Source organism: Solanum dulcamara, chromosome 8, assembly GCF_947179165.1.
Source record: "Solanum dulcamara chromosome 8, daSolDulc1.2, whole genome shotgun sequence".
In the NCBI taxonomy this organism is placed as follows: domain Eukaryota; kingdom Viridiplantae; phylum Streptophyta; class Magnoliopsida; order Solanales; family Solanaceae; genus Solanum; species Solanum dulcamara.
Genome location: NC_077244.1, coordinates 14,209,610 through 14,281,698, shown reverse-complemented (window position 1 = coordinate 14,281,698; position 72,089 = coordinate 14,209,610). Strand labels below are relative to the sequence as shown.

At 37.5% G+C, this 72,089-nt stretch overlaps 1 protein-coding gene across 1 annotated transcript; it reads left to right on the top strand.

The window, feature by feature from the left end:
- Positions 1–18,921: 18,921 nt before the first annotated feature.
- LOC129899818 (uncharacterized) lies at positions 18,922–58,308 on the top strand. The gene is made up of 8 exons (XM_055974829.1): positions 18,922–20,131; positions 20,189–23,034; positions 23,230–23,569; positions 24,722–24,875; positions 24,920–24,986; positions 25,042–25,266; positions 25,753–25,768; positions 58,118–58,308. The coding sequence occupies exons 1-8, from the start codon at positions 18,922–18,924 to the stop codon at positions 58,306–58,308; spliced, it is 5,049 nt and encodes a 1,682-aa protein (XP_055830804.1).
- The last annotated feature ends 13,781 nt before the right edge of the window (positions 58,309–72,089 follow it).

The window sequence follows — 72,089 nt, the reverse complement described above, 5'->3', positions numbered from 1 at the left end:
GTAATGGCCGAAAGAAGGTGAATGGGGAGCGACTGAAGTACATATTTCACGAGTGTAGCTCTACCGCCGTAGCTGAGGATTTTGGAGTGCCACCCTATAATTCTGTTGACAAGCTTAGAGACCATGTCCGTGTAGTACATGCCTCTCTGCTTGCCAATGTACAGAGGGCATCCTAAGTAGGTGATGGGACTATGCTTTTGAGTGAAACCCGTAACCTGTTTCACCGTTTCCACATTGTCTTGGAGTGCATTGGGATGCATCATGAAGTGGCTCTTATTCTTGTTTATAAGCTGCCTTGATGTCTTTTCATACAGAGTCAAGGTCTTCATGATAATCTGGAGAATTTCCTTCCTTCCGGAGGAAAAGATGATAACATCATCCGCAAAACTCAAATGATTAATCTGTGGGCTTCTTTTCTCCATATGAAAACCACGGTAGAAGTTGTAATTATGAAGACTATTCAACATTCTGGACAGCACCTCCGCTCCTAAAATGAATAAGGTGGGAGAAAGAGGATCACCCTGTTTGAGCTCTCTGGTGGAGTGGAAAAAACCATGTCTAGACCCATTAATGATAACGGAGTACCAATTGTTAGACATGATTCGCCAAATCATATCAATAAAGGTTTCACCGAAGCCCATCCTTCTCAGTACTAGACAAGTATAGGACCAGGAGACTCTATCATATGCTTTGGCCATGTCTAACTTGATAACCACGTTTTCGCCAATAACAGGCTTACGTATATCGTGGATAATCTCCTGTGCTAGCATGATATTTTCGGAGATGCTTCTTCCTTTTACAAACCCAGACTGATTGAGAGAAATAAGACCGGGGAGAATCGGAGCAAGCCTTAGGCAAATGAGTTTTGATATGATCTTATTGGTGAAGTTACTGAGACTAATGGGTCTATAGTCAGAGAGTGTGTTGGGGTGATCTACCTTTCGGAGCAAGACCAAACAAGCATGAGAAAAGAACTTAGGCATAGCATACCCTCCGAAGAAAGAAGTAACCACTGCTAGTAGGTCCTCCGAAATAATCTCCCAGCAAGCTTGGAAGAATTTTCCATTCATACCGTCCGGACCAGCTGCAGAGTTAGGATTCATGGAGAAGACTACCTGTTTTAACTCTTCAATGGTAGGCATGGCTTGAAGGCTTTCATTCTGAGCATCTGTGATCATTCTAGGAACGTAATTCAAGATGTTCTCCGGAATCCGAGATTCATCACTTGTGAATATTTTCTGAAAATGATCGCATGCTGCTCTAGCAATGTGTTCGTTGCCTTGAATCCAATCCCCTTCTTCGTTGGTAACCTTGTGAATGAACAATCTCCTTCTCCTACCACGGATTAAAGCATGGAAATACTTGGTGTTAGCATCTCCATCCTTGAACCAATGTAGTTGATTTTTTTGTTTGAGAATGTTCTCTTCAATTTTAAGAAATATGATGTATTCGGTATTGAGAGCATGCAATTGCATCCTGTTCTCTTCATTATTGGACACTATCATATTTTCTTCGGCACTTTTCACCAATTTTTCATATTCCTTAACCTTGGCAAAAATGTCGCCAAATTCCACTCACTGCTATTTTCTAAGGGTGGAGGAAAGCCTTTTCATTTTTTGGTGGAAGGACCACGTTGGATTCCCAGTCAGGGTTCTATCCCAACAGGACTCTACATTTTCGAGAAAAGTAGGGTTATCCACCCAACAATTCAAGAATTTAAAATATTTAATAGCGGAATCCTACCTAGCATTCATCTCTATTAGTAAAGGGTTATGGTGAGATCCAGTAGAGGGAAGATGGGTGACTGAAGTGTAAGGCATAGCGGCTAACCAATTATCGGACACCATAGCTCTATCGAGTCGCTTCCATATTCTTTTATGCATATCTCGTTGATTACACCAAGTGTAGTTTGAACCATGATACCCCAAATCCGTTAGGCCACATGCTTCAATAACGCTTATAAACTCGAAGCTTTTTTGCATGTTGTAAGGGATTCCACGTAGTTTCTCAGTAATGGAGGTGATGACATTGAAGTCCCCAACTGTGCACCAAGGAAGGTTAGTGGAAGCGTGGTGCAGGAGCCTATCCCAAAGCGGTCTTCTAAGAGTATCTTTGTATTTTCCATAAACAAAAGTCGTGAGAAATGCATTTTGATGCTCTACGTGTTTTATCTCGCAAGTGATCTGTTGGTCGTCAACATCAATAACTTTACAATCAACATCTTGAGTCCAAAAGATCCAAATATTGCCATTGGGATTGCAAACGGACTTATCCATACCAAGGTTGATTCTAAAGGTTTGGAGATGAGAATTTTTGGAAAAAGGTTCTAGGATGGAAATGATGGACGTTTGATGGATATGTTTGAGTGACTTTAGTCTGTCTATGACTCCTTTGGTATTGATACCTCTAGCATTCCAAACAATTGTGTTAATCATTGATGGGATCTAAGGTTGTGGAGCCTAGTGTTTGGTCTGCTAATAGGAGCATGAATAGTTGTAAATTTTGGATTGTGATGAATGCCTCTAGGTGATACGCCTTGCTCATTAGCTAGCTGGTTCATCTCATCATTCGTGACCTTAGTAGTGGTCTTGGATGGTGCAGCTATACTATTGGACTGTTCAGCAGTCTCTTCTTCATTCTCAAGTTCAACCTCACCTTGAAAGTCTTGGTCATATTCATCCTCCGAATGAATAACCCCATATTCATCATCACTATCAGGAGTTGAAGTTTGAGCATCATTGTTAGTGCAAAGGATGTTGGTGGCATTTTCAAGTTGCGTAAAAGGAGCTAGCTGAATATTCAAAGGGGTAAGATTAAGAGGGTCTTCACAACTAAAATAAGGGCTCCTTATTGGTGTGGTTTGATCTAAGAGTACATACTGTGAGCAAGAGTTTGAAAACACCTCACCATTGTTATCTTTTCCACCTGTATCAGCAGTGGTTGGAGGGGTAGGTACTCGTAATGAGTTTTAGGCAGTTTGTGTGACTTATGTGTTTTCCTTTGAAAATAATTGACTTTGTTCAAAATTTCATCAAAACAACCTCTATTGGGAAATCCATCAATTCCATTGAGTCCAAAATATTATTTCCAACCAAACTTCATATATAGTTTGCGTTCATAGGACTTCGGATGAGTTCGAAGAATCAAAATCAAATATTTTGGCCTGTGCTGTGAATAGTAACCCAAATAACCTGCTTATCAAAGTTTGGGACTTGAGTTCTTGCTCGTTTCTTGTCTAAATTTAATGATCCAATGGTCTCTTCTATGAGTTTTCCTAAAAAAACGGTCGTGGTGTCATTGAAATTCATGATTAAGACTTTGGTTATAGTAAAATTACTTTTTTAGCTTGTGCAATGGGTGTATGTTTTGGGTGAGTTCTTGAAGAAATTTAGGACTTGATTCTTGGGTATTCTAGATCTGAATTCAGCGATTCATAAGGCTATCAGCGATTCATGAAGCTATCCTATGTGGTTTTTTGAGGAGAATGCGTTGGTGAATTTAGAAACTAATTTGGAAGCTTTTTTTGAGGTAAGATTGATGTTTTAGTTGATGCCATGACCAAAACCGATTTTGGTCTTCTTCTCCAACTTCAAAACCCCATAACTTGAGTTCTGGAACTCCATTTTTGGTGATTCAAAGCCAAACATGTTTGAAAAATTCATGGCTACGCATTGGAGTGATTGGGGAGAGCCGAACTCCATTTTTATTAAAACAAATTTGCAACGACCTAGATTTTAAAAGAGAAGAGTCACCACCTAACGAATTAAAGACGTGTTAAGGCACCATTCTATTCTATACTAAGAATAAATAAATTTAAAAGGTCAAATTCTACTAGACTTCATGTAAGGGTTAAAATTATCTCAAAAGTAAGGTGTTAGGCACCTTTCGAGGTCCACAACAGTAGATTCCGGCCAAATCTTATAAATTATGTGGGGGTTAAAAAACATGAAAAATAAAAGTCTCTTATTTTATTCTAACTAATTAAAAAATGGCTAAGGTGATAGGAAATATTTAAAACAAAGAAATAAAATATAGAAACTAAATATCGATTAATATAAAAACATGAAGGAAAGAAATAGACAAGCGAGGAGACAAAAAATTACACAATCATATATAGAAGAAAACATAATCCTTTTTTAGTATTTAAATTACCCCAAATAAATACAAATAAAATATGTATTAATTAAATAAATAAGGATTTAACTAAACTAAATTAATTTATCCTACTCGGATCAGTGTCAGGGTTATTAACGGAAGACAAGATAAATAAAGTATGCCCGGATCACCTTTTCATCATTTACGAGGGGTGTATTACCCCTATGTCACGCCCCACGAGGGTACCCTAGACGTAACCGGCACTCAGAAACCATTTATTGCTCCCAAGCGAACCACATAGTCTGATCACACATCCGTCCATTATTTCAATCAGCGGAAAGTTTAAAAATAAAGAATAATTTAGCGGGCAACTCAAAACATCAATCTAACTCAAAGAATAAAGGTCATGGGCCAACAATTCAACTCTAATATTTGTCATTAAAAATAGTTTGACAAGAATAATTTAAGGAAAGAAATACTCAATCGACCCGTCACTATCTAGTCTATGAAGCCTCTATCATTACTATCTAATTGGTGCCACTGACATGTTCATGGCTAACTCACCTCAAAATGAAAAGGCTAACTCGACGCAAGATTACATGAGTGGTGTCCTCCGAATGTAGATGAGGACTCATCAATACGCTGAGTGTGAAATAGATCCCCAATGATGCTCCTATTGACGATCTCTTAAACCTGTCTCTGCATCATGAAATGATGCAGGTCCAAATGGACGTTAGTACGTGGAATGTACGAGTATGTAAAATGGCAGAATGGAACATACCTCAAGGAAGAATAACATCGGTCCACATATCTCAAATCAGAAAGATAAGAGAGACTCAAATAAGGCGTCGTAAATCTAAAGTAAGGATGCAGTTTAGACAGAGACTAATCATATACCATACAATCCAATCCAATTATGTATAATACAGTTCAATCAAATCATTCACAATTTGATCCCTTTCAATCGTGTACAATCCGATCCAATCCAATCTAATCACAATTCATCTAACCCAATCCGATTATATACACTCAACTCAACATTTAACTCAATAATCAAATCCAATATAGTCACATACCATTCTATTCAATCCAATCAAAATTCATCCAATCCAATCCGACCATATACAATCAACTCAACGTTCAACTCAACAATCAGCTCAAAGGACTCAACTCAGTAAATATGCAAATTAAATTATGCAACGTTTTACAATTCAACTCAAAGGACTCAACTCAATAAATATGTAACAACTCACTCAAGTGTCCTAAGTCTAATAAGAAATGGTTTAGACGGGACCAAATCACATGCCACTCAACTCGACTGACTCGGAGCACTATCAAGACCTAAATGGGAGTTTCTCTTATCCGACAACCATCACTTATGAGCCAGTGATAGTATAACAATCAGACGTTGTTGCCACGTCCGTCCATACTTTGCCAGGGCATGAACGCCTCCCTAATCATGGATACCATCGATTAGTCAAGTCCTATCATTTCAGGACAATAAAAATGGGAAACATCCAATTTTAACGGTTCGATCCCACGGGAAGCATCCGACTTTAACGGTTCCATCCCTACCTACGTTGGCGGCGTAGTTTCTGGGGTTCAAGTATGGACTATACTCTCACCCGCTTCGGTGCTAGATACTCCTCCCATGACTCTATGCTCATAAAACTCCATCCAATCATCTCAAACAAGCCCTCACGGCTAGTTTCATTTAGCATATTGCCAACTCATCAACTCTATTCTCATTTCAACTCAACAATCAAGTCGTAATGGCAAATCTCATTGTACTCTTTTCAAATCTCAACTCAAATCCGGCCTTATTGGACCTTCTTTCAAATCGACTCATCTCAAATCATCAAACTCTTCTCTTTAAAATTTATACAATCTCAACTCGATGAATGCAGAAAAATATTATGTACATTAAAACATAATTTCAACCCTTCAACTCAAACTCAAAATAGATACTTTAATGTAAAAATACTCAACTCATTTGAAGACTCCTCATACTCAACTCATACTTAAACACCTTTCTAAATCAAAGATGAAACTAATAATTCCTTAGACTCAAAATAGCGTGTAAATGATTTATGCAAAAAGGTTCACAAATAATTTATTTAAAACTCCTCCTCAAAAGATCATTTGTTTTTTTTCCAAAATATTCATAAGACTCCAATCAACTCAATTTATTCAATTCACATATCACATAATCACATTAGACTCCAATCCACTTCATCACATAACATCCTCATCAACATACCTCTTCATCAATCATTCTACACATATTAAATAATCACTATTCACATCATCACTCACACCATCATCAAAACATCGTCATTCACGTCACCATCAAATATTATCATCACATCATTGTAAACTATTATCATCACATCATTATCAAATATCTACTCCGCAAATCTTCATTTTAGTCCTATGTTCAAATTATAGAAACAAAGGGACATTCTTAACTATCCAATTCATTCTTTTCATTCCAATCAATACATATATACACAAAACCATCCACCTCAACCCAAGACAAATTATGACCAAAGAAATCTCATCTTGGGTTCATGTGAATGAAACATGAATCCATACTCTCAACAAAACTCAACTCAAGAATATCGTCAACATCTATATACAAAGATACATTTATAATCAATAATATGAAAGATAACTATTTAGTAACTCAAATCATTAAAAACATCAATCAACCAATAGTATCTAAAAACATTCTATAGTTTAGGAAAACTTTCAAGAAAACCTTCTTAGAAGGTTCAACTCTTTCACAACTCCTATTCAACACATCTATGGGCATATGAAAGAACTCAATCCATATTTTAGGTTAACCTTACATACCTTGGTGAAGACTTTAAGAAGACCTTGGTGTTGGGTCTTCAATGGAGAACTCGAATCTTGAAGCTCTTAGAATTCTTCTTGTTGGAAATAGAGAAGAAGAAGAAGAAGAGAGAGAGAGAGAGAAGCTCCTAGGGCTTTTAGAGAGAGAGTGAGGCTGTAAAAATGTGTTCCCAAAAGACCAAGGGTAATACATATATAATTTGCGTAAGTTCCCAAATTGCCCCTCCTCAAAAGTTCTGAAAATAGGCTAAAATGCTCCTGGCGCGATAGTGGCGCGTCGCGCCATTGCAGCGCCAGGCTAATTTCGCCTAAACACCTACACACCTCGTACTGGCGCACCACGCCAGAGACCAAACTACTGAGGCATGTTTCTGGCGAGATAGTGGCGCGTCGCGCCCTTACAACGCCAAGGTCATCGTTCCTGGGTCCTAGAAATTTGGCTTGAAAAACCCTGCACACCTTTTAGTGGCACGCCATGCCAGAGCCCAAACTACTGAGGCATGTTTTTGGCGTGATAGTGGCGCGTCGCGCCACTGCGGCGCCAAGCCCAGTTTTCCAGCAATTGCAACTCAGGCCTGAAAACTCTGCTGTGCTAGTCTGTAGTAAAATGGCCATAACCTTTCACTCCGAACTCCAAAAATTGCAATCTTTGTGGCGTTGGAAAGAAGACTCAAAGAACTTTAATTTAATAGGTCGTGGGACACCCAGTTATTTATATCCTAGGAGATATTGTCATTTGAAGTTGACCCTTATACTAACTTGTCCGAAAACTTAATCGATTGGAGTTCTTTGGACTCGACTTGGTGTTAGAGATCCCTTATGACCCCTAAACACATATAACACACTTAAAATACTTAGGAATTAATCCTAACTCATGTGTAGAATTACAAGTCCTCCGGTCCGAGTCTACTCACACGTGAAAAAGTGTTTGATTCTTTGCGAAAAAAATTCCGGGGTGTCACACCCTACCCCTCCTAAGTTTATTTATTATTATCCTAAGAAGAGATCTAAAAGAAATATAAAACTAACGTCTTAACGGTACATAACATCCTAACTTAATGTCCAAGAGGCATTGGACTTGCTAATAGGATAGGTTATAGACTAAAAGAAAATATAGGCTCCTAATTAGACACGTCGTCAAACAAAATAAGTAGGACGAGAAATTAACACATAATGTCTCAAATATGTCTCTCTATTAATTAATTAACATGCTTGAAAACACGTACGAGTTAAGTGAAGGTCATAATAAGTATTAGGTCTGTGCATTCAGTCCAAACATAAAAGGTACAATGCAAAACTAGATTAATTCCTAATAAAAGAGAGGCATTTTTGACAATTTCGATTATTAACATGCTAAAATATTATTTCTAAAATCCTATGAGCATAATTTTTGAATAAGAATAGCAGGCAGAAGGTTTATTAAAGTAACATATTATAGACATGATCTCTATATAATATAATATGATGGAAAATGTATTATAATTCTACGAGCAGGGTTTTATTATAAGATGACATGTAAAATATGTCTTAAGACGTATGAATATGATACTAAATATGTAACTTGTTTGGATTATTATATAGTCCATATTGGAAGGATTCCTACGACATAGAAATAATATTTTATTAAATCTCGAACATTGTAGCTACGTAAGTGTACATGCTTAAAATTATTTATTAACTTGACATCTTACTCAATTAGGATACTGTGGACATGATTTCAATAGGAATTAATATAAAAATTGATTTGATCCTATAAACATGATAGCTATATGAATTTGTATGCTAAAACTTTAGTAAAAGACAAATTATATTACAAAATTAATCCTTGAACAAATATTTTATAACATTATGACAGTTTAACTTCACCAAGACATAACAACAAATTATTTGATCTACATTGTGTAGATGTTCAAAGAAGTCAAGAATAAATACATACACATATGTTGAAATAATGACGGACACTTAAGAAAAAATCCAGAATCAACTTTAGCCTAATAACAATTTCCTTTTCATCTTTTATGGATAAATTAACGAACAGAATCACTAAAATATATTATTTTCAGATTAGATCTATGATGTACTTATATTTTAAAACAACAAAAGACATGATGTCCATATTTTATCAATGTGAATTTATATTTAAGGAATGGAGCTAACAAATAAAATACCAGATCCAAATAAATTATCATTTTTTAAAACACTTGTTGATGGTAATTTAGTTAAAACAACATGCTCAAGATGACATGAATAGACAAATCCAACAAGCAAATACGAGTAATGAAACAAGTAGCACATACTTCCCTTCCCATGTTAGACAGCCGCCCAATTATTTTATTATTACATAGAGAAGGTACTACAAAAATATTACAAAATCGAATATAAATAACACTTTAAAAAAAGAGCAAACAACAATAAAATTTAAACTCTTAAGTAAACTTCATCCGACATTCCAAACCCAAGCGAACTCTTCTTGTGTGTTGAACTTTATGTTCAATCCCTGACAAATAGAAAGAAAACACAAACGACCACTATACGAGAATACAATATATATATTATAATACTTAACAAGTACACGAGAAGAGAACGTAATTATCAATTTCTACAAGACAAGCAATTATTTCATATAGAAAGAGATTCAAATTGAAAACTAACCTGGACATTTTCCACAGAATGCTTAAGGGATTCGAGCTTTCCAAATGCTCAAAATAATAAAAACTTTAAAGATGCACATAACTAACATAACTAAATGTGTCGTTTAGTAGAAATAACCAGTTGAATGTAGATTAATAATAAGAAATTGAGAAATTCCAATCGCAACAGAGAAATAGTATTCAAGTTTGTATAATCAGCACACTGTCTTTGACACGTCAAGTTCACAAGAATATCGAGGATTCTGAGTAGTTCTTGTGTCCAAGAGGATATGTAGATCGAAGTAGCCCAGCAATTCAGAGCGGCTAGGTTCTTAAGGAAGCCAAAAGTACTATGAGCACGGATGTTCGAAATGTGTCGAAAATGATCAAAGTAAAAATATATAAGTTCTCATCTTTTCGTGTGAAGGATTTGTAGAGTATATCAGTTGTTCAAGTTTCAAGTTCCCCAAAAATGAAAGAGCAATGCCCATTATATATTACAGAACATGGAGTCAAATAAAAGAATTCATGAAAGTAATCTTTTTAAAATCAATCAAAAGGAGGAAATTCCTCAATTAACATAATCAATAAATTAAAAGTTTACTATAATTAAACAAGTAATAATATGTCCAAACTAAATAAGGTAGGAGAATCAATTAAAAGTAGTAATTTAATAGATCATACCATGTAAGAATCTATCCACACCGAGAAAGGAAACAAAAGATTAAGCAAATAAAGTGGGCCACTCATTTGGAGTGTTTTAGAACTACTAACAAAACAAAATCAGTAAAAATAAGGTAAGATTACCATAGATTAATCAAGTGCTACAACCATCACGACTTCACCAAAATTCTATAACATGATTTGAATTCACACCTGTGAAAATAACAAAATTTGTTGCCAATTTTAAGCATATACAACCATTAAGAATTAGACCTATAGGGACAGAGGATCACTTTGATCCAAATTTGCCATTAATAGATGAGTAGAGACAATTGAATTGTTATTAGTGTAAAACTAATTGCTATTACCATAACTAGGTGAGTACCAAAATTGTTAAACGATTTGTATGTCAAGCTAATAGATTAGACCATAATCAAGCTAAATATACAAACTGTAAAATCAATTCAAAGAGTATGATATGCTAGGATCAAGAAAACAATCAACTATATATCAAAGCTAACCAAAAAATAACCAAGAGCTAGCAGTACTCATTCAATTTTGAACGAATCAAAAACTCAAAGAATTCACAAAAATTTAAGCATGTAGCACTATCATATATCTTAAAATTCAAAGGAATAACTCATGACTGATATAGAGATCATTACATATTTCATTCAAACATATTGGAGAATTATTAAAGCTTTAAATTTTCATTAATCCGGGCTGATTTTCAACATAGTAATAGAAAATGAAAATTGCACATATTGAGCAAAAGTAATGAATTAATCGGTTTCGAGCAGCCCACAAACACATATATGATTTGGAATCTTAAGACGAAAAAGAAATGAATGACCTAGCATAACCTATTTTGTATCTAACAATACATTTGAAGAATAAAGAGTTGAAAAGATGAGTTTAATGGTCAAACTAGAAAAATATCATATCCGGACGGATCTGTAAGGATCTGTCTTTACCAAAATACTCTGACCTCGCGTTCTTAGATAATCTGTCTTCAACCATGGTGATTGTCTCGGAGCTTTTCCGATGCACATCGTAAGGGGCCTGTTGGTCATTTTATCGACAGTGGGGATAGAGGAACGGTGTGAGAGGGAGAGACGGTGACAGAGGTGGAGAGGAGAGGTGGCACCACATCTATTGTCAAAAGAGAGATGAGACAGAGGTGGCGATGGCCCTTGGTGTCGGCGAGAAGAGAAGAGGGGAAAATGGAGGAGGAGGGATATGTGGAGGGTGGCGTTGGTGGCTTGGGTTTCATCGGCGAGATATGGAGTGGAGAGATCAGCGAGAGGGAGGCGGATTATTGTGACCCGATTTCTCGAGTCATGATGGAGCCTACTATGATCCACCAGTACACAAGTCGACCCATATCCCGAAAGTGAAAGTAATGGGATGTCAGAGTAGAAGAACAACAATCTAGCCTAAAAAAGTAAAGTAACAATAGGAGCATATAATGAATAGGCGGAAGCAACTAAATATATATACAAACAAAAAGGATCTCTCCTAGAACCTGGAAGTCAGATGTATAGCGCTGCTAATAAAAGGGTAAAGGTCCCAAAAGTGGACCACTAAAATAGAGTTGTCTCAAAAAGAAAAAGACAGGCAAAATATATGTACAAAATGAGATGGGTAAATCCAGAATGCAGTGTGCTCACCCTCCCCTCCGATCAAGACCGCAGCTGGTTCGAATCAACGCCGATAGCTAAAACTCGGACCTACATCACAAAAATAGACGCAGAGTGTTGTATGAGTACCAAAATAACAAGTATCTAGTAGGCATCACAGGCAGACTGAGCAAGATAAGAAAAAGTAAACTGAAATGCGAGTAAGTAATCACAACCAAAGACAAGACAAAAATTAAAGGTGGGCATGTACACGAGCGTACTATCAAACAAAGACAAAGAATCTAACTAACTCCAGCGGGCTCCCATAAACCCGAAGGGTACGCTCGTACATAAATAAAGGGTAACCACCTACACAGACTCTCATAAGCCTGGTAGATGCAGAATAGCAAAAAGCAACTGAATGGAACCAAAATGATTTCAATAATATCACCATTTCCCAAACTTAAACTGAACCATTTCAAAACTCTAACACCTCAACCCACAACTGATAGTAGATAAAGACTTAAACTGAATATTCATTAGGGAATTAGAAATTTAACCACGTGCATGTTGGACCACGGACTGCAATCGGGTAACTGTAGCTAATGAGTCGACATGAGTAGGCTATCCCATGCACTTTAACTAGGTAACTGTAGTTAATGAGTCTAAATGAGTAGGTTAGACCATGAACTTTAACCGTGTAACTATAGACAAAGGTCGAACATAGGTAAGCTAGACCACGGACTTTAATTGGGTATCTATAACTAGGAAGCTTGGACACAAGTAAGATGGACCACTAACTTTAACTAGGTATCTATAGTAAAGGATCCGAACACAAGTAAGTTGGGCCACAGACTTTGATCGGGTATCTATAGCTAAGGGATTGGATCTAATTAGAATCAGCGATCAACCGTGCATTATGGGGAGTACCCCTAAATCGAGTGTCATCAATGCACCTCTCCATCTTGAACAAAATTTTAATTCGAATCACCGAGAAAATATCAAAAAACCAAGAACCGAGCGAAGGCTCAAACTATCAGACTCAAGTCTATTATATCAGTCTACACGGAGCTAACCGTCCAAAATGATATTGGAGTAGGTCTAAGACGCAACGACACCAAAATCATGCAAGTCTAAGGAAGTACTAGTCTAAGACTAGGATAAGGCCAAACATGTTTCCAAATGTATTACCATAAGCACAATATTCATTAAAGGATAGGAACAACCAGCAACCACAAGAGTCATGCTTAGATAGTCCAACAATTACCCGGAAGGAGGCTTAGGACATGGATTCTAGGAATTTAGCATGCTCGACACCCAACCCTACTACACTCATACAAATCAATGTATACATCCTCAATCTTAGGAGGGGAAAACCGTAGCTTACCTATAAGTCGACCACGCGCGTTCCAACTCATGAAACCAGAGCTTTTCTCTTCCAAACAACATCGGAATGCTGCCGCGCTATCAAGAATAGAATCACAATGTTGATACGGTTGTTATGATATTAAAATTATCAAATTTGAAGACGAACCAATTTAGGGGTCTAAAACTAGAAATGTGGGACCCACATCCAGAATTCCAAAATTGACCCCAAAATTAGGTTTTTAATATTTCTCCAAACTCACAAATCAATTTGATAAATAGCATGGGGTAGGGAAACTACGCAAAATGGGCATGCAATGAAAATTCACAAAATTCAAACTAAAAGATGAAATGGCAGCTTCTTGATTAGCGAATTCTGAAAAAAAATGAGACTCTCCCAATCCAAAAAGAATTACACCATGAAGTTCCTTGTGAAAGCCCCCACAATCTAGCCTCAAAGATCACTAAAAATGAAGTTCATATGATCAAGATACAATCTCCATAAATTCAACAAAATACCATTTCGAAATTCACTAAACTAGTAGCTAATTACAAATTCTTACTTCACACAAAGCTTCCTCTTGAGTTTCCAAGTTCACCACGAGATTCCCCATAAAATTCTATTGAATTTGGACCTTTCAATCACCTAATTGAAGCTTAGAATGAAGGAAATATCGATGTTTGAAGTTTGAAGAATGATCTTAAAATCGTCTAGAACATACCGGCGCAACATCAAAACATGAAAATTTTGGTGAATAGCTGAGAAGTCCGGGGGAAAAGCTAACTCATATGAAACCTTGCCAACTGTCCTCAATATCTCAAAAGGGCTAATATACATGGGGCTAAGCTAACCCCACCTCCTAAATCTCATCACGCTCTATATTGGAGACACTCGAAGGAATGCTCAGTTGCCAATAGAAAACTTTAACGATCAACGCCAATGATCTGCATAGCTTCAGTGTCTACTCTAAGCAGTCCTAAGCTTATCCTGAATCACTCTCACATAATGAAAGGCCTCCTACATCAAATTTGTACCACACAATCTGGGCTTTGTAGACTCAAATAGACCAACTGGAGAGCGACAATGCCTACCATATAAGGCCTCGAATGGGGCCATCTGAAAACTAGAGTGGTAGCTATTATAGTATGCAAACTCTGCCTAAGGAAAAAACTAATCCCACGAACCCCCAAAATCCATAAAACAAGTCCGCAACACATCCTCGAGAACCTGAATCATGCGCTCCGACTGACTGTCATACCCCGGGAGGGTACCCTAGACGTAACCGACGCTCAGAAACCATTTCTGGCTCCCAAGCGAACCACATATCCTGATCACACATTCGTTCCTTTATTCAATCAGCGGAAGATAAAAAAATAAAGAGAATATTCGGTGGACAACTCAAAACATCAATCTAACTCAAAGAATAAAGGCCATGGGCCAACGAATCAACTCTAATATTTATCATAAAAAATAGTTTAACAAGAATAATTTAAGGAAAGAAATACTCAATCGACCCTTCACTATCTAGTCTATGAAGCCTCTATCATTACTATCTAATTGGTGCCAATGACAGGTTCATGGCTACCTCAACTCAAAATGAAAAGGCTAACTCGACGCAAGATTACATGAGTGGTGTCCTCCGAATGTAGGGGAGGACTCACCAATACGCTGAGTGTGAAATAGATCCCGAATGATGCTCCTATTGACGATCTCTTAAACCTTTCTCTGCATCATGAAACGATGCAGGTCCAAATGGACGTCAGTACGTGGAATGTACGAGTATGTAATATGGCAGAATGAAACATACCTTAAGGAAGAATAGCAGCGGTCCAAATATCTCAAATCATAAAGATAAGAGAGACTCAACAAGGCGTCATAAGTCTAAAGTAATAATACATTTTTAGACAAAGACCAATCATATACCATATAGTCCAATCCAATCATACACAATACAGTTCAATCAAATTATTCAATCCAATTCGGTCATATACTGTTAGCTCGAAGTCAATCACATATCATCTAATCCAATCGAATCATATATCCATCCAATCATGCACAATCCAATCACCACTCATCTAACCCAATCCGATCATATACCCTCAACTCAACAATCAACTCAAAGGACTCAACTCAATAAATAAGTAACAACTCACTCAAGTGTCCTAAGTCTAACAAGAAATAGTTTAGACAGTACTAACTCATAAGCATATAACAACTCACTCAAATGTCCTAAGTCTAAGAAGAAATAGTTTAGATAGGACCAACTCGTAAACCACTCAACTCAACTGACTCGGAGCACTATCAAGACCTAAATGGGAGTTTCTCTTATTCGATAACTATCACCTATGAGCCAGTGATAGTACAACAATCAGACGTCATTGCCACATCCTCCCATACCTTGCCAGGGCATGAACGCCTCCCTAATCATTGATACCATCGATTAGTCAAGTCCTATCATTTCAGGACAATAAAAAAAATGGGAAACATCCGACTCTAACGGTTCAATCCGACGGGGAGCATCCTACTTTAACGGTTCCATCCCTACCTACGTTGGCGGCGTAGTTTCTGGGTTCGAGTATGGACTGTACTCTCACCCGCCTCGGTGCTCGATACTCCTCCTATGACTCCATGCTTATAAAACTCCCTCCAATCATCTCAAATAAGCCCTCACGGCTAGTTTCATATGGAACATTACCACCTCATCAACTCTGTTCTCATTTCAACCCAATTAAGTCATAATGGCAAGTCTCATTTAGGACCTTGTCCACTCGTCAATTCCATCCTCAAATCAACTCAATCAAGCCTCATTTAGATAAGCATTTATGACATCTCCTCAAGACTCATCACAACTCTATGGCTTTTAGCCCAACAACTCAAGTGGAATAACACATTCAAGAAAATCGACTTATGTAACATAATCACATGGTTAACGAGATTAATAAGACATATTAACAAGTGAAAATGTTCAACTCATTTATAATCAAAATACTCGTGTTCAAAATAATTAAAAGACTCCTCAAACTCAACTCATGCTTAAACTCTTTTTAAATCGTAGATGAAAATAATCATTTCTTAAACTCAAAAATAGTGTATAAATAGTTTATGCAAAAATGCTCACAAATCATTTATTTAAAACTCCTTCTTAAAAGATCCTTTATTTTCAAAATACTCATAAGACTCCAATCAACTCAGCTTATGCATATCACATATCACATAATCACATTAGACTCCAATCCGCTCCATCACATAACATCCTCATCAATATACCTCTTCATCAATCATTCTACACATATTAAATAAGTAACATTCACGTCATCACTCATATCGTCATCAAAACATCATCATCACATCATCATCATATATTATCATTTACATCATCCTCAAACATTATCATCACATCATTGTCGAGTATCATCATCACATCAATCATCAAACATCTAATCCAAAATCCTTATTTTTGTCCTATGTTCATTTTATAGAAGCAAAGGGACATTCTTAACTAACCAATTCATTCTTTTCATTCCAACCAATATATATATACACACAACTATCCATCTCAACCTCAAGACCTTTATGACAAGAAATCTCATCTTGGATTCATGTAAATGAAATATGAACCCATACTCTCAACAAAACTCAACTCAAGAATATCGTCAATACCTATAAATCTATATAAAAGAATACATTTGTAGTTGATAATATGAAAAATAACTATTTAGTAACTCAAGTCATTAAAATCATCAATCAACCATTTGTATCTAAAAACATTCCATAGTTTAGGGAAAACTTTCAAGAAAACCTTTCTAGAAGGTGCAACTCTTTCACAACTCCTAACCAACACATCTAAGGGCATATGGAAGAAATCAATCCATATTTTAGGTTAGCCTTACATACCTTATTTGAAGACTTTGAAGAAACCTTGATGTTAGGTCTTCAATGGAAGGCTTGAATTCTTGAAGCTCTTGTAGGCAATCTTTGTTGGAGAAGGATTTGGAGAAGAAGAAGAAGAAGAAGAGATGGAAAATTTTAGGGCTTTTTAGAGAGAGTGAGCACTAAAAAATGGTCCCAAAATGTTCAAGGATAGGGTATATATAATTAGGGAAAAGTCCAAGTTGCCCCTCTTCAAAAATTTGAAAATTTGGGTAAAAACCTTGCTGGCGCTATAGTGGCGCGTCGTGCCACTGTAGTGCCAAGCCAAAATAGTCTTAAAACCCTGTACATCTAATAGTGGCGCGTCGTGCCAAGCCCCAAACTACTGAGTCTGTTTTCTGGTGCTATAGTGGCGTGGGGCGCCACTGGAGAGCCACGCCTAAATTTTGCCCAGGCCTGAAATTCCTGTAGTACTAGTTTGTAGTAAAATGGACATAACGTTTGACTCCGAACTCCAAAAATTTCAATCTTGTTGGCGTTGGAAAGAAGACTCAAATACCTTTAATATGGTAGGTCGTGGGATACCCAGTTCTTTATATCCTAGGAGATATGGTCGTTTGAAGTTGACCCTTATACTAACTCGTCCGAAAACTTAATCGATTGGAGTTCTTTGGACTCGACTTGGTGTTAGAGATACCTTATGACCCCTAAACACATCTAACATACTTAAAATACTTAGGAATTAATCCTAACTCATGTGTAGTATTACGAGTCCTCCGGTCCGAGTCTACCCACACGTGAAGAAATGTTTGAGTCTTTGCGAAAAAATTTCCGGGGTGTCACATTATCTCCCCCTTGGAATCATTCGTCCTCGAATGATGAGTAAACCAATGGTGGACTTAAGGCTTGAATAAAAATCGAAACTCAATCAAATCAACCAATCGAGCAATTTAGACAATTGGCTATTCAAACTCTAGAATAGACAAATTATTTCGACTCAGGAATAGGGACATCACCTTCATCATTCTCATCATTTGGCACGAATAAAACATCGAAACTCCATCAACCGAATCATTCAAATATCTACATACTCAACCGTCGAATTCCAATTCACGAGCGACATTTCCAATCCTCTTCACCATTTCATGAGGTTAATATATCGGTGTCCGAACTTCCTCTCCTTTCCAAGCCTCATAACATCCTTCACGTACCTCCAATGTTTCCCCCAGATTCAATCATTAGTCTACTACCATCACTCTCACAGTGACAACCATACACTCAAGCTTATCTCTCTAACTACCTCATTCATATCTAAGAGTTCTCGAGCTTACTTTAACACTTATACCCTCATCATCGTATGAGCTCTTTCCCGGAGACACAATAACATACTCTTACCTATCTATTGCTCATCACAAGGACTCATCTCACTCCTCCTCCACACATTTATCCTCAACTAGACAATTACAACACAACTATCACAATTGGGAAGCACTCACTCTCCCTCATCTACTCTCGCTCAACTCCGTCCACTATCATCTTGGCCAACTCATCACTATCGGAAGCTCAAGACTTACTTTGGCTCATTACCCCATCATCTCCCCCTTAGCTTAAAGGCATCAACTAAAGGACACTAACTAGTCACTCAAAGCGACTCACAAATTTAGAGCCTCATTCAAATCTATAATGTTTCATATACACCTCTTAAGCCTCAGGGACTCTCTCCAAGGGGTGCTCACAGAACAAACTTCCAACCAAATAGCCCTGTGAACTCTGCCCCCAAGGGCAGACCAAACACTAGACTCTACACCTCCAAAGTTTCCCAATGAGTAGTATTCTCAGTTGGAATGTGAGGGGTATTAATACCCAGGGTGTCATGGAAAGACTTCAATCCCTGAAGAGTATCCATCAGATTTCCTTATTTGCTATCCTGGAACCTTTTTCTGATAGCTCTCAAATTTATCAGTTCAGAAACCAGCTTAACATGGACAATGCTATTAGCAACCCAAATGGTAAGATTTGGTTGTTTTGGAACAAAGATGTGGATTGTAGGATTCTGGAAAATGGGGAACAGGTGAATACTTGTGAAATCTTCCATGTAAGGAATCCAAACCAATTCAGAGTTTCATTTGTCTATGCAAAATGCAAAGATCATCTCAGAAGACCCTTATGGGATAGCATGTTGCAGCACTCAAATACAACCCTACCTTGGTGTACCTTAGGTGACTTCAATGTTATCACTGAACCTGAAGAGAAACTAGGGGGTGTTACCTACAATATGAGAAAGAGCTTGGAGTTCATAAGCATCATTCAAGCCTGTGGTCTTCAGGATTTGGGATTCTCTGGACAGAAATACACTTGGTCTAATCAGAGAGGTATCTTCTTTAGAATCTGGAAGAGATTAGATAGAGGTATGGTCAATGACAAATGGCTGGAAGTGATGCCTCAGACTACTATCACTCACTTACCTACTGTTGGCTCTGACTATTGCCCTCTCCTATTAGAGTTCACTGAGCACCATCAACACCACATCAAGTATTTTAAATTCATGAATTGTTGGACAGACCACCACTCCTTCATGGATACTGTTAGCAACTGCTGGAACAGGAACATTGAGGGTAATCCCATGTGGTGTTTTCATCAGAAAATGAAGAGATTATCTAATACTTTTAGTAGGTGGTCCAGGATGCAGTTTGGGGACATCTATGCTAAGGTGAAAGAGTATGAAGCCAAGGTTAGACAAGCTGAGGAGGATCTGATTCTTCTTAACTCTGAGGAATGTAGAGCCAATCTTCATGCCATCAATGCTGAGTATATTAGATATCTTAAGTTGGAGGACTCCATGCTCAAACAAAAGACTCAGTTGCAATGGTTCAAAGAGGGGGACAAGAACTCCAAGTACTTTCATGCAATCATCAGAGGAAGAAGAAGGAAACTCTTCATCCATAGGATTCAAAATGATGAAGGTAACTGGTTGCAAGGGGATGATGACATAGCCAGGGCTGCTTGTGATCATTTCCAGAACATTTTCACTGGTGAAGACACTCATATTTAGGAGGATGCCCTTCAATGTATTCCTAAGCTTGTCACAGATGATCAAAACAGGGACCTCCAAGCTCTCCCCACCTTGGAGGAACTGAGGACTGTGGTCTTCTCTATGAACCCCAACTCAGCAGCTGGCCCTGATGGAATGAATGGTAAGTTTTTTCAGGAGTGCTGGGAGATCATCAAAGAAGATCTATTCAGAGTGGTCCTTTCTTTCTTTAATGGTCAAACATTGCCTAAGTACTATACTCATACCTGTTTGGTTTTACTCCCAAAAGTAAGCCATCCAACCAAGCTCTCAGAATTCAGGCCTATTAACCTTAACAACTTTACCAATAAGATTATTTCCAAGCTTTTATGCCTCAGACTAGCACCTACTCTTCCTACTCTTATTTCCCCTAACCAATCTGGTTTTGTTAAAAATAGGAGTATCTCTGAGAACATCATGCTAGCTCAAGAAATCATTCACCAAATTAAGAAGCCTAATGTAGGTGGTAATGTGGTCATTAAGCTGGACATGGCCAAGGCCTATGATAGAGTCTCTTGGTCCTATATCTGTTTGGTCTTGAGGAAAATGGGCTTTGGAGAAGGGTTCATTGATATGGTATGGAGAATTATGTCTCACAATTGGTATTCCATCATTATCAATGGCTCAAGACATGGTTTTTTTCACTCCACAAGAGGTCTGAAGCAAGGGGACCCTCTTTCTCCCTCTCTGTTCATCCTTGGGGCTGAAGTTTTATCTAGACTCCTGAACAATCTCCATCATCATCCTAATTATCAGGGTTTCTTCATGGCAAAGAGGGGGCCTCAAATTAATCATCTCAGCTTTGCAGATGATGTTATCATCTTTTCTTCTGGGAGAGCCCAAACTTTGCAACTCATTATGGAAACCTTGCACACTTATGAGAGTACCTCTGGTCAGATGATCAACAGAGACAAGATCCAGTTCATGGTCCCTTCTAATGCCTTCAATTCTACTATAAGAAGAATTAAGAAGGTCACTGGCTTCAGGCAAAAGGATAGCCCTATCCCTTATCTGGGGTGCCCTCTTTACATTGGTAGACAAAAGCTCATATATTACTCTGATTTGATTGCCAAGGTGGTGAATAGAATAACAGGGTGGCAGGCTAAGATCCTCAACTATGGAGGCAGAGTCACTTTGGTTAAACATGTCATCCAAGCACTCCCCATCCACCTGCTGTCAGCTAGCTCCCCTCCTGTAACCATTCTCAAACAGATTCAGAGTATCACTGCAAACTTCTTCTGGGGGTGGAAGAATGACAAGAGGAAGTACCACTGGTCTTCCTGGAAAAACCTTAGCTACCCCTATGATGAAGGTGGTATTGGTGTTAGACAAATCTCTGATGTGGCCAAGTCTTTCCAATATAAACAGTGGTGGACTTTTAGAACTAAGAACTCACTATGGGGAGATTTTACCAAAGCAAAGTACTGCCAAAGATCCAATCCCATCACCAAGAAATGGCACACTGGACAATCTTTGATATGGAAGCATCTTATGAAGAACAAGCACAAAGTTGAGCCTCACATCCAATGGCAAATACAGTCTGGCTCTTGCCTCTTTTGGTGGGACAACTGGTTGGGAGTGGGTCCTTTAGCCCAATTCAACAACAACAGCTGCAGGCTTAACAACACCACTGTTTCAGCCTTCATGGACAATGGACAATGGAACACTGATCTTCTCATCCAGCAGGCCCCTCCACAGATGGTGTCTCATATTCTTGCTACTCACATCAATTACCAACCCCTCCAGCAGGACCAACCATGCTGGACATTAAACAACAATGGGGAGTTTAGCTGTTCTTCTGCTTGGAATATCATCAGAGACAAGAAACCCAAAACCAGGATTAACTACAATACCTGGCATCAATTCATACCTTTCAAATGTTCCTTTCTTGTTTGGAGAGCCCTTAGGGGAAAGTTACCAACCAATGAGAAAATAACCAGCTTTGGACACTCTCCTTCACAATGCTTTTGCTGCTACAGACCTGGACAAGACACTATAGACCATATCTTTGTTGCAGGAGCATTTGCCAGGAGTACTTGGAGTATATTTGCTGACTCTGTGGGCATAAGCAGGGAGTACACACCTCTCAGAAATTTGTTAATGAGATGGTGGACCTCTAAATGCAGGAATGAGGCTCATAAGCTCATGATACAAGCACTCCCTATCTTCATATGCTGGAACCTCTGGAAGAATAGATGTGCTTCAAAATATGGAGGAAAGCATTCTAACCTTGCAAGAGTAAAGTTCTCTGTCTTTAAAGACACTTCCCACTTGCTGCACAGTGCTTTTCCTTATATCAACTGGCCCAACAACTGGAGGGACCTGGTTCTCTTGGTTGAGCAATGCTACCATGATATCAAGGTCTTCCCTGTATGCTGGTCCAAACCAACTGACCATTTGGTGAAGCTGAACACTGATGGCAGTGCTCTCACCAATCCTGACAACATTGGAGGAGGAGGAATCCTTAGGAATGCATCTGGTGATCTCATGTTTGCTTATGCAATCCCCTTAGGATCTAGAACTAACAATCAAGCAGAGATCAAAGCTGCTATCTTTGGTCTCTCTTGGTGCCTTCATCTTGGCTACAATCAAGTCATACTGGAGGTTGATTCCCAATTACTTCTCAAATGGCTGCAACAGGAAGCAAAGCCTCCATGGTCCATTAAAGAGCTGCTGGACAAGCTCAATAACATCATCAACCAATTCCAAGAATTCAGCTGCAACCACACCTTCAGGGAAGCCAATTCCACAACTGATAGCTTGTCCAAACACAGCCACAAATGCTCTGTTCCTGAGCTCTACTTCAACAAGCAGGATCTTCCCAAAGAGGCCAGAGCCCTCATGGAGCTAGACATGCTGGGAATGGCAAATTTCAGAAGAAGGAGACTCAAAAGGATTAAGAAGCCCCCCTGACAACTGCCTTATTATTGTTCTAATTTGATCTTCAACTTAGATATGTATAATTACAGCTACCTTGAAGATCCTATAATTAGGACTATTGTAAAGAGGAAAGTCTCCTCTACTTATTGCTTTTTTAGACATAAAACCTTGCCTCTACAGGTAAGGAATAGAGCATTATTTCTTCTTTCTTTTCCTATCTCTGTTGTATGTGCAGGTACATACAAACCTACAACTCATCAGTCCACCAGTGGAGAAACAAATTTAGGTGCCCCATGGTGCAGCAATAGCAGGATGCAACAAACTACAAATGGAAGTTTGCCAAATCCAATTGATGCAACCCCTCTTTGGATGGCTGTTAAAGGATGCAAGAACACAGGATCATGCATAAGGAGTCCTTTGTACTGCAATTTCAGCCTGCCTCTTACCTTTATCAACAACAACATCCTCCAGCAACAAAGTCAAAAACCTGCAACTTTCAGGGAACACATACAAGACAATAGTAGTAGCTATTATAACCTGCAGAATCACTTGCCTGTGTGTTTTTCTGTTTGTTGGTGCAGGGTGATTTGTACCAAGTGGACATGTCCAAACACCTCCAACTTTTGCAGGATTGCATCATATACTAATTTGGAAAGGCCCAACAAGTTTCAGCTCAAAAGGATAATTGGAGACGTTAGGCGAGCGACCTGGAAAAAATTAGCAGTCCTAAGCCTAAAGAGAGAGAAACTTGGTAATTGGAAGCTCCAGCTTGGGAGTCAAGCCCTCAAAATTTGCAGGGATAAAGAAAAGGCCATATATGCAAATCTCATGAAGTTTCAGGCCAAACAGAGAATTGGAGACGTTAGTCGAGCGACTTGGAAAAAGATAATAGTCTTCAAAGCTCTTACTGAGGTCCCTTCATTTTTGCTAGTTTGTGCAAGCCTTGTTTTGTTTGTTTTTGGTTGTTGTATTATTTCAGGTGCCTGGAGTGATGTATCAACATCCTTTAACAACAAATACATAGAGAAAAGCACAAATACAACTTCCAACCACCCTGCAACATCTAAGCTTCAGCAGGGCAGCATATGCAGGGTGAGATGCAGCATGAGGACCTGTCCAAATGGCTCCAGTCTTTGCAAGGTTTCAGAAAATAATATATTGACAAGGCCCAAGAAGTTTCAGCCCAAACGGACAATTGGAGGCGTTAGGCGAGCGACATTGAAAATTTCAGCTGCCTTAAGCCTAAAGAGAGGGCCTTTTTTCCAACTTGGGCAAAAAGTCTCCAAACCTTGCAGAACTAAAGAAAGGGCTGTTTGGATATATCTCAAGAAGTTTCAACTCAATTGGATAATTGGAGACGTTAGTCGAGCGTCGTTGAAAATTCTGACAGACTCCAAAGCACTCTTGGAGGACCTTTCCTTTTTGCTAGCTGGTGCAAATCCTTTTTTGTTTTTGGTTGTTTGTTGTATTGGTGCAGGTTGCTGGATTGATTCATCAACATGCATTGACAACAACTACATAGAATACATCACAGATACAACCATCACATCAAATATAATCTCCAAGACCACTGCACAAGGAGCATCCTGCTGTCTGTTTGGCTATTTCCTACCTAGGATTAGAGTAGTCTTTTTCATTTTCTTTCCTTTCCTTCTACTTCTTGACTATGCAGGAAATTGTACAAATGCAACATATCAATCCACAGTTGGAGGGCCAGCTATGAGTGCTGCATACAGCAGGGGCAGGATGGAGCACTTCACTGTTACAGGACTCTCCATGACTGAAACAAAAGGATTGTGCAGAAATGGAGCCCCCTTTTGTTTTTGGTACTTGTTTGGTTGTCTGTATTCCTTTGATTGTTTTTGTCTAGGTGCAATAACTATTGGGGAGCCACACACAAGCAACCTGAACCAGATCACAGGAGAGGGCCTTCTTTTGTGTGAACCATGCTCCAACAAGTTCCTTAACTATGAAAGAAACTTGAAACTGCAGCTACAAACACAATCAACAAGAGGGGTTGCAACCAGCATCAGCATCCTTGCAGCCAAGAGGGATATTTGGGACTGCTTTAGAGAATTAATCCCCATTTCACATTCTGAACTGAGGAGACAACAAGCTGGTAGCTTAGGAACTCACCAACACACCAACACTACTCTCATGCGAAATTCCTTGATGCAGAACCTGCAACAGCTCTCCTACACCATCCCTGTAACATCTGTAACTAAGCTGCAGCAGCCCCATTGCATTTGTTATGTGCAGGCACATAAAATACCTTCAAAGGAGCTGCTCATCTCTCCATTGAAGGAAACAAGAAGCTGCCTACAGGTGGCAACTTTAAGCCCATTAAGTATAGGATTATTGATGAGCTTTGATACACCAAATGAGCTCCAACAATCTGCAGTACACAAGGAGCACTTACAAGTCCAAAATGCAAGCTCCAGCAACCTGCAGATTGGCAGGTTTGTATGCTTTCCTTTTAGTTGCTTGTGCAGGTATACTAAAGAACTCCTACACATGGAAGCTGCTGAACTGACACATTGCAACAACCAACAACATCAAACAACATATGGGAGTCTCTCAATATTGCAAATACAGAATTTGAGGAAGCCAGCTGCAACAGAGGAATGGCACCACATTCAGAACTGTTGGAACTGCTCTTGGAATTGTGTGTTTGCTTGTTTGTTTACTTGTTTGTTTGTGCAGGTTGTTGGAGATACAGGCAATAGTGGAACTAAGATGGAACTCCAACAACCTCATAGAAAACATCCAAGAACCAACAACACTATCATGAGTAGCTGTAACATGTTACATCTCCATCAACTTCATATACATACTGTGGGAACACAACACCAAACAACTGCTCAACCACACACCAAACAACAATTCAACCATAGAGCTGAAACTGAAGGTGCAGACTTGAAAGATAAAGTTCAACAGCATCAGCAACAACAGATTCTCCACAACAAAGGCATACTTCACCTGGACTTACTTGGTACGACAAGACTAAAAAGAGCAAAGATGAAAAAAATTTCCCATCCCATGCGAGATAGAAGTTTCGTATACTTGTTCTTCTTCAATGAAGCTATGTCTGGTATGTAGCATAGTTGGAATAGGACTAGTGTAGGTTACTTTCCATTTTCTCATGGAAGGGGAGAGTCTCCCTCATTTATGCTTTCATAGTTAAATTGTACCGGGAGGAGTCCTCTCACAGGTTTACTGCTTTCTAGTTATAGTTAGTCTCTTTTTTGTATCGGGGATGAGTTAGCCGACCTTAATATGTTAGCCGACTTATGAACCACCATAGGATCGGAGGTAAGGTTTATGTCCCCCTCCTTGTATTTTTATTTTGATTATTTATGTTAAGGCTTGGGGGTGTTGCTTAACCCCTGACTGTGCACGAGAGGTGGGAGCCTCGTGTAGGGTCTGTTCCCATAAAAAAAAAAAAAAAAAAAAAAAACTCTATCGCACGAACTCAGAATATGAAAGAAGGGAAACAAATTCTTAATGTCCTATAGCCTCCCGATTATAAGTGTGGTGCACAACACACCCATAAGCAAGACTCTACTAGACACGGCTTCATAGACTCCCTAGGACACTTGAACTCTGTGCTCTGATACCATATTTGTCACGCCCTGGGAGGGTACCCTAGACGTAATCGACACTCAGAAACCATTTCTGTCTCCCAAGCGAACCACATAGTCTGATCACACATCCGTTCCTTCATTCAATCAGCAGAAGATAAAAAAAATAAAGAGAATATTCGGTGGACAACTCAAAACATCAATCTAACTCAAAGAATAAAGGCCATGGGCCAACAAATCAACTCTAATATTTGTCATAAAAAATAGTTTGACAAGAATAATTTAAGGAAAGAAATACTCAATTGACCCTTTACTATCTAGTCTATGAAGCCTCTATCATTACTATCTAAATAACAGGTTCACGGCTACCTCAACTCAAAATGAAAAGGCTAACTCGATGCAAGATTACATGAGCGGTGTCCTCCGAATGTAGGGGAGGACTCACCAATACGCTGAGTGTGAAATAGATCCCGAATGATGCTCCTATTGACGATCTCTTAAACCTTTCTCTGCATCATGAAACGATGCAGGTCCAAATGGACGTCAGTACGTGGAATGTACGAGTATGTAATATAGCAGAATGAAACATACCTTAAGGAAGAATAGAAGCGGTCCAAATATCTCAAATCATAAAGATAAGAGAGACTCAACAAGGCGTCATAAGTCTAAAGTAATAATACATTTTTTGACAAAGACCAATCATATACCATACAGTCCAATCCAATCATACACAATACAGTTCAATCAAATTATTCAATCTAATTCGATCATATATTGTTAGCTCGAAGTCAATCATATATCATCTAATCCAATCGAATCATATATCTATCCAATCATGCATAATCCAATCACCACTCATCTAACCCAACCCGATCATATACCCTCAACTCAACAATCAACTCAAAGGACTCAACTCAATAAATATGTAACAACTCACTCAAGTGTCCTAAGTCTAACAAGAAATAGTTTAGACAAGACTAACTCATAAGCATATAACAACTCACTCAAATGTCCTAAGTCTAAGAAGAAATAGTTTAGACAGGACCAACTCGTAAACCACTCAACTCAACTGACTCGGAGCACTATCAAGACCTAAATGGGAGTTTCTCTTATCCGACAACTATCACCTATGAGCCAGTGATAGTACAACAATCAGACGTCGTTACCACATCCTCCCATACCTTTCCAGGGCATGAACGCCTACCTAATCATTGATACCATTGATTAGTCAAGTCCTATCATTTCAGGACAATAAAAAAATGGGAAACATCCAACTTTAACGGTTCGATCCCACGAGAAGCATCTGACTTTAACGGTTCTATCCCTACCTATGTTGGCGGCGTAGTTTCTGGGGTTTGAGTATGGACTGTAATCTCACACACCTCAGTGCTCGATACTCCTCCCATGACTCCATGGTCATAAAACTCCCACCAATCATCTCAAACAAGCCCTCACGGCTAGTTTCATGTGGAACATTACCACCTCATCAACTCTGTTCTCATTTCAACCCAATTAAGTCATAATGGCAAGTCTCATTTAGGACCTTGTCCACTCGTCAATTCCATCCTCAAATCAACTCAATCAAGCCTCATTTAGATAAGCATTTATGACATCTCCTCAAGACTCATCACAACTCTATGGCATTTAGCCCAACAACTCAAGTGGAATAACATATTAAAGAAAATTGACTTATGTAACATAATCACATGGTTAAAGAGATTAATAAGACATATTAACAAGTAAAAATGCTCAACTCATTTATAATCAAAATACTCGTGTTCAAAATAATTAAAAGACTCCTCAAACTCAACTCATGCTTAAACTCTTTTTAAATCATAGATGAAAATAATCATTTCTTAAACTCAAAAATAGTGTATAAATAGTTTATGCAAAAATGCTCACAAATCATTTATTTAAAACTCCTTCTCAAAAGATCCTTTATTTTCAAAATACTCATAAGACTCCAATCAACTCAGATTATGCAAATCACATATCACATAATCATATTAGACTCCAATCCGCTCCATCACATAACATTCTCATCAATATACCTCTTCATCAATCATTCTACACATATTAAATAAGTAACATTCACGTCATCACTCATATTGTCATCAAAACATCATCATCACATCATCATCATTTATTATCATTTACATCATTATCAAACATTATCATCACATCATTGTCGAGTATCATCATCACATCAATCATCAAACAGCTACTCCAAAATCCTTATTTTGTCCTATGTTCATTTTATAGAAGCAAAGAGACAATCTTAACTAACCAATTCATTCTTTTCATTCCAACCAATACATATATACACACAACTATCCATCTCAACCTCAAGACCTTTATGACAAGAAATCTCATCTTGGGTTCATGTGAATGAAACATGAACCCATACTCTCAACAAAACTCAACTCAATATTATCGTCAATACCTATAAATCTATATACAAGAATACATTTGTAGTTAATAATATGAAAAATAACTATTTAGTAACTCAAGTCATTAAAATCATCAATCAACCATTTGTATCTAAAACCATTCCATAGTTTAGGGAAAACTTTCAAGAAAACCTTTCTAGAAGGTGCAACTCTTTCATAACTCCTAACCAACACATCTAAGGGCATATGGAAGAACTCAATACATATTTTAGGTTAGACTTACATATCTTGTTTGAAGACTTTGAAGAAACCTTGATGTTAGGTCTTCAATGGAAGGCTTGAATTCTTGAAGCTCTTGAAGGCAATCTTTGTTCGAGAAGGATTTGGAGAAGAAGAAGAAGAAGAAGAGAGGGAAAATTTTAGGGCTTTTTAGAGAGAGGGAGGACTGAAAAATGGTCCCAAAACATTCAAGGATAGGGTATATATAATAAGGGAAAAGTCCAAGTTGCCCCTCTTCAAAAATCTGAAAAATTGGGCAAAAACCTTGCTGGCGCTATAGTGGCGCGTCGCGCCACTGCAGCGCCAAGACAAAATAGGCTTAAAACCCTGTACATCTAATATTGGAGCGTCGTGCCAAGCCCCAAACTACTGAGGCTGTTTTCTGGCGCTATAGTGGCGTGGGGCGCCACTGGAGCGCCAAGCCTAAATTTCGCCCAGGCATGAAATTCCTGCAGTACTAGTCTGTAGTAAAATGGCCATAACTTTTGACTCCGAACTCAAAAAATTGCAATCTTGATGGAGTTGGAAAGAGGACGCAAATACCTTTAATTTGGTAAGTCATGGACCACCCAGTTCTTTATATCCTAGGAGATATAGTCATTTGAAGTTGACTCTTATACTAACTCGTCCGAAAACTTAATCGAATGGAGTTCTTTGGACTCGACTATGTGTTAGAGATCTCTTATGACCCCTAAACATAACTAACACACTTCAAATACTTAGGAATTAATCCTAACTCATGTGTAGAATTACTAGTCCTCCGGTCCGAGTCTACCCACACGTGAAGAAATATTCGAGTCTTTGCGAAAACAATTCTGGGGTGTCACACTGACTATCAGTCTGCAGGTGAAAAGCTATGCTAAGGTTGACACGGGTACCCAACTCCTCCTAAAAATTCCTCCAAAATCTAGATGTGAATTGTGAGCCCCGGTCTTAGATGATAGAAATAGGCACACCATGAAAGTGAACCACCTCTCGAATGTAAATACAGGACAACCTCGTATCACTACAGGATGTATGAATGGGAAGGAAGTGTGTTGACTTGGTAAATCGATCCAAGATGACCCAAATGCTATCAAGACCACAAGAAGTGCGAGGAAATCCCAAAATAAAATCCATGGTGATTCACTCCCATTTCCACTAGGAAATGGGTAATCTCTGAAACTCGCCACCAGGCCTCAAATTCTAGGCTTCAACCTACTGATAACTCAAATAATGTGACACATAATTCAAAATATCTCTCCTCATGTCACACCACCAATATTGCTGCCTCAAGTTACGATACATCTTAGCGGTGCCCGGATGGATAGAATATCTGGAGTCATGGGCCTCACTAAGGATCATCTGAATGAAGCCCCCTACTCTCAAAATACAAAGTCGACTACCAAAACTCAAAAATCCATCTGAATCTAAGGTAGCTCGGCCAGTGTCACCTCCCAAAACCTGATCTCAAAGTGTATCAAAATCCTCATCCTCAAACTGATAGCTGCGAATCCTGTCCAATAGAGATGAATGAGCTCCCACATAAACTAACACGCACTGGGAATCATAAATACCAAGTCAAATCATCCAGTTAGCTAAGGACTGGATGTCCAAAGCTAATGGTCTCCCTATAGTAGAAAGAAAGGCTAGACTACCCATACTCACTGCCTTTCGATTCAAGGCGTCCACTACTATATTCGCCTTGCCCGGATGGTAGAGAATAGAGAGGTCATAGTCCATTATGAGTTCAATCTAGTTGAGCTTCCTTAAATTAAAATCCCTTTGGCTCATAATGTACTAAAGGCTCCCCTGATCAGTGTAAATCTCACATCGAACTCCATATAGGCAGTGCCTCCAGATCTTAAGTGCAACAAATACTGCCACCAACTCAAAGTCATGAGTGAGGAAGATGCATTTGTATAGCTTAAGCTACCTCAAAGCATAAGAAATAACCCGGCTCTGATGCATTAGCACACAACCCAAACAAATGTTGAATGCATCATAATAAATGGTGAATCCCTTGCCTTCAACTAGAAGAATCAATATAGGAGCGGTGGTAAGCAACTTCTTGAGCTTCAGGAAGATCTTCTCACCTCCAACCACACAAATGGGGCATCTTGATGTGTCAATCGAGTTAGGGATGCCGATACAATAGAAAACACCTCAACAAAATGCATGTAGTACCCTACCAATTTGATAAAGCTACAAATCTCAGTCACAGATGTGGGCCTGGCCCAATCACAAATAGACTCAATCTTTGTTGGATCCACCATAATGCCATCTTTGGATATCACGTTCCCTAAGAATTTTATGGACTCAAGACAAAACTCAAACATTGAGAAATTGGCATAAAGCCACTGATCTCTAAACGTTTGGAGCACTACTCTCTAATGTTGCTCATGCGCCTTCCTTCTCCACGAGTATACCAGTATGTCATCGACGAATACTATGACAAATGAGTCCAAGTATGGCCTAAACATTCGGGTCAGCAAGTCTATGAACACAGAAAGGGCGTTAGTCAACCCAAAAGGCATCACTAAGAACTCTAGTGGCAGTAACGAGTCATGAATGCAGTCTTAGAGAGGTCCTCTACCCTAATCCTCAACTAGTGGTAGATGAATCTCAAATCGATCTTAGGAAACACCATGGCACCCTGAAGTTGGTTGAATAGGTCATCAATTCTAAGCATGGGGTAATGGTTCTTCAGTGTCACCTTGTTCAACTTTTTGTAATTAATGAACAACCATATAGTACCATCCTTCTTAACGAATAGGATAAGGGCACCCTAAAGTGATATACTAGGCCGAATGAATACCTTATTCAAGAGATCATAAAGCTGAACACAAAGCTCATTGAGCTTTGCAGGGTCCATACAGTATGGTGGGATGTAAATAGGATGAGTAACCGAATCTACATCAATAGAGAAGTAAATATTGTGGTGAGGAGAGAGTCCAAGCGGATCGACAGGAAACACATCTGTAAACTCTCAAACGGTAAGTATTGAATAACCTGTAGGGCTCTCCCTACTCATATCTCTAACATAAGCTAAGCATGCCAAACAACCACTAGCCACTACCCTCTGGTCCTGAACAAAAAAGATCACCCCACTTGGCGTGTGACTACAAGAGCCATGCCACATCACCGATAAAATATGAGGCATGGCTAAGGTAATGGTCTTGGCATAGCAATCCAAGACCGCACATGATAGAATAACCAGTCCATGCCTAGAAACAATTAAAAATCCACCATATCAGGTAAAATAAGATCAACGCTAGTGTTATCCCCTGAATAACACCACATAGAATTTAAAGATCTGATCTACTACTAAATAATCACCTACCAGGGTCGAAATATTCAACAGCTCAACTAATGTCTCTTGGATCATATCCAGTCGAAGGGTACAATAAATAGATATATAAGAATATGTGGAGTACGGATCAAATAATGTGGATACGGGCTGATGGCATAATAAAACCATACATGTGATCACATCGTCCGAGGCCTAAGCATCTGCTCTAGTTGGAGATGTATAGAAATGAACTTGGGCTCCCCTACCCTGTGCATCGACTCTTCCTCCTGACCTTCCTCCTTAAAGACCTCTTCGTGCACTCTGATGACCACCTCTACGGTCCTAGCCCTGTCCTCCACCTCTAACTAGAGGTGCTGGTGCTGGTGATCTACCTACTTGTAGAGCTAGAAAGCTAGACTTCTCTAAGGGAACTCATAGGACTAATGATCTATCTCCCCGATCTCATAGCACCCCTGGGAATGTCGGCTGGAAGCAAGAGGTCAGCCACCTTGGTCGGAAGAATTCATCTGTGAACTACCTCGGCCTTGAATCGCACCGGCACGAGAACCAATCTAATAATGGTGATCACTCTTTGAAGTCTAAAGAGAGGCCTGGAAGGGGAGACTAAACTGAACTGACTAAAATCTCTAGCGAGATCTATCATAGGACTCCCGAGGTCTAAAGCGGTGCCCATTATGGCTATTCTCCTATTTAGCTCTCTTGCTGCTGACCCCTTGGGCCTCACGATAGAGCTACTCAAGCGTGAGGGAATAGTGTACCACCTCCATAAATCAGTGGCTCGCTCACACTAAAGATTGAGTCTCAATCCAAAGCTGGAGCCTTAATCCCCTGACGAAGCTTCGAATTCACTCTTCCTCGGTAAGTAATATTATGGTGGCATGCCTAGAGAGATCATGGAATTGGGCCTTATACTATGATACTATCTTAGAGCCCTTCTCCAACCATAAAAACTGATCTCGAAAATAATCTTTGAATTTCCTAGGGATAATCTGGGCTAAGAAGGCCTCTGAAAACTCAGTCCATGTGACCGATGGAGACCTAGTGTCCTGGTCTCTAAGTAGGTATGCCACCACTTCCTGGCGGGACCATCTAATTGATAAGTAGTGAAGTTAGCTCCTCTCAACTCTACTAAACCCAAGGACTGTAGCTGTTCCCGACAAGTAAGAAACCTATCCCAAAAAAATCTCGGCGCCGATAGTCTAAGAAACATCTCGACCATCTTTTGCTCCTCGAGTGGCATGATGCCCTCTAAATCATGTAGCTGAGCGGCCGGTGTTGGTGGCTGCCAAACAACTAGGGCCGCTGGTATAGGCTGGTCCTACGATACTAGACCGGCAGGATGTAGGGCCTACTGCATACCCTCAATGGTAGCTAAAATCTTGGTGAACATCGCCTGTAAGTCCTAATTTGTGGCTGTCTCAGGAGGTGGCTAGGCTGGTCCTGGGCCCACTGGCTGCTAGTGTACTGGATCTACTTGTTTCTCCACCTATGAATACAGAGTATGCTCTCTTTCTCAGGCTGGTGTTGCAGCCCTGCCACAACATCGTGGTCGGCCTCTACCTCTAGTGCGCATGCGAGCTATCCTATAAAAGAGTGGAACAAGTGAGATTTCTAGAAATAAACAAGACACACACTACACTATAATGATACAAAACAAACATGTTCCTAAAGACATCATGTAGCCTCCTGAGGATAAGTCTCGAACGTCTCTATGCCAATCCATAGGACTCTACTAGATGTTAGCTCTATAAAAGTGAGACTGCTGAACCTGGGACTCTGATACCATCTTATCATGACCCAATTTCTCAGGTCATGATGGCACCTACTATGACCCACCAGTAAGCAAGCCAACCTATATCCCAAAACTAGAAGTAATGGGATGTCAGGTAGAAGAACAACAATTTAACCTAAATTAGTAAAGCAATAATAGGAGCATACACTAAACGGGGGAAAACAACTAAATATATATACAAACAAAAAAATCCCTCCCTGAACCTGGAAGTCACATGTATAGAGCTACTAATAAAAGAGTAAAAGTCCCAAAAGTGGACCGCGAAAATAGAGATGTCTCAAAAAGGAAAAGACAAGCAATATATATGTACAAAAGGAGACGGGTAAATCCAGAATGCAGTGTGCTCATCCTCGCCTTCGATCAGGATCGTAGGTAGCTCGAATCAACACCACTAGCTAGTACTCAAACTTGTTTCACGAAAATAGATGTAGAGTGTATTATAAGTACCAAAACACTAGGCATCCAGTATGCATCATAGGCCGACTAAGCAAGAAAAGCAAAAGTAAATTGAAATCCGAGTAAGTAATCACAACCAAAGATAGGACAAAAAGTAAATACGGGTATCTACACGAGTGTACTAGCGAACAAAGAGAAAGAATCTAACTAACTTCGCCGAGCTCCTATGAACTCGATGGGTATGCTCATGCACAAATAAAGGGTAACCACTTGCAGACACTTCAATAAGCCTGACAGAGGCAAGAATAGCTGAGAACAGATGAACGGAACCAAAAGGATTTCAATTGCATGACCATTTCCAAAATTGAATTGAACCATTTCTAAACTCTAACACCTTAACCCACAGCCGTGAGTAGATAAAGAATTAAACCAAAAATTTATTAGGGAATCAGGAATTTAACCACGTGTAAGTTGGACCATATACTGTAATGGGGTAACTTTAGCTAATAAGTCAACATGAGTAGGCTAGAACACAGACTTTAACTTGGTAACTATAGCTAATGAGTCAACATGACTAGGCTAGACCACGGACTTTAACTATGTAACTATAGCAAATGGTCGAACACGGGTAAGCTAGACCGCAGACTTTAATCAAGTATCTGTGGCTACAAAGCCTGGACACAAGTAAGCTAGACCAGAGACTTTAACCGGGTATTTGTAGTTAAGGAGCCGAACATAAGTAAGCTGGACCACAAACTTTGATTGAGTATTAGTAGCTAAGGGATCGAACCAAATTAGAATCAACGACCAACCGTGCATCATGGGGAGTACCCCCAAACCGAGTGTCATCAATGCCCCACTCCAACCCAAACTAAATATAAGCCGAATCAGCAAGAAAACATCAAAAAACCAAGAATGGAGGAATAAAGGACCGATAGGAGAATAGGGCATTACGTAGGTAAGGTCACAAGCTGATTTACTGCCTATCTAAGGCTTAGACTATTAGAGTTAAGTCTGCTAAATCAGATTACAGGGAGCTAACCATTTGAAATGACGTCTGAGAAGGTCTACGGCCCAACGACACCAAAATCATGCAAGTCTAAGGCAATACTAGTCTAAGAACTAAGGCCAAATATGTTTCCAAACGTGTTACCACAAGCACAACATTTATTACAAGATAGGGAGAACAAAAAACCACAATAGTCATGCTTACACAGTCCAACATTTACCTGAAATAAGGCCTAGGACATGAATTTTAGGAATTTAGCATGCTCGACATCCTACCCCACTAAACTTATACAAATCAATGTACAATTTCCTAAATATGCTCAACCTTTGGAGGAGAAAATCGTAGCCTACCTATAAGCCGACCACGAGCACTCCAACTTACGAAATTAAAGTTTTTCCCTTCTGACCGGCCTCCAAATGCTGCCATGCTATCAACAATAGAACCACATTAATACGGTCATTGTGACACTAAAATTATCAAATTCATAGATGGACCAATTTCGGGGTCTAAAATAAGAAATGTGGGACCTACATCTAGAGTTCCAGAATTGACAACAAAAATAGGTTCTAAATATCTCCCCAAGCACAAAAATTAATTTGATAAACAGCAAGGGGTTGGGAAACTACGTAAATGGGCATGCAATGAAAATTCACAATATTCGAACAAAAGGATGAAAATGGCAGCTTCATGAGCAGCGCGTTCTGGAAAACAAACGCTCTCCTAATCCAAACAAATCATATTATGACATTCCTTGTGAAAACCCTCACAATCTAGCCTCAAGAATCACTAAAATGAAGTTCATATGATCAAGATACAATCTCCACAATTTCAACAAAATACCACTCTGAAATTCACTAAACCAGTAGCTAATTTTGAAATATTACCTCACACGAAGCTTTCCCTCGAGTTTCTGAGCTCACCACAAGATTCCCCACAAAATTCTATTGAATTTGGACCATTGAATCACCTAATTTGAGTTTAGGATGAAGGAAATATTGATGTTTGAAGTTTGAAGAATGAGCTGAAAATCATCCTTGGTATTTATTAAAACAAGAGGACATTGGCCTTCGCGAACGCAGCTACAATAGTTTGCGAAAGTGGAGGTCAAGCTGGAACTCCGCAAACACAGTCAAAAGCCCATGATCGCGGAGGCAAAAGTTCCACACCTCTGTGAAAGCGGCCAAGGCTTTGCGAATGCTGAGACCAACTTTATAGACCTCCGCGAATGCGGATAGGGGCCCGCGATTGTAGAAAGTAATTTTGGTTGCGCCACATATCATCTAAAAGCTGAGTTATACCAAGTTCAAATAGCCCGATGAGGTGCTCGAAATTTGTTCGAAATCTGGAGCACGCAAATGAGACATGCTACCTTACCAAATTTGATACTCCAAACACAATGGCATAATCAAAAATTCCATTTGAGGTTGTTATGACTGAAAATGGGTCCACACCCAAGGTCATTTTGAGCCAAATTCCACAACGGGCCTCGAGATTAGACCGAAAGTCTAGGAAAGAGAATGAAGGTTCATTCTAGAGCAAACTTGATATTTAGGAACTAACCATGCTATCAGAATTCTCATCCAAGAACGTTTTTCAAGAATGTTGATGAAAGTCAATTATAGGCTAAATTTCAAAGACAAAAGCACCAAATGGCCATAAACTCATATCAATTGCATCGGTATTTGTGTCGACTACACTATTATCCTAATTGGGCCATTTTAAAGCTAATGGAACAGTCAGAATTCTATTCTGAGTTCATTTTCTAAAGTTATGACCGAAGTCAAATTTTCAAATTATAAAAGCTCCAAAATAGGAAAACGAGTCTAAAACCAAAATGAACGACCATGTGACAAAACAGTTAGTACTAGCAAATCATAAATGAGTGGGAGTCGCTACAGGAACACTCTAAATGACGGAATAAATGCTTAAATTCAAAAATGACCTAGAGGGTCATTACATAGATTTTTGAAGGAAAATGGGAGAGGGGCGATGAAGATTCTTGAGAGAAACGAGGAGGTCTCGCCGGTGTGGGGAGAAAGTCAATGACAAGAGAGAGGGGGCCGGCTATGTGAGTATTTGAGAGGGAGAGAGATCGGTGGATCTTTTTTTTTTAGAGATGAATAACAAAAATAGGGATTGTGGGGTGTTAGTATATTGAAAGAGGAAATGATGAGGGATTAAATCGTGGCCATTGATCAATACAAAATGAATGGATGAGATTAAAAATGGGATTCAAAATTAGACCACATTGAATTCTATTATGCTAGAATTGACATGAATTGAATAAAATTGGTTAGAATTGACATAAGATTGAATAGAAGAGACTATGATTTAAATAGTTTGGAGGAAAAATACATGAATGGCTATTTAATTAATAAAAATACTACACATATTAATTAAGTAAATAAATAATAATTTTTCATATAAAATAATATATTTTACGATATATAGTATAATGAATATATATTACATTCTAAATAAACAGTTAAGATTCGAAACTTATATAAAATCGTTATTCTAAAAATCCATAAATATTAATAATAACGATAATAATAATAACAAAACATTGAATAAGTACTTACAAAAAAATTGAATGTACGAAAGATCATTAAAAAAATTAAGAATTTATAAAAATAATTAAATAATAATAATAATAATAATAACAATGATAATAATAATAATAAATAATAATAATAATAATAATACCAATAATAATAAAAATAAAAATAAAAATAAAATTAATGATAATAGAATTTTATAAATTATGAATAGCACGATATGTAATTAATCGTATAAAACATAAACAAAAATAAAAAAATAGAATAGTTTTAAAATACCTACTTAATCAAATAACAATCTGAAAATGGGTTATAGGTCGGTCAATATTAGTTGTCAACCGGTAGTGCTGAGTACTCTCTGTTTGAGATAATTTGGTGACTTTAGCTGCTGTCTCTTGCTATTTTTGAAATGAAATTGTGGTGAATTTTGGAAAATTATTTCTTGATAATTTTAGGTTCATTTTCTGTGATTCTAGAGTCCAAATTGTGGGATTTTCCATAGGGAACATTGTGGTATGATTAGTTTTGTCGGAAGAGGCTTTGTTTTCTGTAAATTGTTGTTCAAAGTTGTTCTCCCCTTTTTGTGTTTACCTCAAAAATTTAGAAATTCTTATTGCATGCTCGTTTCTTGACATCTCCCAACCCCATCTTCTATTGTAAATTGTTACATATACATGGGGTGCTGGATAGGACCAACTTTTGGGTTCAATATTGGAATTTCTAGACGCAGGTACCATGTTCCCGTTTTGGACCCCAAATTTGACCCATCTCCAAAAAACAATTTTAGTGTTGTATTAATGAGGTGATAATCATTTTGATATCATTGAGGCAATTAGAGTTGTTTTTGGAGTAAAAAGTTACCAAAAATGGACATGAAGAGCGCATGTTTAGCTTCGAGTTAGGCTACGGTCTCCACCTTTTGACTGAGTTCTTTTAGATATCGTCTAGTACCTATTGAATATGATTTAGGTTGGTAGTGGCCAAGTTTAGGTCCTTCCTTATTTTATCTCATTACCTTGACTACAGCTGGACCTTAGACTAGCGTAGTCTCTTAAGATCCTTATTTTAGGCTTGTGGTTTCAGTTGCATTATGGTTGGGTGAAATTATCCTTCTTAGGATCGGTATTGATGGATTTAGTCTAGGGTTGAGCCTTAGATGCTTAAGTTTGTATTCCAGTTCCCTTATAATTAGGCACAACTTTTGATAGGGCTTGTGATAGCTGATGTAACTTAGTGCTAGTGCTGGAGACCTTTGAGCTCGTCGTAGACATAGGTTTAGCCTAGGTGTGCTCATTGGGAGCTGAGATGACATACTTTGGGGTAAGGCATCATTCCTAGATATATTTCTTCCTCTATCTGATTCAGAGTCATGTCTCGATTGTTCACTTTTGGTTAGCATTAGGCTTATGATATCTGCTTATTTATTGTTCATTGTTAGGATCGAGGCCGTATTTTAGGAGCGATTGGACCCCAGGTTAGATTTTTTGCCTTGTTAGTATGGTATGACATGATGTACTATTGAAACTATGTGTACCTTATTTAAATACCGGTGAGGGTAATTTTGCATTGATTGAGCATATTCACTCATTTTGTTGTACAATTACAAATTCTTTATGGATTTTCACTACTAATTTTGAAAAGTTTCCTCACAATTTTACTACTTTTAGACTTGTTTTTAATGGGAGTCGTACAACCTGGATTACTTGGTCATTGGTTTTGAAACTTAAGAGGCATAAAGGTCGTACTCCTTTTTCTACTTGAGGCATTAAAGGCATTTGGGATGTGATAAGTTTTACTTGGATATTCGGTGCATTGATGCCCTTTCTTTACTTACCGATGCCCCTGGGTTTACTCTTCCTAGTTCTGCCGATGCCCCTGGGAGTTTACTGGTTGGCTGTGCAGCCCCTTATTAGGGTGCTCACAGTTTGGGATTATTGGTTTACTGATATCCAGCGCGTCATTACCGTTTTGACCTGATTTGGCTACACATTCCTATAGTACCAACAATGGAGATGACCTATACAAGACCTAGTTTGGGCCTAAGCAGTGTATATAGACTTTCCAAGTCCCCCATGGTACCTTTTGTCCATGATTACTTCTACCGAATGAGGGAGCTTTATAGGTCCCACCTGGCAGGCTGAGGGCCGGGGTGGGTCTATACACTTTGGGTTGAAGGCCCTGATTACAGAGGACACTTTGGGTTGAAGGTCGTGATTATGGATAACTCTTTGGGTTAAAGGCCACGATTAAAGACAACACTATGCATTTTACTACAGACTTTCATTCATTAGCATCGTTTATTATTAGTATGCTTGTATAGTGTAGTCCCCTAGATTATGGGATTCAAGGGTATGTTTGTCATTATTTTTACCTCTCAAGGATATGGGCGCCGGTTAGTTATTATTTGATCCTACTTATACTTACCTTTGGTTGTATTTGTAGTTGGTTTATGAGGTATTTGAGTTGGATTGTGGTTTGTACTTTTTGCTAGGTTTAATCGAATTAGTTCTAAGGTGATTATATGGTTAACATTGCCTGTTGGTACTGTATCCTTGTTTAGTAAACTGCTATGATACCTTTTTCTTGTTAATAGGTTGTTGGATTGTGTTTTAGTTGCGTTCTTTGACCCTGCTCCTTTATGTATGTCTCCATCTATTTGCCTTATTGTTTGTCATTATTGTGATAATTCCATCTTAGTTACTTATGCAGTATTTACCTATTTATATGTAATTTATACTTTCGTTATCTATGGAGCTCAGTTGGCCTATACCTATTGAGTATAATTCGTTTAATACTCATACTACACTTTTTCATCCTATAGATCATAGTACGGGTTTTCATCGTTGATTTCGACTGGTGCACATTAGCTTTTGGTTTGGATATTTGGTAAGATCCTTAAATTCGGAGTTTTCGATTTCTATCTATGTCAGACTAGGACTAGTCGTTACTTGCTTTCGAAGACTGTCTATACTTATTTTATATTTAAAAAAACCTTGTATTCCTATTTTGATTTAGATGCTCGATTATTGATTGATGCCAAGTCTTGAGGAGGTCTCTTATGTTTGTTTCAGTTGTTCTCTTTCTTTTCTTTATTACCTACTTTCTACTTTATTTATTCATCTTTTTCTTGATAGATTGTTTCTTCTAGTTCCGAGCTAAGGTTTAAAATTTAGGGTTCCCTGCGGTGGGTTGTAGAAGATGACATCATGTCCTGAGAAATTAGATCATGAAAAATTAGTATCACTGCTCTAGTTGACCGACATCGTTGGTATGAGGGAAATGTCTAGTAGAGTCCTGCGGATTGGTAGGGAGAGGTTCATATCCTATCTTCGGTAGGATATAGGGAATTTTAGGGAATTATATTCTTTACTCATTATCATATGTCCTTGATTTGAATAACCTCTAAACTGATCATTTAGAATCCATTCTTTGTTAGATGGATAACTTAAGTTTTTTGGTGGACATGGTCGGAGCGTTAACATGTTCTACCAGAGTTTTGGCGGATGGTTCTTAGGACAGAGGTGGGTTGGTGGTTTTACAATAGGGTTCACCATCCATATTAGAGTATGTCATGGAATTTCTTGAGAGGACTGGCAATAACCTCACATCATCCCTTACGGATCTAGATATGAGTCAGGAGTTCATAAAAGGATTATCTTTGCCACATTGACTAGCATCAGAGCACTTGATAGAGGCTGTGTCTACCTTCCCTCAGGTAGTTGTTAATGTGAGAGCCATGGAGCAGGCATGTCTTGGGGATTACAGAAAGAGTGGAAAAACACCTCTACATTAGCACAATGGTAACATGTAACAGGGTGGTGGCATTAGAGATGGACCAAATTTTGTCGGGGGTAGCTAGAGGAGTTTTCCATGTTCTTCATGTGTTGCTTCAGACTTCAAATGATGATATGATTTTAGGGAATTTGACCATTGGTCTCGGAAGTGCCCCAAACTAGAGTTGACATTTCCGACATTTCAGACTCCTCCTACTCACCAGGATAGAGCCTTTGGACCTTGCCATATGTGTGGAGAGCTGCGTCATTAGTCTAGAGAGTGCTCCTAGTGTAAGACCCTTGCACAATTTTATCAGTCAAGTCAGTATCATAGTTTTATGACACCTCTAGTTAGAGGTAGTGCTCAGAGTATTGCTGGGATACTTCAGGTGCTCTGATCGAGGTCGGTCATGATCCATTCTACGCTTCCACAGGTCAGTTAGAGGTTGAGGATCTAGGTATTGGTTGTAGTTTCCTAGTTTCCTTATTTTGCTTTGTATTACTCATTTTGTGTGGTTTTTGGGTTTTCACAACCATACGTGTCTATTTTTCTTATTAGTTACCTCCCTACTATTAGGGATACCTTATCTGGACTAATGCATTTGTGTTTTAGCTTTGTAGTTGATTTCTTTTAGTATCGAGTAGGTCCAATTCCTATATTGGAGAGTAGTGGTTGAGTAACTCCCCGTACCTTGTCTTAGTTGTTCTATTTCGAGTGTGTTGCTGGGCTAGTTAGCTTCCCTTTTTCCTCGCTTACCATTGATTTCACTTTGGTTCCGACACTTGTTAGATAGGTGGCTAGACAATCTGTGTTAGTTCTGGGAATTATGATACTAAAGGATCTAGTTGGCTTAGAGGGTCTCCTTGGTTGTGTGTTGTCTCGTTTGGTTAGTGGTTGAATGGTTCCTCGTATCCTTATGCATAGCTAGAGTTGTCTTGACTAGTATTTCTGTTAGCCCATTCTAGTTTCTTGGCTTAGATGGTTATCTTCGTTGCTGGGTATGGTTTGGTTCGGTTAAAGGTTGTGGGTTAAGGTTTGGTCTGTTAGCCTACCGGTGTCACGACCCAAGCCTAGGGCCGAAACGTGACATGACAAATGAGGAACTCGAAAGTACCTCAAACAAGCCTCTTAGCATTCTTTTAGCCTTTCATAGGTACTGACAATAAATAAACAAGTGGAAATCATAATAGAAAATATTCAACTTACATATGTCCAACAATACCTCTAACTTTTAGATTTAATGGGGCTAAGACAAGTCCCTAGCTCACCCTCAATCTTAATAGAAAGAAATATCATAGAAAGTGTCTAAAGATCTCAACATATCATAAGCTAGAAAGATAAAGGGGTATTGTTCTCGGAAAATGGGAACTCACCCAAAGTTGTCTTCAAACGAGATCTCAACTAGCCTTGTGGAGGAGAACGAAGAGGAGCACTCGTCCCTACATGGTGATATCATTTACGCAAAAGAGTTTGCGTTAGTACTTTGAATGTACTAAGTATGTAAGCATACATGAGCATTGTGGAAACATTAAAACATTTATATAACATAATGCAATGCATGAATAATCAATCATATATATATATATATCCTTTAAAAAATTCATTTTATTGCAAGATGACCATAGCCGATATTTAAGACCATGCGAGCTATTACATGGAATCCAACATAACCCCCTACGTTGGCCGGAGAGACTACTTTCCTGGTAGAACTCCATCAAATTCATTCACTTCTTTAACTTTAACTTTAAGGGCTATTTGTGGATCTATTAGTCTAAACCTACAAGGGTTCCTATATTGGCACATAGTTAATGAGACAAAGGGTTGCTACTAGGATTTCCTTACTGAATCACACATTAATGACCCATTCGATGGTAAGTCAATCCCACGAAATAGTTTAATACTTCAAAATAGTCATAGCATATAGCTTGAGAATTCAAAACATCTTATTCGGTAGAATAGCTCATTAAAACATTTGATAATTCAAATAAAAAAGAATTGTCCTTATTGCATAAAGAATCCATCATTCATATCATTTCATCATTCTTTTATTTCATAGGACTCCCTTTTGATCATAGATATTGCTTTCATAAACATTTATTTGGAGTCAAAGCTTTCAAGTCAAACTTTATTGAAAACATAGTAAAACTAGGTGGGTTCAAATAACTTCAACTTGAAAACATGTATGTAAATAAATATAAATAAATACTTTGAAATCCATTAATTAAAAATCATGCTTTAAACAACCCACCATGAATTTCAGAAACCTTTAAAGAGATAAATAGAGAAATTACTTGCAACCCATCAATTCATACATATAAAATTATGTTGCATCAAAATAGATCAATAATCATTAGTTTAACCATAATTCATGCTATTAAGTAAAAATAAGACTTACCCAATATTACTTAAAATCAACAGACTTAGTTGGGTGGAAGAAGCCATGTATAAACACCCACATAAGTTAGAGTAAAACTTAAAGAAAATAAACATAATTTATCATATAATTAAAATACTTTAGTCATAAGAGTGGAAGGAATACTCTCATTGAAGCCTTACATGCATGGAATCCGAAGCGTTATTCAGAATCGAAGGACTTAATGAACACTTTTGAATCTTAGCCGTTTCTCCTAGCCGGAGCATTTTGTGTACTACTCGGAGTATACTAATTACTATAATAGTATTTCTACACTACTAAGAACTAAAACTATATTTTGAGAATGAGTAAAGGAGTGTATAGAGAGAAGAGTTGCTTGAGAAAGCTTGATGAATGAAATGGTAAAATAAGGTGGGTATTTATAGGTGTGAAAGAGGGACCTAACAATAATTAAAATAATTATAAAAAAAAATCTAAACATTTAATGAAAGATTATGATGTCATGTGTGATGTCAAATGGAGGACTATTGATGTCAAATGTATCTAGATCTTTCCATGGTTGGTGAGATGAACTTTCTTTTAACGGAATACCCTTTTTCGGAGCTGCATTTGAATAAGATAAGTTCCGCATTAGGATTTAGTAACTTCACATGAATTGTTGTCTCTAGAAGTCTACTTTTATGTCATCAATAATTAATCAATTTGGAGAATCTTACAGTGAGATATGATTTTTCTTCTACAAATACTCTATTTTATCATAACACCCTAGCTTACAATAATTAATTTATTTCACCTACTTAACATCCGAAATATAAAATATGGTCTTCACAAAGGTTGTAGGTAATAATATTGGTACTATTTAAAAATTTAAATCACCTAATTTAGACCATCCTATGAAAAGTTATGCCCATAATATAGAAGATATATCATTTTCATCTAGAATTGGAACATCATATATAATGTTTTTAGGGGATGTTACAACCGAGATGGATTCTTTGTAGTAGTCCTAGGTGATCTTCTCTTCCCATTTGGCTAGTGTTGTTCTTAGTTGAAAAGTTTTGATCCATTCATTCAATACTTTGGGAGTGGTCTCTTGTGAAAATTCTAGTACTTGGCTACGGCGAGTTGAGAGTTTGGGATGTTTGATCTCCGATGTACCTTGTTACTGCTATTATTGGTTCCCCTTGGTTGTGATGGTTGCCCTCAAGGCTTGAGTTTGAGATAGAATTAGAGCAGCGGTGTTTTTGATTGGCTCTAGATGTAGCCTAAGCATGAAGATAAGAAGTTGGATAGAAAGTTCAACTACCGGATGAGGTCAAAGTAATTTATGGAATCCGTGATTCTAAATTTGTTTAGGATGTGAGGTCCTCTATTGTCGTATTTGGTAGCTTGTAGTGTTGAGAGTTGGAGTTGCTTCCCTTGGACTATTATCGATCGGTTTTCTGTGTTTGTGATTCCTCTACCAGCTTGGTTTCTCTTAGACTAGGACGGTTGGGTCAGACTTAAGTCGGTAGAGTGAATTGGGGTAGATGATGCCAGTTTTTCATAAGTTTCTATGGTGAAGTAATTCACTATAGCTAGGGTTAATGTCGCCTTGTCATATGCGGGGTTACAGTCTCTTAGAGTAGAGTATTCAATTTTAGAAGATTGTGTTTTTCGCTTGAATAATGGGTTTTAAAGTTGAGATTGGAGTTTTGGGTTATTGTCATCCCATGAGTTTAGTTGAAATATGTTACTTCCCTGAGGATGTGAGGTGTGGTTCAGTAAACATATTTTGGATGGTGTTATGGTTTTTTGTATAGCTATGAACCAGCATAACGCCCTTGGTGTCTAGAAGAAGATGGATTTAGAGCTTAAGAAAAGTATTTGGAATTTTCAGTTGAGTTGCATCTACCATGGTCTAGCATTGCTCGTGGTTGGTGGTTTTTATGTAGGTTTTCTTCATCAGATGAATCTGGTGATTTTATTCAAGTTTGGGCTAAGCAAGCGAGAGTTGGAGCCCAAAAAGGGATTTAGGGGACTTAATTTGGAGCTGGAAGTGAATTTGTGGATTTTTCTCTCAGCCTGAGTTCTGCGATGACATTGTTTGACCCGAAAGGGTGTTTGAGGGTCTGGCGAAGAGTGTGGTCCTGGAACACTTGTCTTTTCGTGCATCTCGGCTGTGATTGTACTTTTACTTTTGTGAATGAAATTTCTTTTATTAGTGGATGTTGTAATGACCCTCTAGGTCATTTCTTTCATCTTCTGATCTTTTTAGCATTTAGAGCTTTCCTGTAGTGATCCCAAGTCATTTATGACTTACTGGCACTAACAGTTCATTTGCTTGGTTGTTACTTTGGGTTTCTGCCCGTTTACTTGTTGTGGAGCTCTTGGAGTTTGAATGGTCGACTTTGGTCAAAACTCCAGCAAAACAACCTCAGAATGAAATTCTGACGGTTCTATTAGTTCTGGAATGGCTAAATTAGGCTAGTTGCATATTCGGCTTGAGTCTCGAGCCTTTTGTTTGAGTTTGAGCAATTAGGCATTTTAGTATTTAAGCTTTAGCCTAAGGTTGACTTTGGTCAACATTCTTGGAAAACACACTTGGCTTAAAATTCCATCGGGGTGGTTAGCTTTAGAATGCCGTGTTTGGTCTAGAACAACCTTTGGCTTGTCTCCCGAGGTGCTCATAATGAGTTTTAGGCCATTTGTGTATTTATGTGCTTTTCTTTAAAAATCATTTACTTTGGTCAACATTTCATCGAGACTATCTCTATTGGGAAATCTGTCAATTCCATTTAGTCCAAAATGATGTTTTCAATCAAATCTTGGATATGGTTTGCGTTCATGGGACTCCGGATGAGTCCGGAGCATAAAAATCCAATTTTGGCCTTTATTGTGAATAGTAACCCTTAACGACCTATTTATCAAAGTTTGGTACTTGAGTTATTGCTTGTTTCTTGTCCAAATTTAGTGATACAAGGGTCTATTATGTGAGTTTTCTCGAGAAGAATGTTGTGGTGTCATTGTAATTCGTGATTAAGGCTTCGATTGAGGTCAAATTTCTCTTTTGGCTGTTGCAATGGGTGTATCTTCTGGGTGAGTTTTTGATGAAATTTAGAACTTGATTCTTCGGTGTTCGTGGTCCGAATTTAGCGATTCAAAAGGCTATCCTATATGGTTTTTTGAGGAGAACGCTTAGGTTAGATTAGAAACTGATATGGAATCTTTGTTGGAGGTAAGATTGATGCTTTAGCTGCTGCCTCAACCAAATCAATTTTTAGTCTTCTTCTCCAAGTTTAAAACCCTAAAACTTGAGTTCTATAGCTCTATTTTGGGTGATTCGAAGTACAGCGTGATCGGAAAGTTCTTGGATACACATTGGAGGCTTGGGGAGCATTGGTAATCTCTGTTTGAGGTAATCTTGCGACTTTAGTTGTTGTCTCTTGCTATGTTTTGGAATGGAATTGTGGTGAATTTTGGGAAATTGTTTCTTGATCATTTATGTCCATTTTCTGTGATTCTAGAGTCCAAATTATGGTTTTTCTACAAGGAACATCATCGTATGATTATTTTTGTGGGAAAAGGCATAATTTTCGATATATCACTATTCAAAGCTGTTGTCCCCTTTCTGTGTTTTTAGCTCAAAAATTCAGAAATTCTTATTGCATGATCGTTTCTTAACCTCCCCTAACTCTGACTTGTGTTGTAAATTGTTACATGAACTTGGGGTGGTTTTTTGGAAAAACCATTGTGTTCGATTTCAAAATTTTTGGATGCAGGTACCACGTTTCCTATTTTGGACCCAAAAATTGAACCATCTTTGAAAAATACAATTTTAGTGTCAAAACATTAGTATTGATGAGGTGATCAGCATTTTAATGGTTTGGAGGTAATTAGAGTTATTTTTGGAGTGAAAAGTTACTAGGAAGTGGACATGGAGAGCGCATGTTCGGATTCAACGTAGGCTACGGTCTCCCCCTTTTGACTGAGTTCTTTTGGATATCGTCTAGTATATATAGCAAATGATTTAGGTTGGTATTGGCTGGGTTTATAACCTTCCTCCTTTTATATTATTTCTTTGACTCTGGGTTACCTTAGACTAGCATAGTCTCTTGAGATGCTTGTGGTTTCTGTTGCATTATGGTTGGGTGAGATTATTCTTCTTAGGATTGGTATTGATAGCTTTAAGCTAGGTTTGAGCATTAGATGCTTTAATTTTTGTTCTAGTTCCCTTATAGCTTGGCACAAATTTTGATAGGTCTTATGATGGTTGGTGTAACTTTGTGCTAGTGTTGGTAACCTTTAAGGCTCGAAGTAGCCATAGTTTTGACTTAGCTGTGCTCGTTGTGAGCTGAAATGACATATTTTGGGTTAAGGCGTTGTTCCTAGAGATGTTTCTTCCCCTATCTAATTGCGAGTCATGTCTCGATTGTTCGCTTTTGGTTAGAATTAAGCTTATAATGTCTGCTTATATATTATTCATTATTGGGCCCGAGGCCGTATTTGAGGAGCGATTGGACCCCGGTTAGTTCCTTTACCTTGTTAGTATTGTATGACTTGATGTACTATTCAGACTGTGTGTACTGTGTTTGAATATTTATTATGGCATGCTTCCATTGATTGAGCATATTCTCTCATTTTTTGGTATGATTCTGAATTTATTTATGGATTTTCACTACTAATTTTTAAAAGGCTTTCTCACGCTTATACTACTTTTAAACTGGTTTTTAATGGGAGTCGTAACACCTGAATTACTTGGTCTCTAGTTTTGAAACTTATGAGGCATCAAGGACGTAATTATTTTTTACTTCACATTAGAGGCATCTAGGATGTGCTCAGTTTTACTTGGATATTTGGTGCATCGATGCCTTTTCTTTACTTACTAATGCCCACATTTTATTCTTGCTAGCTGGGTCGATTCCCTTTGTAGTTTACTGCATAGCCCCTTTTTTATGGTGCTCACGGTTTGAGGTTATTAGTTTACTAATATCCAGTGGGTCGTCGCCCTTTTTACTTGATTTGGCTACATATTTCTCCAGTACCAACGACAAAGATGACTTATATATGACCTGGTTTGGGCCTAGAAAGTGTATACAAAGTTCTGGTGTCCCCCATGGGTCCCTCTGTCGTGGGTACTTTTACCAGATCAGGGAGCTTCATGGGTTCTACGTGGAAGGCCGATGGCTGGGATGGGACTGCAATCTTTTGGTTAAAGGCCTTGATTATAGACGACACTTTAGGTTAAAGAACCTGATTACAAATGACACTTTGGGTTAAAGGCCCTGGTTACAGATGACACTATGGGTTTTACTATAGACTTGTATTTATTAGCATCGCCTCTTACCAGAATACTTGTATGGTGTAGCCCCCAGTTTATGAGGGTCAGGGGTATGTTCGTCATTGTTTGTACCTTTCAGAGGTATGGGCAGCCGGTCGGTTATAATTTGATCTTACTTGTACTTACCTTTGGTTGTGTTTGTAATTGATCTATGAGGTATTTGAGTTGTATTATGATTTCTACTTCTTGCTATGTTCAGTAGGATTAGTTTTTAGGTGATTAGATAGTTAGCATTGCCTGTTAGTACTGTATCCTTGTTTAGTAGACTCCTATGATGCCTTTTTCTTGTTAATAGGTTGTTGCATTGCGTTTCAGGTGTATTCTTTGACACTTCTCCTTTATCTATGTCTCTAATCTCTTTGTCTTAATTCCTGTCATTATTGTGATAATTCTTGATTAGTTGCTGGTGTAGTATTTATCTGTTTATTTTTTATTTATACTTGCTTTATATGCAAGATCAGTCAACCTATGCCTATTTGGTACCATTCGTTTGGTAATCATAATACACTTCTGCCCCATAAAGATTATAGTATGGGTTTTCATCATTGATTTGGATTGGTGCGGAGCAGTTTTTGGTTTGGAGATTTGATAAACTCCTAGCGTTCGGAGTTGCTGAGTTCTATCTATGACGGACTAGTACTAGTCTTTACTTGCTTTTGAAGACTGTCTGTACTTATTTTGTATTTCTTTTAAAAAAACCTTGTTCTCCTTTTTGATTTATATGCTTGATTACTGACTGATGCTAGATCTTGGGTGGTTTCTTATGTTTGTTTCAGTTTTTCTCTTTCTTCTCACTATTAATTACCTTTTGCTTTATTTATTCATCTTCCGATTAATAGTCAGTTGCCTCTTCTTCCAGGCTAAAGGTTTAGGGTTAGGCATACTTGCTGGTGGGTGTTAGCAGGTGCCATCAGGGCCTATGAAATTCGGTTGTGACAAACCCAAACGAACGATCAGGAGACCGAACAGTCAGTGCCAACAAGTCATAAATGCTTTGGGGTCACTACAGGAATGCTCTAAATGACTAAATGAAATGTTTTATTTCTAAAATGATCTGGATAGTTATTACAACATCCACTACTAAAAAAACTTTCGCCCACGAAATTAAGATTCAAGAAGTACTTGAAGGCGCAAAAAAGCAGGGGAACTATGCCCGCATGTCCTGCTCGGTCTCCCAGGTAGCTCGACTGGATGATATCTCCAACGGACCTTAACCATAGGAATGGCTCTGGATCATAACTGTCTAACATCTCCGACCAAAATAAAAACTACCTCCTCAATATAAATTAAACGATCATCTAACTCAACAATATCATACTGGAGCACATGGGACCCATCTGGAACATACCAACGCAACATTAAAACATGAAAGATCAAATAAATATCTTAAAAGGAAGGAGGCAAATCTAACTCATATACAAACTCGCCAAATGTCCTCAATATCTCAAAAGGCTAATATACCTAGGGCTAAGGTGGCCTCGCCTCCCAAATTGTAAGTGCAAAAACTACCGTGGAAACTCGAAGTCATGTGTGGGGTAGTTGCACTCATGTAGATTAAGCTTCCTTGAAGCATAAGCAATCATCAGTACACAACCCATACCAAAGCCAGATGCATCAAAATTAATGGTGAATCCCTCGCCCTCAACTAGAAGAGTCAATATAAGAGCGGTGGTAAGAAACTACTTGAACTTTAGAAAGCTCCTCACACACTCATCCGACCATAGAAATGGAACATCCTGGTGAGTCAACCGAGTTAAAGGTGCTGCTATTGTAGAAAATCCCTAAAAAAGCATTTGTAGTATCTTGCAAATTTGATGAACCTATGAATCTCAATCATAAAGGTTGGTCTGGCTCAATCACGAATAGCCTCAATCTTTGATGGATCCAAAATAATACCATCCTTGGTCACCATGTGCCAAGGAGAGTGCTACAGAATCAAGCAAAAACTCGCACTTTGAGAACTTTGCATAAAGCCATTGATCTCTCAAAGTCTGAAGCACTACCCTTAAATGCTGCTCATGCAAAACCCGACTCCACGAGTATACCAATATGTCATAAATGATGACTATAAAAAAAGAGTCCAAATACGTCTTGAATACATGAGTCATCAAGTCCGTGAATGCGGCTAGGGCATTAGTCAACCCAAAAGGCATCACTAAGAACTCTTAGTGGCCATAATGAGTCTTAAATGTGGTCTTAGGGATATTTCCTGCCCTAATCCTCAACTGGTGTAGCTGGATCTAAAATCAATCGTAGAAAATACCATGTTTCCCTGAAGCTAGTTAAATACTTCGCCATTGATTTAGAGTCAGGTACTTATCCCATTTCCATCCTACTGTACCATATGTACCCTAAAGAGCTGGAAATCATAGAGGCCATAACGAGTCCTAAAAGTAGTCTTAGGAATATCCCCTTCCCTAATCCTCAACTGGTGGTAGCGCTATCTTAAATCAATCTTAGAAAATACCACATTACCCTAAAGCTGGTCAAATAGGTCGTCAATCCTAAGTGTGGAGTAACGGTTCTTCACCGTCACCTTATTCAACTACATGTAATCAATACCCATCTGCATAGTAGCTTATTTCTTCTTAATAAACAAGACTGAGGCACCCTAAGAGGATACACTAGGCCGAACGAATCCCTTACCCATGAGATCCTAAAGCTGAACAGTGAGCTCCCTGAGCTCTACGAGGGCCATAAATTATGGTGGGATGGAAATTGGATGAGTACCCAACTTTATATCAATGGCGAAGTCAATATCATGATCCAAAGGAAGACCAGGTAAGTCGGTCAGAAAACACAACAACAAACTCTTAGACTATAGGCACTGAATCAACCATAAGGCCCTCCCTAATAATATCTGTAACATAAGACAAATATGACTAACATCCACTCACCACTAACCTCTGAACCCGAATAAAAAGGATCACCCTAACCGGTGTGCTACTACAAGAGCCCTGCCACACCACCGACGGAATACCAGAGATGTCTAAGGTAATGAACTTGGCCTAGCAATCCAACACCGCGCGGTGAAAGGGATAACTAGTCCATGCCCAGATCAAATTAAAATCCACCATATCAAACAAAATGAGGTCAACCCTAGTGTCTCACCTATGAATAGTCACCACACAGGATTGAAAAACCTAATCCAATACTATAGAATCACCTATTGAGGTTAAAACATATAGCTTCTCAGCTAAGGGCTCTGGACTCATATACAGTAAAGAGGCATAATAGACATACATATATAAGAATAAATGCATCCTGGATCAAATAAAGCTAATACGAGCTGATGACATAATATAACCGTACTTGTGATTACACTGTTTGAGGTTGAGGTCTCTCATCTAGCTAGAACAACATAAAAGTGGGCCTAGGCTCCTCTACCTCGTGCATTAACTTACTCCCTATCCGGCCTCCTCGAGGATCTCCTCGTGCATCGTGATGACTACCTCTGTGGTCATGGCCCTGGCCTCTGCCTCTAACTAGAGGTGCTACTATTGGTGCGGGCCCAGCTTCCTATAAAACTAGTGTGGGTGACCTATAGAGAGGGCACTCGCGAGATCAATGATATAGATCCCCACATTCATAGCACCCCTGTAGCTAAGGTCATCAAATAATTTGTCCACCCACAAAATTACAAACACCATGAACTGAGACTTAAACCCAAGTATTTCATTAATGTTTTCCTTTCGTTTCCTTTTTTCCCACCACTCAAAAACAATAATTAAATAATTAATAAAAATGGTGTATACCCCTAGAACATAGCATATAATCCTTGATTCTTAAATTTTCAACATGCAAGGAGATTACTATTGGTGCAAAGTTTTTCTAATTTCTTTAACAACAATAATTTCATAGTGACAAAATGATACATTCAAAATTAATAATTTCCTTAAAGAATGATATACCTGAAGAAATTTTTCTTTCTCCATAGAGAAGTACTCACGAATGGAGCAACATTGTGGGGTGTTAACCATCATCAAACCCTTTTCTACTCTATTTCAATAATTATAGGATAAGTGGTATTGGTTGTTAAATAAATTATCAATTTAGCCCACTAGTTAAATTAAATATCTAAAGTTACCCTCAATTTAATAACCGTAGTTACTGAATAGTCCAAAATTTCCTTTTAAATTTACGGAATGAGTCTTCTATAGAATAAGAAGATCCAATACTCAAAACAACCTACTGGATCATTACAGTAGATACCAATTTACCTATCATTCATCCCTAAATGATCAAAAGAAGAGTGAGGGTGGAAAAGGGTACCTGACTCAATGAACAGATGTGGATATATTTCCTGCATATTCGCATCAGTCTCCAAAGTGTACTCCTGAACCGGATGATTCTTCCATTGGATTTTCACAGATGTAAATTCCTTTGACCTCAAATTGCGAACCTCCCTAGCTAAAATAGCTATAGGCTCCTCCTCATAGGATAAATTCTTATCAAGTGTGACTGAATCCTACTGAATAATATATTTTCCATTACCATGATATTTATTTAGCATAGACACATAAAATACTAGGTGCACTCTGGACAAACCTGGAGGTAAAGACAACTCATAAGCAAACCTCTTCAGCACTCTTAAGAACTAAAAATGACCAAATATACCTGGACTAAGCTTATCTTGCTTACAAAATCTCCCCACACCCTTTATGGGTAAAACCTTCAACAACACTTGCTTGCCCTCTATAAACTCCATCTCCCTGAATTTTTGGTTGGCATACTCCTTTTGCCTGCTCTAAATTTCTAGAATCTTCTCTTGAATAAATTTCACCTTCTCTAATAACTCTCTCAAAAGATCAGTACCCCAAGGTCTCACCTCAAATGCATCAAACCAACCAGTGGGGAACCTACATCTCCTCCCATACAATACCTCAGATGGAGCCACATCAATACTAGAGTGATAGTTATTATTGTATGAAAACTCTGCCAAGGGTAAGAACTTGTAACATCCCCTAAAAACATTGTATATAATGTTCCAATTTCCGATGAAAATAATACAACTTTTGTATTTTGGGCATAACTTTTCTTAGAAGGTCCAAATTAGGTGATTTAAATTTTTGAATAACCCCAACATCATTACTTACAACTTTGTGAAGACCATATTTTATGTTTCGGAGGTTAAGTAAGTCAAATAAATTAATTATTATAAGATAAGGTGCTGTGATAAAATAGAGTATTTGTAGAAGAAACATAATATTTCATTGTAGGATGCTCCAAATCGGTTAATTAATGAATGATAAGAAAGTAGACTTCTTGAAAAATAATTCATAAGAAGAAACCAAATCCTAATGAAGAAGTTATCTTATTCAAACGCAGCTCCGAAAAAGGGTATTCCGTTAAAGCAAAGTTTATCTCACCAACCATGGAAATATCTAGATACAATTGACATCAATAGTCCTCCACTTGACATCACCATGACATCACAATCTTCCATTAAATTTTTAGATTTTTCTGTATAATTATTTTAATTATTGTTAGATCCCTCTTTCACACCTATAAATACCAACCTAAATTCATTAGTTTGTTCATCAAGCTTTCTCAAGCAACTCTTCTCTCTATACACTTCTTTACTCATTCTCAAAATATAGTTTTATTTCTTAGTAGTGTAGAAATACTATTTCGGTGATTGATATACTCTGGATTCCAGGAGAAAAGGCTAGGATTCAAGTGTATTCATTAAGTCCTTCGATTGTAAGTAACACTTTGGATTCCAGGTATGTAAGGCTTCAATGAGAGTATTCCTTCCACTCTCATACCTAAATTATTTTGATTATATGATAAATTATATTTGTTTTCTATACGCTTTACTCTAAGTTATGTGGGTTTTTATCAATGCGTCCTTCCACCCATGTAGTCTAAAAACTATTTCAATTAAGTGTCTTGATTTCAAGTAATAGTTTCTTATGGGTAATTCTTATTTTTACTTAATAGCATGAATCATGGTTAAACTAATAATTATTGGTATATTTTGATGCAATATAATTTCATATGTATGAATTAATGGTTTGCAAGTAATTTCTCTATTTATCTCTTTAAAGGTTCTTGAAATTCATGATTGGTTGTTTAAAGAATGATTTTTAATTAATAGATTTCAAAGTATTTATGTATACTTATTTACATACATGTTTGCAAGTTGAAGTGATTTGAACCCACCTAGTTTTACTATGTTTTTAATAAAGTTTGACTTGAAAGCTTTGACTTCGAATGAATGTTTATGAAAGCAATATTTATGATTAAAAGGGAGTCTTATGAAATGAAAGAATGATTAAATGGTATGAATGATTGATTCTTTATGCAATAAGGACAATTCTTGCATATTTGAATTACCAAATGTTTTAATGAGCTCTTCTACCAAGCTATATGCTATGACTATTTTAAATTATTAAACTATTCCGTGGGGTTGACTTAGCACCGAAAGGGTCATTGAAGTGGGATTCGGTAAGGGAATCCTACTAAAAACCCATTGTCTTATTAACTATGTGACAACATAGGAGGCCTTGTAGGCTTAGGTTAATGGATTCATGAAAGCACTTAAAGTTAAAGTTAAAGAAATGAATGAAGTTGACGGAGTTCTACCTGGCAAGTAGTCTCCCCGGCCAACGTAGGTGTTATGTTGGATTCCATGTAATAGTTCGCATGGTCTTAAATATCGGTTATGGTCATTTTCCTACAAAATGAATATTTTAAAGGATATCTATATAATTTATTATGCATGCATTATATTATGGTCCATATTACATAAATATTTTAATATTTCCTCAATGTTCATGCATCCTTACATACTTAGTACATTCAAAGTACTAACACATACTCTTTTGCCTACATGATATCACCATCTAGGGACCGGTGCTCCTCCTCGTTCTCCTCCATGTAGCTTGTTGAGATTTTGTTTGAAGACTACTTTTGGTGAGTTCCCATGTTTCAGGAACAATACTCCTTTATATTTCTATCTTATGATATATTGAGATCTTTTTATATGGCATTTCTTCTATTATGATTGAGGGTGAGCTAGGGACTTGTCTTAGCCCCATTAAATCTAAAAGTTAGAGGTATTATTAGACATATGTAAATTGAAGATTTACTATTATGATTTTCTCTTGTTCATTTATTGTCATTACCTATGAAAGGCTAAATGAATGCTAAGAGGCTTGTTTGAGGTACTTTTGGGTTCCTTATTCTCCATGTCACATCTAGGCCCTAGGCTTGGGTATTGAAAAACTTGGTATCAAACCCCTAGGTTTTGAATGGTCCTTGGAGTCCAACATACCGCATTGAATAGGGTCTTGTTCATGGTTGTGAGGCATGCCACAATTATGAATAGGAGACTATGAGGCGTTTAGGAAAGTTTTCACTTCTTTTAAATTCATGTCATGACTTAGAGTGTCCTAAGCTTTCCTTTAACTAACAACCCACTTCATGTTCTCTAGATAATGACTCTGGAAGAGAAGCTCTAAGAGCAAGGGTTGAGGATGAGGATAAATCTCTTCTAGTTCCCAATGCCCTACATCACGATGAAGGTGTAACCCATGTCGAGTTTTGTATTATCATTACATTGTTGACTCAAGTCGTATACAACCAAGGGAATCATGGTGTTCCTCATCCCCAACTTCCAAATCCGACCTCTAGGATTTAGGATTTCTAAAGGATGAATCCGCTCGAGTTCAATGGTTTTAAATTAGATTAGGACCCTATGGAGTTCATTGATGAGGTGTACTGGATTATGGCTATCATGGGTGTACCACAGAATGAGATGGCCGAGCTAGTGGCCTATCAACTCAAAGGAGTTGCTCGGGTGTGGTACGAATAATGGATTGTTGAGAAGGATGAGTAAATGGGGCCAATAGGATGGGAAGAGTTCAAAGGTGCCTTCCTAGACAGCTTCTTCCCATTAGAGCTAAGGGAGGCCAAAATCTAAGATTTCATTGACCTCCGTCAAAGGAGTATGAGATTGAGGGAGTATGCTCTTAAATTTACTAAGTTGTCAAATTATGCTCCATTCATGGTCTCCGACCTAAGAGCTAGGATGAGCAAATTTATTTTCGGTGTCTTAAGCTTGGTTTCCAAGGAGTGCAAATCAGCCATATTGATCAAGGAGATGGATATCTCTCGGCTAAGGACTGACACAGAACAAATTGAAGAAGAGAAGCTGAGAGAGAGATCAAGGGGTTTAAAAAAGGCTAGAGTAGATGGTGGAGAGTTTAACCCTCAAAGGTCCGGTTATGGTAACCATAGCAAAGGCTAAGGTGGGCAACAACTTGTGGGACAAAGTTCCACCAATACTCTTCCTCCAGGGATCAACAAAGAGAAGGGTGGTAAACCAATGGTTCCAAGAGAGAATGTTGTTGCTCAAACTTTTCCCGCTTGTAAGAAGTGTGGAAAGACTCACAAAGGGGAATGCTTCGCCGGCTCCAATGAATGCTTTAATTGTAGCAAGCTGGGTCACCATGCTAAGGATTGTAGAGATGGTGGCGGTAGGCCTTAAGGACAATTTGCTTATGGTCAACAATCCCAAGAAAGTGTCCAATGTACCAACCGCTTTTATGCCTTGCATGGGAGATGAGAGGTTAAGGACGCACCCAGTGTCATCACCGGTAGTTAAAGGTCTTTGCTTTTGATGTGTATGCACTATTAGATCCGGGTGAAAATTTATCGTTTGTTACTCCGTTCCTTGCTAATAGGTTTGATGTGTCACCCGAAATATTATTAGAGCCCTATTTGGTGTCTACCCTCGTGGGTAAATCAGATATTGCTAGAAAGGTCTACAGGGGTTATCCCTTGTCTATCTTGCATAAAGTTATTCTGTGTGATCTCATTGAGCTTGACATGGTAGACTTCGATGTCATTCTTGGGATGGATTAGTTACATGCATCTTATGTTTCTATGGATTGTAGGACTAGTCGAGTTAAGTTCCAATTTCAAAATGATTCTGTTATTGAATGAGAGGGTCGTGATTTAGTGGTGAAGGTTCATTTCTTATCTTAAGGCTCGAAAAATTATTTCTAAGGGTTATATTTACCACACTGTGAGGGTTACGGATGTCGACTCTAAAAGTCCTCCTCTTGAGTTGGTTCCCATAGTCAATGAGTTCCCTGATATCTTTTCTGATGACCTTATTGGTGTTCGTCCCAAAAGGGAAGTTGATTTTGGTATTGATCTTCTCCCTAATACCCAATCTATCTCTATTCCTCCTTATTGAATGGCTCCGGCAGAATTAAAAGAGCTGAAGGAACAATTAAATGACTTGTTAGAAAAGGGGTATATAAGACCAAGTATTTTGCCATAGGGTGCTCCCATGTTATTTGTGAGAAAGAAGGATGGGTCACTTCGAATTTGAATAGACTACTGACAATTAAATAAGATGACCATTAAGAACAAGTACCCACTCCCTAGAATAGACGGATTGTTTGATCAATTACAAGGGGTAAGTCACTTCTCCAAGATCGACCTTCGGTTTGGCTATCACCAACTATTAGTGAGGAAGTGTGACATTCCTAAAATGTCCTTCCGAACAAGGTATGGTCACTTCGAGTTTGTGATGATGAGTTTTAGGTTGACGAATGTACCGACGGTATTCATGGACTTGATGAATAGGGTATTCAAACCTTACCTTGATACTTTTGTGGTGGTCTTCATTGATGATATTTTGATTTACTCTCGGGGTGAGAAAGAACACAAGAATCACTTGAGAGTTGTGCTTTAAGAATTAAGGGAAAGACAATTGTTTGCAAAATTTAGTAAGTGTGAATTTTGGTTGAAGGAGGTGACATTTCTTGGTCACGTAGTGTCCGGTGATGGGATCAAAGTTGATCCTAAGAAAATAAGGGCAGTCAAGAATTATCCTAGACCGTTGTCTCCTTCAGACATTAGGAGCTTCTAGAGTCTAGCTGGGTAGTATCGAAGGTTCGTCGAAAGTTTTTCTTCCATCTAATCTCTTATGACAAAATTGACCCAAAAGAAAGCCAAATTCATATGGACTTACCTTTGCTTCTATTTTGACTCTCCAGAAGGATTAAAGGGTTTGAAGTTTATTGTGATGCTTCAAAGATTGGTTTAGGTTGTGTCTTAATGCAAAATGGCAAGGTCATAGCCTATGCTTCTAGAAAATTAAAGGTGCATGAGCGTAACTACCCTACCCATGACCTTGAATTGGTGGCCGTTGTTTTTGCTCTGAAGATTTGGAGGAACTACATCTATGGAGTACATGTGGATATGTATACTGATCATAAAAGTCTTCAATATGTGTTCACCCAAAAGGACCTTAATCTAAGGAAAAGAAGGTGACTAGAACTCTGTAAGGACTATGACATGAGTGTGCATTATCATCCGGATAAAGCCAATATGGTTGCTGATGCATAGTAGAGTGTCTATGGGGAGTGTGGCCCATGTGGATTAAGGGAAAAAAGAGTTGGTGAACGATGTTCACCGCTTGGCTAGATTAGGGATGAAGTTGTGTGGTACTAATGATGGTGGTATGGTTATTCAAAATAGGTCTGAATCCTCTTTGGTGGTAGATGTTAAATCAAATCAAGATCTTGACCCGACGTTTATCGAGTTAAAGAAGTTGGTAAAGAAAAAGAAGATAGAGGTATTTTACTAAGGGGGAGATGGGGTTCTATACTACCACGTTCGGCTATGTGTTTTGTATGTTGATGGCCTAAGGAGTTTGATCTTGATGGAGGCTCATAATTCTACATACTCCATTCATCCAGGTTCGACAAAAATGTACCGAGACTTAAAAGAGTTCTATTGGTGGGATGGCATAAAGAAGGACATAGCAAGGTTCGTGTACAAATGTCCAAATTGCCAATAGGTGAAGGCCTAGCCTAAGACATTGAAATCTCTACTTGGTAGTAGAAAGATGTGAATATGGATTTTATAGTGGGTTTGCCTCATACCCAAAAACATCATGATTCGATTTGAGTAATTATTGATAGAATGACTAAGTTGGCTCACTTTCTACCCGTTAAGACTTCCTATAGTGTAAAAGACTATGCCAAGTTGTATATACGGGAGTTGGTGAGGTTGCATGTTGTGCTATTATCCATTATTTTGGATCGTGGTACCCAATTTACTTCTCACTTTTGGAGATCATTTTGAAAGGGCCTCGGTACTAAGGTAAAATTGAGCACTGCATTCCATCCTCAAATGGATGGTCAAGCCAAAAAAGACAATTTAAACACTAGAGGATATGTTAAGGGCTTGTGTGTTGGATTTTAAAGGAAATTGGGATGATTATCTACCGCTCATCGAGTTTACCTATAATAATAGTTACCATTCAAGTATTGAGATGGCGTCGTTTGAGGCTTTGTATGGGAGAAGATGTAGATCACCGGTTGGTTGGTTCAAAGTAGGTGAGATGACCTTGTTGGACCCCGATTTGGTACTTGATGCTTTAGAGAAGGTGAAGATCATTAGAGAAAGGTTGAACATGGCTGAAAGTCGTCAAAAGTCCTAATCTAACACTAGAAGAAGGGATCTTGAGTTTAAGGTGGACGATTGGGTTTATCTGAAGGTTTTACCCATGAATGGTGTGGTTCAATTTGGTAAGAAAGGGAAATTGAGCCCTAGGTATGTAGGGCCTTACAGAATTGTGAGACGTGTTGACAAAGTTGCATATGAGTTGGAATTACCCTTGGAAATGGCCATGGTTCATCCGGTGTTCCATGTGTCTATGTTGAAAAAATGTGTGGGTGATCCCAATTCCATTGTACCTGTAGGAGTAGTGAATATTGAAGAAAACTTGACCTATGAAGAAGTTCCTGTTGAAATTTTGGACTGACAAGTTAATAGATTGAGGAACAAAGAAGTTGCATCTGTTAAAGTCCTTTAGAGGAATAAACAAATAAAAAGTGCAACATGGGAAGCGGAAGCGGATATGATTAAGAGATACCCTCATCTTTTTCTTTCTACCCAAAACTAAGGTATTAAGTTGTCCTTGTTCAAATACTTGAAATACTTGCATTTTAACTTTTTTTATCATATGCTTGCAAAATTATGAAATATGTTTTGAATGATGTTTTAAATTACACTATTGCATTAATGATGGGTTGTTGGTTTACACTCTTCTCTACTCAACCTAAGTCTTTCCTCATTCGAGGAAGAATGTTCCCAAGGTTGAGACAATATAATATTCCCTAAAAGCGTTGTATATGATGGTTCAATTCTCAATTAAAATGATACATCTTCTGTATTTTGGGCATAACTTTTCTTAGGATGGTTCAAATTAGGTGATTCAAATTTCTTAATAACCCCAATATCTTTACATATAACTTTTTTGAGACCATATTTTAAGTTTCGGAGGTAACGTAGGTCAAATAAATTAATTATTGTAAGACAGGGGGTGTTGTAATAAAATGTAGTATTTGTAGAAGAAAAGTCATATCTCAATGTAGATTACTCCAAATCAGTTAATTCTTGAACGACATAAAAGTAGACTTCTAGAGAAATAATTCATGTGAGACACCAAATCCTAATGAGGAAGTTAACTTATTCAAACGCATCTCTGAAAAAGGGTATTCTGTTAAAAGAAAGTTTATCTCACCAATCACGAAAATATCTAGATACATTTGACATAACTCATGACATCAATAGTCCTCCATTTGACATCACCATGACATCACAATCTTCCATTAAATTTTTAGATTTTTCTTTATAATTATTTTAATTATTGTTAGGTCCCTCTTTCACACCAATAAATACCAACCTAAATTCATTAGTTTGTTCATCAAGCTTTCTCAAGCAACTCTTCTCTCTATACACTTCTTAACTCATTCTCAAAATATAGTTTTATTTCTCAGTAGTGTAGAAATACTATTTCGGTGATTGATATACTCTGGATAGTACACAAAATAGTCCGATAAGGAGAAAAGGCTAGGATTTAAGTGTATTCATTAAGTCCTTCGATTGTAAGTAACACTTCGGATTCTAGGTATGTAAGGCTTCAATGAGAGTATTCCTTCCACTCTCATGCCTAAATTATTTTGATTATATGATAAATTATATTTGTTTTCTATACGCTTTACTCTAAGTTATGTAGGTTTTTATCAATGCGTTCTTCCACCCATGTAGTCTAAAACTATTTCAATTAAGTGTCTTGATTTCAAGTAATAGTTTCTTATGGGTAATTCTCATTTTTACTTAATAGCATGAATCATGGTTCAACTAATAATTATTGGTCTATTTTGATGCAATATAATTTCATATGTATGAATTAATGGTTTGCAAGTAATTTCTCTATTTATCTCTTTAAAGGTTCTTGAAATTCATGATTGGTTGTTTAAAGCATGATTTTTAATTAATAGATTTTAAAGTATTTATGTATATTTATTTACATACAATTCTTACATATTTGAATTACCAAATATTTTAATGAGCTCTTCTATCGAATATGATGTTTGAATTCTCAAGTTATATGCTATGATTATTTTGAATTATTAAACTATTCCATGGGGTTGACTTAGCACCGAATGGGTCATTGAGGTGGGATTCGGTAAGGGAATCCTAATAAAAACCTATTTTCTTATTAATTATGTGCCAACATAGGAGCCCTTGCAGGCTTAGGTTAATGGATCCATTAAAGCACTTAAAGTTAAAATTAAAGAAATGAATGAAGTTGACGGTGTTCTACTTGGCAAGTAGTCTCCCCGGACAACGTAGGGGGTTATGTTGGATTCCATGTAATAGCTCGCATGGTCTTAAATGTCGGTTATGGTCATTTTCCTATAAAATGAATATTTTAAAGGATATCTATATGATTTATTATGCATGCATTATATTATGGTCCATATTACATAAATGTTTTAATGTTTCCTCAATGTTCATGCATCCTTACATACTTAGTATATTGAAAGTACTAACGCATATTCTTTTGCCTACATGATATCACCATCTAGGGACCGGTGCTCCTCCTCGTTCTCCTCCATGTGGCTAGTTGAGATTTTGTTTGAAGACTACTTTTGGTGAGTTTCCATGTTTTGAGAATAATACTCCTTTATATTTCTAGCTTATGATATATTGAGATCTTTTACTATGGCATTTCTTCTATTATGATTGAGGGTGAGGTAGGAACTTGTCTTAGCCCCGTTAAATCTAAATGTTAGAGGTATTGTTGGACATATGTAAGTTGAAGACTTATTATTATGATTTTCCTCTTGTTCATTTATCGTCATTACCTCTGAAAAGCTAAAAAAATATTAAAAGGCTTGTTTGAGATACTTTCGGGTTTGTCATTCACCATGTCATGTCTAGGCCCTACGCTTGGGTCGTGATAGAATTGATTCCAATTACCACCAAAATCTATCACTGATGCACCCATAAAGCATATCCTCTAGCACTTGAATTGTTTGCTCTGACGGCCCAGCGGGTTGAGGATGAAACACGATACTATGATCCAATCTAGTACCTAACTTAGCTTGCAAATGTCCTCCAAAAGTTAGAAGTAAATTATGTACCTCCATCTGATATGATGGAAATCAGAACTCGATGCAATCGAACAATCTAACTGATTTAGAGTTTGGCTAATTTTTTTGCATTATAAGTCAACTTAACTGGAATGAATTGTGCAGACTTGGTTAACCTTTCTACCATCACCCATATCGAATCAACCTTACCTAATGTCTTTATAGGACCAAAAATCCATTGAAATCCTTTCCCACTTCCATTTAGGAATGGGCATTCTATGAAGTGTTCCTCTAGGCCTCTAGTGCTCATATTATACTTGCTGACAATTCGAACAATAGGCAACAAAATCAATAATGTCACATTTCATTCTACTCCATCAATAATATTGTCTTAGATCAATATACATCTTGATTACAATATGATGTATAGAGTACTTCAAACTATGAGCCTCTACAAGAATAGTTTGAATCAAATTATCAACATGGGACACATATACCCGTCCCTTAATCCTCAGGAAATCTTCTTCATCAATCAAAGCCTCCTTGGCCTCTCCCTACAAGACCATATCACAAATCTGGCTTAGCTTCTCATGATTAAACGTTTTTCTTGGTACCTCCTCAAGAAAAGAAGATCATGCCTCTACACAGGACAAGATTCCTCCTTTCTCAGTTACTTCCAGCATCATGAAGTCATCTACCATAATTCAACAATCCAAACCAATATATAAAATCCATCAGCTTCCATAGATAATTTCTTGTCACTCAAATCAAAAATCAAACTTTGTAAAAGTCGCCCATAAACCCCTAGTAAGTTTGTGTCAAACTAGTCCGCATTGCATGGTCATAACTAAACTCAAAGATGAAAACTATACAACCCTCAACTTCGAACCAAGGGTCTATATGAGATTTCTTCAACATTCGCTTTTTTAGATTTTTCCCATTATGCAAATTTCAAATACCTTGAACTTTTTAACATACCAGACTTTTATTCCTTTCGCTAACTCGGTTATCAATCTTATCCTTTGATCAACAACCCATGATCATTTTACTGTATTCTGCAAACCAAAATTTTAAGTGAAACCCTCCCTTATGCCCTTTAACAATCAAAAGTAACCAAATTTTATGATCCAAGCCATTCATAATTCCTTCTAAATGCTCAATACCCAATGCGATCGATTATTGCTTACCTTATCAATTCATACCTTGACAAAACATACGACCATGAAGGTAGACTCACAATAAAAAACTTGTATTGTGATTCCAACATTGTCACCTAATTCCCTTATCTATCAACAATAGCTTATACCTTGAAAATCTTTATGAATTCATGTATATTAGCTTATCGTTGATCGCCTCTCCATCAACCTTACTATATCCTTTGTTAAAAGTCCAACTGCACCGGTTACCAAACTCGAAACGACAAAAGAAATTATCACCACACTCAAGACGAAGGTCTGTGGACTTGTTTTCTCAAATATTATCTAATAATTTTTAACCCATATAAATGACACGTAACACTATCACCATAACTAGAGAAAAACAGATGGCAACATTTGTATCTGAATCTAATTCTCCACTCTCTCTAAATATACATCTTTTTCCTTGCAATGAGAGTAACTATTGTTGTTCTTGCCTCCTTCTAAAGGTTGAACTACATCCTGCTAATTCTTTCCATTTATAACTCTAGCTCTTTTCAATTCTATTTGTGCGGTGTATCAACATATCCTATAACTTTCCATATGACTGTTCTACACACCAAATAGTAATAAACCATAACCATAGACACTCGCAAGTTGTTATTACCACCGAATCTATTTAACCAAAAATATTTATCATATATTTTCATCACAATCATAATCTATCACGAACTCTTATTACCGTCATACTCAGTAACCTTTGCCATCACCATAAGTCAACCTTGTCATCGACATGAAGCCTCAAACCTATCTATACTAACAAAATCCAAAGAACTAACTCAATTTTATATGGACTTTCTTACTAAAATATTCAATTTTCTTTACCCAAGTTTACTCTTTGAGACTTCCATTACCCATAATCTCATCGTTCCTATATGGATCTACTTCTTTAGAGCTTACGATGAAATCACCGGTCTTCATTTAGTATCCTCGAAGTACACTCAACAATTTAAATGCATTAATCAAAGATCCACTACTTAAATCTTCCTTGTAAACAATTGTTAACCCATGCGTCTGTAGTAACAAAGTAGTTGGTTTCTCAACTGCGAATGCAATATCGAATCTCATTATATAAGCATGTTATACAACTGATACTCCTTAAGTAGTTAGTATTCACACTTGACAATTGACATATCCATTTCCATATAGCACTAGTACCATACCATGAAAGCCATTCGATCCACTACTAGAACATATTATACCTATTAAGAAGACCGTACCCAAATGGCTTGTATATTTATACCCATTATATAGCTGCAAAACATTACCAAATCCAATCCGCTTCGTCTGTAGCTCAAGTGATATGCATTATTTCGTAGATTAGGTCGCTAGTAGAAGTAACACAATCCAATAGTCTAAGTAAGTAAGAACTGATATCGTTGTAGTAGTCATATCATGTCCTCTTTGATATACACTCAATCTATGAAACTGCAGTAGAGATTCTCACCATAATACTCTCACAAAGTAGAAAAATACGTTCTTCTAGAGTGAAGCGAAGTTGTGTAGCATATTTGAATAAGGCACAAAATATGCTCTCATAGGGTAAAACGAACATCTTCCCTTATTTTATATTCAGTAACTCATCTCCCCTATTGTCCCTCAAGGTTTGGGGGATATACTTCTCTATGAAGAAGTCAACAAATGCTTCCCAAGTCATACATAACATGTAAAAACACAATCAAAAATGTTAGATCGGTAGCTATGATTGTAAACAACCCTTAAGAGCGACAAAACTAGACTCAATGGTCCCCACATCCAACCATAGCCGGGAAGTGACCCCGATGACTAGATGAATCCTAAGACTATTAGAAAAATGTAAGTATTCATGGTAGCTCTTCTATATATTCTCATAAGTCAAGTGGTGCATGTAGAACCATTGGTATACTTCAACTATCCCAAACAATACCATATCTTCCATAACTCAAATGACCAAGTCTACCAAAGGATTTCACCCTAGCAAGATGAAAATAACAGGATCGGTACACCCGGTCCACCACTAAGGAATCACCTAAAGATATATAAAAACGCATATGCATGTATAGTGAATCATACTCTAAGCCATATTGGAAATGAAGTAGGTGGTCACATAAAAATGTAAGGAACAAAGGTCGAATAACACAAGATACTCTTTTCATAGTGCCCATAGCAAACATTTTCATTCATCTGACTCCATCTCTTTGATTTTTAGCTACCAATAATCAACCATTCTGGTCTCTATTACAGTGCACATATACTCTATTTATCAAATACCACATACTCCTTATAGTACTCCAATTTAGTACCATCTCTAAAGAATGGCTTAGACAATGTTGTTGCTCTAGTTCTAATCATTTACGAAAATAGAGTGAAGAAATTGAAGAAACCAATTTGTATCGCATAGTTACTAATTGGATTCAAGTAATAGAAAGCAAGAAAGAAGGAATGGAGTTTTCCTAAAGTCCTGTAGCCTCTTAAAGAAACGTAAAGGCATCTCCGTACAGTTTTACAAGACTCTACTAGTCATGTCCTTGTGTGATGAGATCATCGAACCTAAGACTCTGATACCAAGTGTTTCATGATCTAAAATAGGACATGAGTAGCACCCATACTTCACCTCTTAGGTGGGAGAACCAACGATACAAACCCCAACTTATAGAATAGGATAATAATGCGGAAGCTCAAATCTTATTAAAGTAACAAATAATAAAAACCACTAAACTCTATTATACATGTTCCACAAAATCTAAAAGTCATCACATTAAGGACATCTAATCCTGAAATACCAAGTATGAAAGAATCTAACACGAGCTAAAACTAATAGCTCACCCTAGAATCTGATGTACCGGAGACTAGCTAGATTTGAGGGCTAGTCGAAGTCGATGAAACACTCACTGCACTCCACAAAATAAAATAAAGAAAAATACAAGTAGGGGTCAGTATAGGACAACGTGTACTAAGTAGGTATCATCATTCAACTCAAAATAGAAATCAATATGCATAAAGTAATAGCGGGAAATCAACCATAGCACTTGACAGGTGGCAACCAACAATATCAAGATCAAGTGATAACAAAATGAATAATTACATAATCAGTCAACATTATCAAGAGTATATATGAGGACTCAAGCCTCCACATCACGCTCTTTTGGTAAATGAGTTATTTCAGATTAGGTATCATTAAGTCATTTTTATTTGTTTCCCTATTTATATTACCATACTAGAACGTGACACTCGATCCAATAATATCTTGTTGGCTTATTACACTTGATTCAAATATACCATTCTAGACCATGACACCTAATCTAAATATACCGTGTTGGAATGTGACACCCGATCAAAATATAATTATCTTATTATTCTTTACTATCACATTCCACTTCTTAACAAAATTTCATCAAGTTTTGTTTATTCGAGGCATCACTTTTGATAGGGAAAGTTCAAGATTATGGATTTCACGGTCTTGGTATTGCAGACCAATCACAACAACATATCAACCATCCAAACCACAAGAATTAAATGCATAGTAAACTTCATACATTACTCAATGACTATCACTTGCTATTAAGAATCTATCTATGATATATAATAAATCATAACCTACCTCGACCAAAGAATTGAAGTTGAGGAAGCTAATTCGCTAATGTTTTCCTTTATTCAATGTCTCGGAATATTTCCAATCTACAAATTATACAATATTCATAAGTAAATGAGTTTGTAGACATACATACTATATATATGTTAAACCTAGACCCAACAACCCACCCAAATTTATAATCAATTCCCTAAAACTCAAGCCTAGGGTTAAGTCTCAATTTTCCTAATAACATAAATCTGATGATATTCGTATAATATTATACCCTAATATTTAATTACCTATCTTATTTACCAAAAGTTAGAGCATAATATGCTAAACCGCGGGAATTTCTCTTAACCGGGCCATATGCTCAATACCTTAACTATGCAACAACATTCTGTACCTTTTAACTTTCTACAAATCTAAATATTCCATCTATGATAATGTATAATTTCTAATAATTTTATTCCTCAAATGCCATTTTCATCATTAGTTAATGATAGTCATTAACTAATTTGTCCACCCATAAAATTACAAACACCATTAATTGAGGCTTAAACCCAAGTATTTCAATTATGTTTTCCTTTTTTTTCCACCACTTAAAGAATAATTAAATAATTAATAATAATGGTGCTTACCTATACAACTAAGCATATAATCCTTGATTCTTAAATTTTCAAATAGGCAAGGAGATTACTATCGATGCACACTTGTCCTAATTTCATTACACACGAATAATTTCATAGTGACAAAATTATACATTCAAAATCAATAATTTCCTTTAAAAATGAGATAACTGAAGCAATTTTTCTTTCTCCGTAGAGGAGTACTCATGACTGCAGCAACGTTGTGGGGTGTTAATAATTATCTAACCCTTTTCTACTCTATTTCAATAACTATAGGATAAGTCATATAGGTGTTAAATAAATTATCAACTTAGCCCACTAATTAAATTAAATATCTAAAGATACCCCTCAACTTAATAACCGTAGTTACCGAATAGTCCCAAATTTCCTTTTAAATTTACGGGATGAATCTTTTATAGAATAAGAAGATTCAATACTTAAAATGACCTAATGGGTTATTACACATGATAAAAATAAGCGGAAGTAAAATCTCAAGGGGATGGTTCTAAGGGATAAAAACACTCAAATAAATGTCCGAATGGACTACATCAAAACATCGTCTAAACATGCCTCTATTCGAGTTTTTGACGGGGGCTTAGGACAAGATCTTATCTCACCCAATCCTATTGGAGAAAGTCAATTAAATAATGTGAAAAGAAAGTTATGTCCTCGATGATATGAGGGCTCACCAACTTCTTGGATAAACTAAGCACTCTAGCCACGAATCGGATCATCAACGTCCGTTCCTACATTATGAGACAATGTTGGCAAAATATGCGTTAGTACATAAAAGGTGCTAAGTATGTCAAAAATGCATGAACAAGTAATAGGACATGATCAATATGACATAAGATGCATGACCAACATAATGAACATGAGCAAAACTTAAAATCGTTTGAAAATATATGAAAACTCATGGTCAATGCATATCATAAAACTTCATCATAAAACTATAGATTAACTTTTAACTTGTGTGAGGTAATACCTTTAACCAATATTTTAAGATCATGCAAGTTATAGCATGGAATCGATGTAACCCTCATCGAGAAGGGGGAGGCTACCTTGCCAGGGTATACTCCATCATGGTATTCAACTGTGCTATATGTGGATCCACTAGCTAGGCCATGAAGGCAATCCTATGCGGGCAACGTATTTTGGGACTTTAGGTTGCTACTAGGATTCCTTTGGCTAACTAACTGTGTTACCGAACCGAACCCCACCTAGAAGCCCACTCGGTGCTTAAACAATATTCCAATGGAAACTCATAAAAACATGATCAAAATATAATAGGGGAATATAACAACTACCTATCAATCCATCTTTATAAAACATATAAGGAGTAGCTCATTAACTTTAGTGATTCGTAGGAATCCATATCTTCAGTGACAATTTTCCTTATCACAATCTTTAAACATGATTGTGTGAGAATTGTAATTATCACACCATAATAACTTTCTTTGATCATAATTGATCATCTCATTACTTCATCATTAAATCATAATCTCAACTTTAAATCATACAAATTTCCTTGATAAATTGTTAAACTCATAATCAACTCATGAAAATCATCCTTAACTTCATAATCATAACTTCGAAATAGATTTATACATGAAAATTCATAATTCAACTTAAAATCATGCAATTCATATGAAAATATGCTGATACAAATCATTGATAATCATCTAAAATGAAATTAAAACAACCCAATATAATTTATAAAAACTAGGGATCATAAACCATTGAAAATTGATGAAACCTTGGAGAAACTTTGGGACTCAGTGGGTGAAAGGAACCCATTGATCAATCCCCACATACCTTGATTAAATTCACTTAGAATTTAAGAAGAAACTTTGAAGAAATATGAAACTCTAGCTTGAAACTTGGAGAAGAATCCTTGAGAGAATTTAGTTCTTGCCTTAGGAAAATTTAGAAGAATGATTTCAGAATGAGGGAAATTCAAAGGATTGGGTAAATATAGGCTTGAGCTTGGCAATAATTGTTTCTAGGTTCATTGGACTGAACTTGGGAAATGACATAATTACCCTTCAATAAAATTGGAATTTTGACCATACGAGATGACTCTACTAGTCATAGAAAAGATGAAGAGTCATCAAGACAACTCGTCTTCAAGGTATAAGAAAAAGGCTCAAATTGAAGTCTTTGAAGTTTGCATAGGAGTGGTTTCTATGATTCATCTTTACGACGGTAAGTCGTCATTAGGATTCGTCCTACAGGTCTTGAACCCTACAAACTAGGATTCTATAAACCTTAACTTATGAGTCGTGATTACGACTCTTCATTACTCTCACAAGTCATCAACTTGACTAGTCTTGCAGGCCTATCAAACTACAAGTTTAAGGGTTCTCTAATATTTTAAAATGAGTCATTCTTATGACTCGTCAACAAGATGATGACTCATCCTGTTGAGTCTTAGAACCTTTTTTGAGGGTAGTTCTGGGTTAGTGTGAAAGAATCCCTCTACGAATCGA

What these genes read in the sequence shown, in the direction of transcription:
- LOC129899818 (XM_055974829.1), top strand. Translation starts at nt 18,922, where the DNA reads ATGAGTAGTATTCTCAGTTGGAATGTGAGGGGTATTAATACCCAGGGT. An exon ending in AGCTAGACATGCTGGGAATG is followed by an intron (nt 23,035 to 23,229) that starts GCAAATTTCAGA and finishes TTGCCTCTACAG; the next exon opens with GTAAGGAATAGAGCATTATT. An exon ending in GGAGCCCCCTTTTGTTTTTG is followed by an intron (nt 24,876 to 24,919) that starts GTACTTGTTTGG and finishes GTTTTTGTCTAG; the next exon opens with GTGCAATAACTATTGGGGAG.